The sequence below is a fragment of the Typopeltis vanoorti genome, chromosome 1, assembly GCF_054136105.1.
Source record: "Typopeltis vanoorti isolate ZY-2024b chromosome 1, IOZ_Tvanoo_1.0, whole genome shotgun sequence".
In the NCBI taxonomy this organism is placed as follows: Eukaryota; Metazoa; Arthropoda; class Arachnida; order Uropygi; family Thelyphonidae; genus Typopeltis; species Typopeltis vanoorti.
Window position 1 is genome coordinate 50,314,345 of NC_143549.1, and position 72,089 is coordinate 50,386,433.

The 72,089-nt window shown below is 35.1% G+C and overlaps 1 protein-coding gene across 1 annotated transcript; it reads left to right on the plus strand.

The window, feature by feature from the left end:
• Positions 1 to 28,012: 28,012 nt before the first annotated feature.
• On the plus strand, positions 28,013 to 58,308 carry LOC150109962 (monocarboxylate transporter 12-like). Its single transcript, XM_090416080.1, has 4 exons — positions 28,013 to 28,164; positions 28,386 to 28,529; positions 44,580 to 45,587; positions 57,679 to 58,308. The coding sequence occupies exons 1-4, from the start codon at positions 28,044 to 28,046 to the stop codon at positions 57,819 to 57,821; spliced, it is 1,416 nt and encodes a 471-aa protein (XP_090272206.1). The 5' UTR covers positions 28,013 to 28,043; the 3' UTR covers positions 57,822 to 58,308.
• The last annotated feature ends 13,781 nt before the right edge of the window (positions 58,309 to 72,089 follow it).

Sequence of the window (72,089 nt, forward strand, 5' to 3'; positions counted from 1 at the left end):
ATATTCTCGAGATTCTTGAATCACCAACACCTTCTGTTCATGATAATAACACCATTAAAGAAATGAGAGGAGCAATGACAAAAACAAGCACGTGCATTCAACTTCTTCTTCGTTTCTCACCACAGATGAACATCGAAATGTTAGAATCAGCTTGTCATACTGCCATCAGTCACTATAATGTACTCAAGAAAAAGAATGTCTGTGTTAAGGATGTTCTTGATACTTTGGAACGCTGGATACCGATGATCAAAGAAAGATTCCTGAACCCATCGAGACTCACCCATCTGTGTAGATGCTTCATTAGAAGTGTCTTGCATGATAACTGGCAGCTTCCAGAAGGCATTTACAGGCTTGGTCTTCCACCGATTCTATGCAGATATATTGATCATCTAGACGATACAACAGTCAATTAATGGTTTTTGAACTAGAGTGGATAAATTAAAGCCAGTTAATCAACCAGTTTCCAAATTTTTTCTTTGTAATTCATAAATTTGTATAACACATCAAGGAAAAAATTGAAATTATGAACTACAGATATAGATCAGATCTATTTCTAACTTAAAATATGATTTCTATATAAAACAGTCCCGATGAACATAAGATTTGGATGCATCCCGTGGTGCAATACCAAACTAATCAATACGGAGAATGAGAAACCCCCCGTGTTCATGCTGCTATTAAAAGGGGAGTATGAACACGGGCTCATCCCAATGAACGCGATCATTACTTTACAGAAACTGACAAGGATATCGAAAATGAATTAACTTTGCACATATCGACAATAAAACAAATTATTAGACGGGCAACGAGAGAATTGGAAAAAGTTGAAAAGCGATTATTATTATTATTATTATTATTATTATTATTATTAGCAAACATGGGCTACACTCAACGAATTAGTAACCCAAAAAAGAAAACTTCAGCACAAGATTTTATTGCAAAAAACTTCGGTCAGGACGCAAACCAAGAGGAACTAGCAGACTCATTCAACCATGCTTTCACAAACAACATCACAAAACTCAAAAAAGACAAACTACCAACGATCAACAAAAAACTACCGACACAAAGTCAACAACAAACGATGTATTTTCCATCCATAACAAAACAAGAACTGAAAGAAGCACTCCTAAAACTAAAACCAAAGACCACTCCAGGAATAGATAAAATAAGACTCACAGACCTTATAACACACTTTGAACAAATAAATCCAATACTTTTGAAACTCGTGAACATAATATTCGACATCGGCATTATCCCACAACAACTAAAAACTGCAGTAATTACGCCAATATACAAACACGGCAAAAGAAACGATACTCAGAACTACAGACCAATAGCAACACCACCAGTCATCTCAAAAATTCTAGAAAAAATAACACACACACCAGACTACAGAACTATTTACAGAAGTACAACATCAATTCACAAAACCAATACGGCTTTCAGAAAACAAAAAGCACCATTACTTTATTAGAAGACATCGCCGACACAATAAACAAAGCTCTCGACAAAAACAAGTACGTCGTCCTTATACTGCTGGACCTAACCAAAGCATTTGACACACTTGAACATGACATACTACTCACCAAACTACATGGTTCAAGAACTAACTCTCAAACAGAACACAAGTAACAAAAATAGGTACATGTCACAGCCGGAATATACAATTAAAACACGGTGTACCTGAAGGTGCCATATTATCACCCACTCTATTCAACATATACATTAACGATGTTCATAACATATCCATAAGAAGTCAAATATTTCAATACGCAGATGACACTGCACTACTAGCAAGCCACACAGACGTTAACACAGCTCTCTGCAAAGCACAACAAGACCTAAACGAAACCACAACATACTTCCACCAAACGCAATTCTAATCAACGGCACCAAAACACAGATGTTGATAATACACAACCCAAGAATCATACGCCCCGCATCACTATCGATACATTGTCACACATACCGCTGCATTAACAACAAAAATACCTGCCAATGTTCCGAAATCAAACCTATAACACACGAAAAATACCTCGGTTTCTATATAGATTCCCACCTTACATGGAAAAAACATATAGAATACCTACACACCAAACTCCGGATCATCGCAGCAAAACTCTTCCAAGTTAAAGACATTATTCCACCCAACATAAAAAAACTCCTATATCACGGTATCTGCGAATCCCTACTCATATACGGAATAACAGTCTATGCAAATACATCAAACAGCCACCTAACAAAATTAGAAACACTACACAGGAAAATCGTGTCAACAGTGATCTGGACACCTTACACGCAACAACCAATATCCGAGAAGCACTTGGCGATACACAGAATTCTGAGCATTAAAAACCTGAAACACTACATGACGTTAACAAGGAATTACTTCAACATCACCTATCGAAACAAAAGAGACACATATCGTATAACACGACCTACAACAACTCTCTACATCCCCACACCCTTCAACAACTCATACGGTTCTTTCGTGAGATCACATCAGATACCCAAGCTATTCAACAACCTACCAGGAAAGTTAAAACACGTAGATATCTACAGAACATTAAAAAACGAACTCTAGAAAATATACCAACAAAGTTAAGAAACCATTAACACTAATATACACATTACAAATCAATAGCATCCAATGCCGACATCCCATACATAAACAGTAGCAACAACACAAATAGTGAAGGCTAAATCCCACTTTCTTCATAAAAGCTAACCCAAGCTTCGAAGTAGGTGGGATTAACTTGCCTCACTCATCTACAAATAATCCTTATAAGCAAATGCAGAAATTTGTATGTATAATCACTCTTCCTCAAACTTTAATAAAAAAATGAAATAAATAAATAAAAAATTATGCAAAAATTCTGTATAATCTTCATTGTTAATATTAGAAGAACATGTGTTGTAAATACATAATATAAAGGCAAAAAAGTATTATTAAAATTTTTAATTGAAATCCAATGTAGGAATTGCAGCACTTAGTGCTGAACTCTGTAAAATTATAAGGTGCAATGTCACACAATATGTTTATTGTATGTGTAAATGTTTTAGCAATCAATAAAATGTATTAAAAAATTATTCGTGACACCTTCAAGGAGTCCGAAGACTCATCGCGGGAGGATACCTATTGTACAACTCTCCGTCTTCATCACTACACCGAACCTCCACCAATCATCTCCATCAACGCCATCTACCACCTACCACCACAATTAGTATTTTTGCGTGTGTTCTGAAGGGCCGATTTGTCTGTATGCAGACAAATCTCCCGAGTTTCCAGGAGAAAAATCTCCTTCTACCTCCGTATGAGATCGGCTAACTCACCTTCGATTGAAAAAATGCACATAAAGATTACTCCCGTCGTGACGAGAATCGAACTTAGACCTGTTCCAATCGAAGGGCACAATGTACGTCATTCTTCCAATTGCGCTACGGAGGCGCTTAGAGAGGTATCACGAGAACAAAAATGATCAGCAGCAAAAGGAGAATAAAAAAGTATTGAATGGGGTAAGATTTCACCCTATTCAATACCTATTCTAAAGTTAATTAGGCAGGTAAAATTGATTATAAAAAAGAATATTGTATAACATTAAGACTCAATTATAGAAAATACGGATGATAACTGCGTGATTCTTCGAGTTTTCCGGATGCTTAAAAAATATAACGAATGTTATTGAAAAGCAAAAAAGAAAAGTCAAAACAGATGGTCATTCCGGTAGGAACAAACAATTTATATGATGATAAATGCAGTATGAGAGAGGATATGAAAGAATTGTTGGTAGAAGTGAGAGTGAAGAGTGAGAACGTGAAAATCGTTCACTCAATAGCATGCATTTGAATGGTTTTGGTATCAGAATTCGGGAGAAGTTATTTGCGGATATATGGAACCTAATATACGGAAAATCAGGGAAGGTAGATTATTTTAAGAGAAATTGTGAAAATCTATGAGTTAGTACTATTAAGTTACGCAGCTATAATGAATGTTAATGATACGAATATGCTTAATAAAGGAGGGATTTACTATGAAAGAGTCGTGGTGTACTCATCTGATTGAGAAATTATATAAACTATGTCCATATAAGTGACGCATTACATATGAACAAGGATCTAAAATTGTCCAACTATGCTTGGAGACTACAGGGATGAGTATACACAATAGGACGGAATTAACTTATGTCTGTACACATATGCCAGCAGTATTAAGAAAAAAGTGATAGAAGTTATTGCCTTAGTGAATACGTTGTGTGCTCAGATTGTTAGCAATAGTGAGATCTCGCTCTCAGAAGCAGATGTACGATCTAGCGTTGAGTCTAAAGTGCGCAGTATTTTAAAGAAGGTTATAAAAGATAGGTAATGATATCGGATCATTTCGAACCAGTGGCAGAAAGCTGTGATTGCAATATTGGTAACAAATTTCCATGTAGCAGTATTTGAAGCCATCTAGTATGAGATGCAGTCTAAGAAGATTAAATAAATGGTTTGTGTTCTTACAAAACTAGTGAACCAGATGCTGGTGAGGCTGAGATGCACTGCCATTTAAGTGTAATGAGTACTAAACAATTATTCATCATGGATGACTTCCATTATCCGAATATTGATTTGGTAACAGTCTAATCTCGTGAAGCAAGATTATGAAACAGTATTATTGAAATGTTACGAGACAATCCTTTATACAACTTGACAGAAGGAACTCGAAATCAAAGAGTACTATTATCAGAAGTGCTTTCAGTTAAAGATAAGATATGACAGTTCCGACTCCAGTAGGGGGACAGTGATAATGCTGTACTGACCTGGAAAGTGTCTAAGTGTATGGATATTCCATTCACAAAAGTCATTCCTACAATGCAGGAATATGACCAGCTAAGGGATATACTAGGTTCAATCTCATAGTTCGATAGCTGAATGGAATTATTTAAAAATGCATCAATGACTTAGGTCCAGAATGTGTGCAAGAGTTCAGAGAATAAACAGGTTGGAAGTGAAATGTATGTGTAATATTATCTATCTTATTAAGCAAGAGAATCCTAAGAAGAAGATTAGGATGATGTACATAGAGATGATGTCAATTATGAAAATAACATGGCGCAGGTTAGAAGAGTTAAGAATTGTACAGAAAGTGGTGTGAGTATGAAAAGAAAATATCTCTGCATGCCAAAGATAATTCAGAAGAATTTTCTCTTATGTTGAAGCAAAAGAAAGAATGAATTTGAAAGAATAACTCTCTTAAAGAGTTATTCAACAACACCAACAAGTTAAAATATTTTGCTAAAAACTGTCCACGGTGAAAACAACCTGGATCAATGCTGTGTCTAAACTGGACGAACGAACTGAAGCGAATAAGGAGGAGGAGGAGGAGATACTTTCTTGTTACAAACGAAGTAGGCTGGTCCACTTAGCCCTAACTTGCTGTTAAAGACCAGCAGACAGCTAATCTTCACTTTTAGCCAATCAGCAGAGTGGCTGGCTGAATATTACCAGTGATTTTAATTTGCGAATGGAGAAGGTGACACCTGATGCCATCCAGGGTTCCCTACCCCTAACATTGTATATTACTGTCTGAAATAGTGTTGAGTTTGTGGAATTAAAAACCCTCTTATTATTCCCAGAGATAGACTAATTCGAGAATCAGGTGAAGAAAGGTTCTAGAATTAGTCAATCTCTGGGATAAGTAAGAGGGTTTTTTATCCCACAGACCCAACATTTTCTAGTCAGCAACTAAAATCAGACATAGAACCGTCTCTTTAACAGCGGCCTAGCGCTATGGATGCTAACGTCATTTATATACAGGGCTAAAAACTGTCAGATTATGAAGACGTTACTCGAAGAATGATTTTAGATTTGAAACCAATGACAGACATAGAGCATGGAAATGCCATTACTCTAAGACAGCGATTTTCAACCACGAGATTTGTGAAAACAAATTAATTGAAAGAAATAATGTTGTAATTTGCGCATTTATTCCATTAAAGCTCCCAAAAAGGATAAGTAATTACTATTATTAATATCTTCTGTATCAATAAAAATTATGCCTATTTTTTGCCAGATCGTCAAAAAAATTAAAAGAATATATTTTTAGTGTGCTGGGGAATTTTAATACTTAGTCTAGGTATGCCATATTATGAAAAAAAGGTTGAAAATCACTGCCTTAAGAAGAAGAGTTCCAGGCACAATTAAGTGCATGTTTGTTAAAAATTAATATTCCTGTAAAATGGATAGAGGAGATAATTTCTACATAGAGTGCCAAGTAGGAATTGGTAAGGGGAAAAGAAGTAAAAAGAGTGCGGAAAAAAAAGAGCGCCCGGGCTGCATTTCCAGTGTCATCACCATATGCAAACTTATCGCTAAAATGTGGCTAGCCATTGTTGTTAACAACCTGTTGGCAAAATTCCTGAAACTTAACAAGTGGCATGTGCGAGGCATCTGCAGCCTATTATTAGATGGACCCATAACAGAGCAAGTTGCAGGTCCTCTAAGACAGCATCCAAGTAGATCTTAACTAACATTGGTGATATGCAACTCATTGTAAATTCTACATTTAGCCCTTTACTAGTAATAAATTCCCCTGAATGTTTGTTCCCAATTTTTATAGCAGATCGTGATCCTAGTTACGTTCTCTGCACAATTTCTACTGTTCTTTCATCTATTCCTGCTCTTTTGCAAACCTGGGACATTTTTCCTCCTTGGCACAGTATCATACGTTTGTGCATATCTACAAAAATTAAATGGAGTTTTTATTCCTAGCAACACTTTTTAGGAGATTTTTTGTAAATAAAGTATATCATCCTTGAAATATCTTATTATAAAATCACGCTGTTCTGCCGATATTATTTGGGATATCTTGATTCAATTCTGTCCTTCATGATTCGACTCAATATTCTGTTAACCAAACACATGGTACTTTTCCCTATCATTTTTAGGGTCTTTCTTTTACCTCTTTTTATGGATGGAGGATATATATGAAATATTTCACTCCTTAGGGATATTCACACTTGCAATCACTTTCCATATCACTGTTAGAACCTGTAAGACTTTATTATTACCACACTTAAACATGTCTATTGCCATTCCACCAGGGCCAGCCGCCTTTCCATTCTTCCATACTTGAACAGCCCACATCGCATCCTCTAATGTCACTTCAAATCTCCTTTCTCATGACAAGAGATTCTCATCTTCTTGATATTCCACCCTATCTTCATATAATAAACTTTCGTGATATTTCGTAAATTCTTGAAGGAAAATATATATATATATATATAATTAATTCTGAATTTAAATGTTTTGTATCGTTTGAATAAACAACAATACTGAAATATACTTATTTCCATTACTAGTTCACTCATCCCAAGTAAGACTAAAAGGTGATCTGATTATTTTAATTTCTTCTTTTTTATTGCTGCTCTTTTTTATGTTCATATAAATTCAAAATTCACTTTATGATATCAGACTGGTTCTTTAGTAATACATAATTCTACTTTGAAATTGATTTACGTGTAAAATAACTAATGACAATTTTTCGATGTGAGATTCCATCTTCGGCGACAATTTGGATAAAATTTCACTTAATTTTCTTGTCTTACTAAAGTTTAAAATTGTTTCTTTTCGTTATTTGAATGCATCGTATTTCCCCTCACCCCCTTCTTTTAAAAAGGGATTCATGCATACGTTTCAAATGCTTTATCAATTCAATAATGTCCAATTTTTGTCCTGATTGGCCGAGTGGTCAGCGTACCGCTTTCCAACCAACAACTCTAGGGTTCGAATCACGCTGTGGGCATGGATGTTTGTGATTATTTAGGTAGGAGATGGATTTCATTGCCCAGTGTGCGACAACAGAGGGCTGTTGTCGCACGCTGGGCAATGTCGCCCTCTTATTGGTCTCTGGAGTTTCGAGACTGTGTAAAAATAAATAAAAAAAAAAACAAAATGGGGAAAAAGAAAAAAAAATCTGTAGTTCACCCTCGGTACCATAGTAAATCTATGGTACCAAAATGTACCATAGATTTACTAATAACCTTTCATGGCTGGAACCAACATACAAAACTATTAAAATTATAATTACAAAAGCGTAGAGCCGAAAGGAATCAATTTGCTATAAATAAGTAAATTCATGTTTCTACATGGACTATAATGGTCCTCATCATTGTCCATGCAGAAACTCTCTCTCTCTCTCTCTCTCTCTCTCTCTCTCTCTCTCTCTCTCTGTGTGTGTGTGTTAAACTGAAGCATTTCGACTCTATACTTCAGTAACTATTTACGCACCTATTGAGAGTTCACTTATGATGAATTTAACTTGAAGTTAAATTCGTCTATTCATCTAAATTCAAACTATTTGTACTGTACAGATTAACGTTCTCTGTCTTTGGTAGAAGCGCCTTCCGTGAAGGCGCTTCTACCAAAAGATTGATTTGAGTTCGAATTTCGTCTAAGATGTGAGGAACCTTTATGACAAATTTTTAGCTGAAGACGAGCTATCCAATGTCATACGCAAATAGAAGAGACTCTATTTCTGAAAAACAAGCAAGCTAGTCAGACGTTTCCACATTTAACGGACAATATACTGTGCCCATAGACAGAGGTGTGTCTGTCGTCATTCAGTGTAAACAAACAAACAATCGAACATACGACGGCCTTTGGCAATCATTTATTATTAAAAATGATAAACAAAACAACATCAAGTTTGGTTCTATTTAGGAATCATCTCCTGAAAATAACAGTAAATATATTTACATTTAATACTCTTAAAAACCGATGCATATTTCGATTTAGAATGTAATTTATAATGAAATATCTTTAAATGTTAAACACAGAAGGGACTAAAGCGGAAGTAATTACAAAACTAAAGAAATTAACGAGTAAGCGCTGAATGTTGGTGAGAAAAGACAACAAGAAGAACGATTAAGGCAGTAGAGGAGAAGAAGGAACGATGAACTGACTCTGATACTTGAATAATTTGTCAGAAAGTGAGTGATATTTACATGAAAGAATGTTAGAAGCAAAGTTGTATGTTGCTGAAGTACGATAGCAGTGAGATGAAGACAATTTTTATCATAACAGTTTAGCTGTAAGCGCGGAGATGGGCTGAATCTGAGTGAGAGTGGCAAGCGAAACAGTTGGTTGCTGTTGAGGAGAGAGTTTGTCCTGGTAGGAAAGAGAGAATTAGAAGATGAGATATGAGTGCAAACTATCAGAACAGTTATAAATTTAATGATGATGATGATGATGATGGTATTTGAAATAGCTGAAGTATCTGAAGGACTGCAGAATGCCTTCAGTAGGCAACTATCAAAAAAATCAATGATCTTCAGGACTATTTTACACTTCGCAAATCTTTTTTGCATGCAGGCTAGTGCTGCATTGTCAAAATAGTAGATGTCTAAACCTCATGGGACACGTTTTATTCTTTACTCCTTTTAAGTATTGCTTTGCTGCAGGCGCCCTATTTCTTTGTTTCCGCGCCTCCAGAAAACCTTCATTCATACTTGGTACATAATCACCCACCCACCCATACACACTTTTGTACATCTTCATCAAATTTCAACAATACTGAAAAGAAAAAAAAAATTATGCATATAAAATTCGGAGTTCCGTCTCCTTCCATGTCCTTTCAATGATTTATAGAAGGTAAAACACATATTTTGTGCTTTCGCGTATAACCAAAATCTACAGGAAGCAAAACCTGTTTAGCATTCTAAGCAGACCTCATTTAGAGAGAGATTAATGACTCACGTATTAATTTCTTAACACGCATTTCTTAAAATGCATTATATATAAAAGTTGCGGCGACAGAAAAATGTACATCCAATCCTAATCCCTTTTTCTGCAACAGATCTTGTACGATGTGCGTAAGTAAATAGTTTATCGAAAAACGGATGAAAAATCTACAATTCCATTTCAATAACTGAGAGGCTTCTTAGACAGAATACCACAAAAAACATCGGCAACTTCTTCGTATTACCTTCTTTGAGGGTGGACTGACTGCTTGACTCTTAATCCCTTCATCTGTATTAGAAGTTGTGAGTAGGAATGGCCGATCCGCCCGCTCCTTGTGAACTTTTAACAGTTGTTAGTATTGTGTCTGCTAGAATGGATTTCGATCTTATGTGTTTTGAGAAATCTTGAAGACTGTAATTAGCAGCTTGATAGATTACTTATATGCCCCCAGGCGGATGAGGCGTAGGCTAGGAGAGATATCTTATCACTGTTTTGTAAAGCAGAATATTGATTTTCATATTTATTTTCTGTTCAAGAGGGATAGAGCTGAACGATAGTCTGAATGGCTTTTGTGTTAATGTAACCGGAGTGCGTCCCGAAGTGTAGACCTTTATCTAATTGTACTTCTAAGTATTGTTTCTAGGTATTTGCCAGGGTATAAGTTTTCCGAATATGTGTACTGCTTCTGTCGGGTTTGCTAGTCGTCTATGGAAGAAGACTACAGAATGATTTCCGAGATGATGGCGATTTGCCACCTACGAAACTGCTTTTTGTGCTCGTCAGCTGAAATTTGGAGTTTCGTGATGACTAGTTCTGGACAAAAAGATCTGGATATGTTACCGTATCGTCGGCATAGAGAGGAGTCATGGTTGGGAACATTTTAGGAATATCTGCCATGCAGATGGAGAATAGCAGGGAACCTTGAGAACGCCTGTTGTAATTCTTCTTTCGGTGGACCTAATTTCATTTATTTTTACCCTGAATTGCTGCTATTGAGATAGAAGTTTATGAGTAGGATTAGAGGTGTTGGCATTTTGGCTTGGAATAGTTTATGAATTAGGCCGTGGTGCAGGATCTTTTCAAATGATTTGGCCACGTTCAAGAAGATCGCACCGAAGTGTTGAGTTGTAGAGTGTCCTCCTTTCGTGAATCAGAACGTTTCATCTGAAATATTTTGAGCATTTTCTGCTGCTTAAAGAAGCAGCTTCGCAGAAAATCATGAGTTTGGCGATTTGCCTATGCAAGAAAGTAGGTTAATGGGTGATAGTTTTGTGGAAATTTAATTTCTTTTCCGGTTTGGGAATTGGAAATACGTTTGCAAGTTTTCAGCTTGAAGAGATGCAGCTGAGTCTTTGTATTGCATTTATAATGACCACAAGACGCATGATACCTTTGTTGGAGAGGGGTTTGAGAGATTTCATCTAAGTAGTATGGGAGTCGGTTTGAACCAAATGCTTCCGGTGGGCGTGGCTTCCTGACGTCATTGTGAGTGATGCCATGAGTTTGGAATGTTTAGAATTTCCCTGAGGGTATATGTGTCACTTGCTTCAGTTGTTGTGTTTTGTTTCGCGTATGGGATTATGGGTGATGATAGAGATAAGAATTCGTGTTGTGATTGGTGGGACACTTTAAACGAAATGCTTCCGGTGTGCGTGGCTTCATGGGTGTGGAATGTTTGGAATTTCCCTGTGGGCATATGTGTCACTGGCTTCAGTTCTTGTGTTTTGGTTCGCGTATGGAATTATGGGTGATGGTAGAGATAAGGAATCGTGTCGTGGGTGTGTGTTGTTTTCAGATGTAGATAACTGATGTCATTTGTTATTTGTAAATAAGTGACGTTGTTGCTTTGAATGGTAAGGATGATATTAGTGGATAAGAAATCGTGTCGTGATTGGTGGGACACTTTAAACAAGATCAAGATCAAGATAAGATAAAGAATCGTGACATGAATGTTTGTTGTTGTCAGATGAATATCAGTGACATCATTTGTTAGTTGTAAATAAGTGACGTTGTTGTTTTGAATGGAAAGGATGATATTAGTGTATAAAAAATCATGTCGTGATTGGTGGGTCACTTTAAAGAAGATCAAGATCAAGATAAGATAAGGAATCGTGACGCGAATGTTTGTTGTTGTTATTGATTTTGGAATTGCGCTGGGCCCTTGTCTGTCAGAAATATCACGTGATGTTTTTGGTTCGTTTTTTGCCTTGTGGGTGGTATTTAGAGATAAGAATTGTGACGTTATGTGTTTGGAAATTCACAATTTCCAGATTTTCTGAATAATTTAATTATATGGTATGTCACTCAAACATACAGTTTTTTTTTTTTCTTCTATAGATGGTAGTACTAATTTCCAATACATTATGGGGTATTTCTTTCCTTTTAAAGGGTGGGAATTCTTAGAGTAAGTCGTGATCACGGCAGTCTTTCGAGCTTTTCGGAATAATTAATTATATACTTAAAATACCTGTCCTTAAACACACACAAACACACACACACATTAGACATAAAAATTCACTAATGTATCCATGTTGATACTCTAATATATATCCTATGATTATTCTTATGGAAAAAAAACTATTCAGTATTAGAATTACGCTTACCAAAAAAACATACGAGCAGTTGTTATGTTTAAGTTAAAAAAGTACTTACAGCTTTCCAGATGACTCTTCTAAATACGAATATTCCAAAATAGTTGAATTATATATCCACAACACAACACAAACACAAAAACCACAAAGAATGAAATTTCTGTAAATACTGTAACCTGAACTAGTTACTTCGTCCTTTAGATTACAGACTGAAGATGCTGTGGTTTCGTCATTTGCAATATCCCCCAGCGAGCGGTTTTCTTCAAAGGGGATGACATGAGTCACATCCGTAAATTGGGGTATTATTCAAAAGGTAGCATTTCCTCAAGTTTGGATATTTCTCAAATAATTACATATGACTAAGGGATTAGTATCCTCATGTTTGAATGACACATATTCTAAAATTATCCATTCTTCGTTACCGTTGGAATTCATTGGTGTAGTAAATTAATGCTTACATTTAATTTTAATTTAGAGTACTATCTGATTGGTTGTCTGTATTAATTCTTTCTCACTGTTGCCCAAACTTGGTGGGAAAGTCTATGCGCCGTTTTGTTTAGGTTAAGTGTTATTTCCGGTTTCGAATTCTGATTGTTGTTAGAGTATGAAATTCTGACAAGTGAAATTATCATTATTATTATTATTATTTTTTTTTTCAAATTGAATGGTTATTTTCTGTATTTTACTTTTACAGGTAAATTCTAACAGAATAACTGAGCAGAATTAATAAATATATAAAGTATATGTGAATTTATTTTCCAACACTGTATATTTCTCAGTAAGTCTTATCTTTAAGGTATCTATCTTATCCGGTCGCCTTTTGTTGTATGTAGGTGAGAAATCATGTGTTTTGTTTCGAGCTCTTGGTTTCCGTTGGGAAATTACCAATATAACTATTAATTTTACCTTCGATTCCTTGTGCTCTTAACCTATTTCTGTAAGTAGAATTTATTTGTGAATTATTTTCCCACACTGTTAATTTTCATTAACCTTGTTTGTAGATAACGAAAAAATAAGACTTTTAATTCAATGAATCAAAAAAAAAATTCTCTGGTTACTTTGTGGCATGAAATTTCACAAGGAAAAAAAAATGTTATCTTCCTTCTTAAATTTGTATAACACATATACGACACCCAATTTGTTCATTTAAATTTACACATTTTATTGAACGAAATATTATTTACAAATTGTATTTACTGAATCTAACAATACCGAAAATAAATAAATTGAAAAATACATCAAAGGTTCTTCCATGGTTGTGGAATTGCCATCATATGGTTTTGACAATGTGACTCTCATCTGAAAGTTAATTTTTCGTTTGGCGTTCGTTGGGAATTTATGACTGTAGTAAAATTAAGGGTTGTGTATTTATTTCTTTGAATCCAATATGTATACTTCAGAGAATTATTAAAAGCACAGAATCTTTCTTTATGTTTCCAAAAGCATTTAAAAGTACACATTATGTTTTCACGTTTTGGGCATCCAAATTCATTTAAATAAAGAACAGGCCTACCTATTAACTTCGTTAATGTTTTTGATTTTTCTCTTCCTTTGGCAAGTAATATATGATATTTGCATGTTGATTCTATCATCCAATCTCTTAGTTTGTCCAAAGCTAGTGAACCAATTTCCCACTTCAGCTGATGGTTATATTTTATTAACCAGGAATTCTGTTATTTTAACTCTTTCAGGTAATTCTCTCCAACTACAAGGTGATTTTGTCACTGCATATCTTACACTGTCCGCGCGGTTAGCCTAGTGGCTTTGCGCTTCGCAACCATATGCCTGGGGAAGGAGTGTCCTAGGTTCGATTCCCGTCGGAGACGTGAGGAGCTGAAGGATCTTCCTCAGTCATAGCCAAGTTAGCCGGTCTTGGGCGCAGGCAGTAGGGTTTTTTCCGCCAGTTTATCTGGTGTTTTTCATCCCGCAAGCAGGCAAACCGGCCCCGTGAACACACAGGGATACAGCCAAGAATACTTTGAGGCATAGGAGTGACCATTCTATCCTCGTATTTCGGTTACGAAATCCATGCATGCTTGGAAGGTTGTGGGCCTTAAAGGCCTGTTAAAACCATTGGGATAGATAGATATCTTACACTAATTCCATCAGAAATACAAATTTCTTTAGGAAATAAATTTGAACTCTTATTCAACAAAAATTGTACATCAATTATCCCAATGATAACTGAAAATACGTATTTTTCACCCACTGTCGATTTTTCATAATCGTTTTTCTTCATTCTTCTTCTTCGATTACTTCATATGGCACCACAAATAAATAGTTATTTATTATTATTTCACTGATTATTAGCTCTGATCGTATACTTTATGGTAACATTCGTTTACAAAATTCTAAACAATTAGAACTTTTCACAAAGAAACTTTCAAAGAATTTGTGGCTCACCAATTATTTTTGCATTACCAAACGCAAATCACAAAACAGCAGCTGCAGTGGATGAACGATTACCTTAAGTCCAAAGTCACTCGACTCAATGGTATTTTCTTATAGTACTGTTTACACTTACCATCCCCTACCCTGACCGTTCCTTCAAAAATGAACCTTTTGCGCAGATGACTCAACGACATGTTTTCACATGCTGTTGGATATACTGTTGGTGTGTTTTTATCTTACCTTGTGTAGGGAAAGGTAAAATTTGTATATGTGTTATCTGTAGAGTACAAACATTTTCTCTATGCCAAACTTTAAAGAAGTGTTAAAGTCATGTTTTGTTGGTTTAATTAGGTGCTTCTCTCTTTCTCTCTCTCTCTCTCTCTCTCTGTAAAATAACCATTTTACAGAGAGAGAGAGATTCTAACAGTTCGGATTTTCGATTATGTGAATGATTTGTTTTCAGATAACTCAAATAATATTAATAGGTAGCATTAGACAATTTCTAAAATAATCAATACATGGATATTCATTTTCAACACTTTTTTTTTTCCTGTCCTGGCATTAATTTCACAGTTGTGATTTTTTAAAATAATTAAACAGAATTGCATTAAGATATAAAGTTGTGGAATTAAATATCAAGATCTAATCAGAATAACTGACTAAAAATTAACTGTGGTCAAATTTTCCTCAGTTGTTGTTTTTTACACAGTTAAAAAACACAAGAACAATAACACACATCTTTGTTCATTTAAGTTTACAAATGCACATTTTATTTTGCTGAAATACTATTTACAAGTATATTCACTGAGAAAAATTCGAAACATGTAATTACCTAAAATATTTCACAATATTTAGTTTAGACTCTTAACATTTTCCAAAGAGTTCAATGAATAAAATTTTTGTTACTCACTGTTTCTTGGTTACATTACATCAAAATAGCTGGTCATGCAAAAGAATTTTTAAATCAGATACCATGGTAACCACACTTCCATACGTTTGATATTGTGTCAGTCTGGAAATGACACCATGCCTCACTAAACATTCTGTGTATTCTTTTGTCAGCAAATATACCCAAAGAGTTTTTGTAAAATGTTCGTAAATGACCCAAAATAAAGAATCTTTATCGAATTAGATAAAATCTTGAAAGTCTAATTTTACCATTGATGAATTTAAATGTTGGGCGATAATTTTTCCCATTATACGAACAGATGGTAATTCAGTTTCCAAAAATAGTAAATGATTATCAATGTCGTACATTTTTGGTGAAAATCTCTCAGCTTCTTCACAACTAATAGAAACAACCTTACTTCCATCAGCTCCTGTATCATCAAGTATTAGTTCCCCATCTTGGCATTTCAGAATATAACACTCACCAAGGTCCATTTCATAGTCAACTCTTCTTTGCAAGTAGCCGAGGATATCAGACCACTTCCTGCGTATTTTTTCCCAAGTGGTCTAAAAAAATCATATTAAATCACAAAACAATATGTTCCTTTCATTTCTCTCTAATCTCTTGAAAATATCCAAGGAGAAAACAAAACTAATGGCATTTAAAGAGAAAAATCTGTAAAAGGTTAAATACTAATAGATAATCGTATATTACAAGTGAATATGTTCATCTAGGATGTTCACAAGGATGAAAAGACAAAAGTTAAACTTTGTAAAATAAATGGAATAATACATCATTGATTTTACTGTATTTAATACAAAAACAAGAAGAATCAATGTACGTGTCTTCTAAAATAATAATCGGTTTCCATTCTTTTAGAGCTAGGTGAAGAGTTTTGTCTCGTGCTATTTTCCTGAAGAAAGAAAATTTCAATGACTTTTGTGGCTCACCAAAATAAATAAATAATATATATAAAAAATAATATATATAAAAAAATAAATATATATAAAAAATAATATATATAATAAATATAAAAATAAAAAAAACGCAAAAATGCCTTTTTGCGTTTTTTTATTTTTTTTCCAAAAAGTTTTCATAAAAAACGCGTTTTTTCCTAAAAAGTTATCATAAAAAACCAGTTGTTTAAATTTTTTTCCCAAAAAAGTTATCAGTATCAATTGGAGGTGACATCACTAAAAGATATCCGCAAACAATGAGCTCACTCCTCTCCACTAGGCTGAGCAGACATCTTCTGGAGGAGAGGGGATGGTGAGAGACTAGGGTGATGGGGTTAGGTGGGGGAGCATTGCAGGGAAGACATCTGTCACCCTCTGTGATATCACAGAATGAGAGACATATGTTCGCCAGAAATAACCAAACACATAACTACATTGTTGTCATGTTTTGTTTGGCTATGGAATTGTGGGTGATGTTTTTGAGATAAGATATCTTGGAATTTTCCCAGGGTGACACACATCCGTCATTGTCGTCATGGTTTATCCAACACATTGTAGAAACATGTCCATGAATCATCTGGGCAAAAGTTTCATTTTGGAAGGAAGGGTCAGGGTTAAGGGTCAGGTAAACAGTACTATAAGGAAAAATAAACGAGTCAAGTGTCTTTGCAGTTATGACAATTCGTTCATCCTGTGAAGTTATCGTATTGTGTTGTGGTGATTGGTATCCAGGAAAGTAAAGTAAAGTAAAATAATGGGTGAGCCACAAAAGTCATTGAAATTTTCTTTCTTCAGGAAAATAGCACGAGACAAAACTCTTCACCTAGCTCTAAAAGGATGGAAACCGATTATTATTTTAGAAGACACGTACATTGTGATGTATTTATCCAGGACCACTTGGGAAAAATTACGCAGGAAGTGGTCTGATATCCTCGGCTACTTGCAAAGAAGAGTTGACTACGAAATGGACCTTGGTGAGTGTTATATTCTGAAATGCCAAGATGGGGAACTAATACTTGATGATACAGGAGCTGATGGAAGTAAGGTTTTTTCTATTAGTTGTGAAGAAGCTGAGAGAATTTCACCAAAAATGTATGACATTAATAATCATTTACTATTTTTGGAAACTGAATTACCATCTGTTCATATAATGGGAAAAATTATCGCCCAACATTTAAATTCATCAATGGTAAAATTAGACTTTAAAGATTTTATCCAATTCGATAAAGATTCTTTATTTTGGGACATTTACGAACATTTTACAAAAACTCTTTGGGTATATTTGCTGACAAAAGAATACACAGAATGTTTAGTGAGGCATGGTATCATTTTCAGACTGACACAATAATAAACATATGGAGGTTTGGTTACCATGGTATCTGATTTAAAAATTCTTTTGCTTGACCAGCAATTTTGATGTAATGTAACCAAGAAACAGTGAGTAACAAAAATTTTATTCATTGAACTCTTTGGAAAATGTTAAGAGTCTAAACTAAATATTGTGAAATATTTTTAGGTAATTAGATGTTTGAATTTTTCTCAGTGAATATACTTGTAAATAGTATTTCAGCAAAATAAAATGTGCATTTGTAAACTTAAATGAACAAAGATGTGTGTTATTGTTCTTGTGTTTTTTAACTGTGTAAAAAACAACAACTGAGGAAAATTTGACCACAGTTAATTTTTAGTCAGTTATTCTGATTAGATCTTGATATTTAATTCCACAACTTTATATCTTAATGCAATTCTGTTTAATTATTTAAAAAAAATCACAACTGTGAAATTAATGCCAGGACAGGAAAAAAAAGTGTTGAAAACGAATATCCATGTATTGATTATTTTAGAAATTGTCTAATGCTACCTATTAGTATTATTTGAGTTATCTGAAAACAAATCGTTCACATAATCGAAAATCCGAACTGTTAGAATTGGGTTATTTTACAGAGAGAGAGAGAGAGAGAGAGAGAGAGAAGCACCTAATTAAACCAACAAAACGTGACTTTAACACTTCTTTAAAGTTCGGCATAGAGAAAATGTTTGTACTCTACAGATAACACATATACAAATTTTACCTTTCCCTACACAAGGTAAGATAAAAACACACCAACAGTATATCCAACAGCATGTGAAAACATGTCGTTGAGTCATCTGCGCAAAAGGTTCATTTTTGAAGGAACGGTCAGGGTAGGGGATGGTAAGTGTAAACAGTACTATAAGAAAATACCATTGAGTCGAGTGACTTTGGACTTAAGGTAATCGTTCATCCACTGCAGCTGTTGTTTTGTGATTTGTGTTTGGTAATGCAAAAATAATGGGTGAGCCACAAATTCTTTGAAAGTTTCTTTGTGAAAAGTTCTAATTGTTTAGAATTTTGTAAACGAATGTTACTATAAAGTATATGATCAGAGCTAATAATCAGTGAAATAATAATAAATAACTATTTATTTGTGGTGCCATATGAAGTAATCGAAGAAGAAGAATGAAGGAAAACGATTATGAAAAATCGACAGTGGGTGAAAAATACGAATTTTCAGTTATCATTGGGATAATTGATGTACAATTTTTGTTGAATAAGAGTTCAAATTTATTTCCTAAAGAAATTTGTATTTCTGATGGAATTAGTGTAAGATATGCAGTGACAAAATCACCTTGTAGTTGGAGAGAATTACCTGAAAGAGTCAAAAAACAGAATTCCTGGTTAATAAAATATAACCATCAGCTGAAGTGGGAAATTGGTTCACTAGCTTCGGACAAACTAAGAGATTGGATGATAGAATCAACATGCAAATATCATATTTTACTTGCCAAAGGAAGAGAAAAATCAAAAACATTAACGAAGTTAACAGGGAGGCCTGTTCTTTATTTAAATGAAATTGGATGCCCAAAACGTGAAAACATAACGTGTACTTTTAAATGCTTTTGGAAACATAACGAAAGATTCTGTGCTTTTAATAATTCTCTGAAGTATACGTATTGGATTCAAAGAAATAAATACACAACCCTTAATTTTACTGCAGTCATAAATTCCCAACGAACGCCAAACGAAAAATTAACTTTCAGATGAGAGTCACATTGTCAAAACCATATGATGGCAATTCCACAACCATGGAAGAACCTTTGATGTATTTTTCAATTTATTTATTTTCGGTATTGTTAGATTCAGTAAATACAATTTGTAAATAATATTTCGTTCAATAAAATGTGTAAATTTAAATGAACAAATTGGGTGTCGTATATGTGTTATACAAATTTAAGAAGGAAGATAACATTTTTTTTTCCTTGTGAAATTTCATGCCACAAAGTAACCAGAGAATTTTTTTTTTGATACATTGAATTAAAAGTCTTATTTGTTCGTTATCTACAAACAAGGTTAATGAAAATTAACAGTGTGGGAAAATATTTCACAAATAAATTCTACTTACAGAAATAGGTTAAGAGCACAAGGAATCGAAGGTAAAATTAATAGTTATATTGGTAATTTCCCAACGGAAACCAAGAGTTCGAAACAAAACACATGATTTCACACCTACGTACAACAAAAGGCAACCGGATAAGATAGATACCTTAAAGATAAGACTTACTGAGAAATATACAGTGTTGGAAAATAAATTCACATATACTTTATATATTTATTAATTCTGCTCAGTTATTCTGTTAGAATATGACCTGTAAAAGTAAAATACAGAAAATAACGAATCAATTTGAAAAAAAAAATAATTTCACTTGTCAGAATTCCATACAGCAATCGGAATTCGAAACCGGAAATAACACTTACCCTAAACAAAACGGCGCATAGACTTTCTCACCAACTTGGGCAACTTAAAGATAAGACGTAATGAGAAATATTCAGTGTTGGAAAATAAATTCACATATACTTTATATATTTATTAATTCTGCTCAGTTATTCTGTTAGAAAATGACCTTTAAAAGTAAAATAGAGAAAATAACCATTCAATTTGAAAAAAAAAAAATAATAATAATAATTTCACTTGTCAGAATTCCATACGCTAACAACAATCGGAATTCGAAACCGGAAATAACTCTTAACCTAAACAAAACTGCGCATAGACTTTCTCACCAAGTTTGGGCAACAGTGGGAAAGAATTAATACTGACAACCAATCGGATAGTACTCTAAATTAAAATTAAATGTAAGCATTAATTTACTACACCAATGAATTCCAACGGTAACGAAGAATGGATAATTTTAGAATATGTGTCATTCAAACATGAGGATACTAATCCCTTAGTCATATGTAATTATTTGAGAAATATCCAAACTTGAGGAAATGCTACCTTTTGAACAATACCCCAATTTACGGATGTGACTCATGTCATCCCCTTTGAAGAAAACCGCTCCTTGGGGGATATTGCAAATGACGAAACCACAGCATCTACGGTCTGTAATCTAAAGGATGAAGTAACTAGTTCAGGTTACAGTATTTACAGAAATTTCATTCTTTGTGGTTTTTGTGTTTGTGTTGTGTTGTGGATATAAAATTCAACTATTTTGGAATATTCGTATTTAGAAGAGTCATCTGGAAAGCTGTAAGTACTTTTTTAACTTAAACATAACAACTGCTCGTATGTTTTTTGGTAAGCGTAATTCTAATACTGAATAGTTTTTTTTTTTCCATAAGAATAATCATAGGATATATATTAGAGTATCAACATGGATACATTAGCGAATTTTTATGTCTAATGTGTGTGTGTGTTTGTGTGTGTTTAAGGACAGGTATTTTAAGTATATAATTAATTATTCCGAAAAGCTCGAAAGACTGCCGCCATCACGACTTACTCTAAGAATTCCCACCCTTTAAAAGGAAAGAAATACCCCATAATGTATTGGAAATTAGTACTACCATCTATAGAAGAAAAAAAAAAAACTGTATGTTTGAGTGACATACCATATAATTAAATTATTCAGAAAATCTGGAGACTGTGAATTTCCAAACACATAACGTCACGATTCTTATCTCTAAATACCACCCACAAGGCAAAAAACGAACCAAAAACATTACGTGATATTTCTGACAGACAAGGGCCCCAGCGAAATTCCAAAATCAATAACAACAACAAACATTCGCGTCACGATTCCTTATCTTATCTTGATCTTGATCTTCTTTAAAGTGACCCACCAATCACGACATGATTTCTTATCCACTAATATCATCCTTTCCATTCAAAACAACAACGTCACTTATTTACAAATAACAAATGACGATAATTATTTACAAATAACAAATGACGTCACTTATCTACATCTGAAAACAACACACACCCACGACACAATTCCTTATCTCTACCATCACCCATAATTCCATACGCGAACCAAAACACAAGAACTGAAGCCAGTGACACATATGCCCACAGGGAAATTCCAAACATTCCACACCCATGAAGCCACGCACACCGGAAGCATTTGGTTTACAGTGTCCCACCAATCACAACACGAATCCTTATCTCTATCATCACCCATAATCCCATACGCGAACCAAAACACAACAACTGAAGCCAGTGACACATATACCCCCAGGGAAATTCCAAACATTCCAAACTCATGACGTCACTCACAATGACGTCAGGAAGCCACGCCCACCGGAAGCATTTGGTTCAAACCGCCTCCCATAGTACTCATCTAGTATTGGTGCTTCTTTGATTTATAGTTTCTTGATGATTTCTTGAATCTCAGCTGCCGACATGGGTCTGATGCTGTTTCGAACGTTGGTTCTGATCTCTTCACACAATCAGCTGTGTATTTTTCCTGGGGAATTTAGATACATGTGATTGTAATTATGCCAGCATTGTTTTTCTAGGCTTCTACGAAGGCTTACGCTTACTCAGCAGCATTGTAGGCAATCCTTCGTTCTCCGCTGTATAGTAGAAAACTTGTGCCGAACTCTTTCATTGTTTTCCACAGCGAAGAAGGTGCTGAATTTCGTATCCCATTGCCTTTTACGGTTATCATTAGGAGCATACTAAACTTGATTTGTAGCTCTGTTGAATGCTTAACAATCAGCGGGGCCATGGTGTTGTGGTACCGACGTCTTATTATTTATTTTTTTCCTGGATGAGCTGCTTTATATTTTCAGGAGGCCATGGAGTGTGGGTGTGATAGTGGTGTGACGGAAGTCAGTACTGTTATACCTGGGTTTCTAAGGACATTACTGCATTCTCTATTTCTTCAATTGTACTTATCCGCTAGACTTGGCGATATTTCTTTAAGAGCTACAGGGAGTTGATAATGTAGTCTGCGGCGAAATTGTATGCGGTACCGAGCTGGAATATAATGGAGTTATGGTCTGAACTGAGGTCAATGGCGACATGTATTTGGCAGTTGAGTGCTGCATTCTTCAGTGTTGCTATATCTAGTACATCAGAGCAGTGTGTGAGCTTGTGCCGCTGTAGGGAGTAGGTTCTCATGCTGGCGAAAGTGTTGAGTTTTTTTTTCCTTTGTTGTTGTTGGGAATCTCCTGTGCCAGGGTTTTGTGCTTGTTGCATAGCCCAGTTGACTATTACTGTTCTTTCTGTGTTTAATATTTTCTATAGATCGGAGTCAAGAAGCTTTTTGTTGGGAGGATTATAAGCAAAGGAGATCATCATCCACCTCCTCCACTTACTGGAGACTTGAAGTGGCTTGAAAAAAAGTATATGTAGTCTCTAGAGCAGGGTTTCGGGACTATATAAAAATGAATCAAAATACAAAAACAAATGCATATATATATATATATAATTGATAAAAATCGAAAAAATAAATCCTTAGTCCATCCACGGTACAAAATGTACTATGGGTTTGCAAACCTCTTCGTGGGTGGGGGAAACAACAAAGTTGCCTGAGTTTAGCATGTGAATTTCTGCTCATGTGGTTTCGAGGTACTTGTTGGTGTGTGTGTGTGTGGGGGGGAAGACTTCATTATGGATTATTCTTCCACTTTTGCTGAATATGGCGGTGCCTTCGCCCATGGCACCCAGTCTGTCCTTGCAATGGCGGATGTAGTTCCTGATTATAGGTTAGTCGCCTGTGCTGTGTCTGTCTGATTCTCTGTGATAAATTCCACTAGTTCTAGTATTTTATTGTTTAAGCCGCTGGCGTTCCATCTTGATGTAATAATGTGAGTCTTCTCGAACGATAATGTGACTTATCATTCGAAATGCGAAGAGTTTGTTTCAATGTAGAGACTGCATGTAACATGCCTAGTAACATTAGACATGTTACGTGTCTACTAATTAGGCAGGAAACATGCCTAGTAACATTAGGCATGTTACGTGTCTACTAATTAGGCAGGAAACATGCCTAATGGTACCCGTGATTAAGATATCATTCCAGTCTTTTCAATTTATAGAAATAACAGCAGCGGGAAACATTTAAATTTTTATTGGTGTCAGCCATAAAGCCAGCGAAACATGTTGGAGTAAATTCAGTTTCAATGAACAAAAAGTCTACCAGTCAAACCTAGTTAATCACTGTACGTTGGTATAAATTACTCGTGGTGAATTAATTTAAAATATCATTGGTATTTTAAATTATTTTAAAATACCAATGATATTTTAATATAAGATAGCGTATGCCCTTGGATTTACTATTAAATGCATCGCTGACTCGTATTCAACACGTTTTGTGTAGACAGTCCAAAACATAAAAATACATTAAGTAGAATCTTTATGACTTATCATACATTTTGTCGAATATGACTGTGACCCATCAGAGGTCGCTTTTGAAGAAGATACACCAGTTGAAGTGATTAGCATACCGACCATAGCAACTTTACGAATAACCAAATGATCGGTCCTATGTGAATAAAGAAAATCAATTTATTGATTATTAAATAAATTATTTATTGTAAAATAAGATACAAATAAATGAACTGTGGAAGTAAAAGTAACGAAACACTACAACTTACTGCTTTAGAGATGATTTTTTGTTTGGTAAAAAATTACTTAAGGATTGCTGTGTGATTAACGTATAGTAGAAATCGGCTGTGTTCCTCGGAAATGCTTCTCCAAATTCAAAAGATCTCTCAAAATTTTCCAAGATATGTTCCTGAATATTTCACTACGCATTTCCTAGTTATTTATTATTCTGATTGAAAATAAGTTAAGCCGTATTATACGGAGGCAGAAAAGATTTTGTATGATAATTTGGTATTACAAAAATCAGATTTTTCGTCTGCCAAATAGGCAAACAAGCCAGTGAAGACTCATGCATGACAATCATACGGCGAGGTAGATTGGAATAGTGTGAAGTCCACTTTACACTATTCCAACAGTGTAAAGTTGCTGAAGATATTTTCAGGCGCAAACTTTGTTTGCTCACACTTGGATAAAGGATTAAACAAAATTTATTATAGTGTAAAGTTCACTTTATACTTCAGTGAGTCCTGGGGAAAATGATACTACTAATATTAATGATACTGCTAGCATGTATTATTAATAATAGAAGATTTCGATATTATGTAAAGGGTAGAGAAATCGAGCAGAAATAACTCTGAATCTATATTGGATGGTTATTTTGTTTATTATTTAGTGTTCTGCTATAAGATGTAACAAATACGAATATCGCTCTGATGTAAGGTCAATTAAATTAAAGAAACCAATAAATATTATTGTAAATAATATTTATTTACAATAATATTTATTGTAAATAAAACCAATAAATAAAAATGTAAAGCGAAGCATTGTAATGCTTCGCTTTACAATGCCAAGCCTCCTTAATTATTCTAACCGATCAGATAATAAATCTCACTTGTAATTTCTTTTTATGCGATTTCAACCCACAATAGCGTTTAAAACCTAAATAATCATGGATTGGCTGTGGGATAGATAATCAGAAAACCTTATTCTACAGACTAAAAATGGAACTTTTTCATACCATTTCGGACTACTAATAAGAGGGGCAGTGGTCTCACCTAGAAATACGAAATACGACTCCCACCTAATGACATCCGTGCTCACGACGGAATTCAAATTGACAACCTGTTGGTCGGAGAACGAAAAAAAAAAAAGTTGACTTTTCCGTGAAACGTGAAATATGTTGCTAGCATGTATTTCTTCACTTCGCACGAATTAGGGTGACAGTATGAGGTCCTCTTAGGAATGAAATTAGGGAGTGTTCCAGATTGGGATATCCTTAATAAGTTGTTTAGGAGTCCATCGATGTTAATAATAATAAAACGAAATATTTAAGCAGGCGAGTTTTATAAGAAATATTCTCCTATTCGGTAGCAAGTTTTGAATATTTTTAACATATTTCCGCTAAATTCATCTATATTGTAAGTTTAATTTATATATTTCCTTAGTAAATGCTTCAAAATATTTTATTTACTAAACAAACATCATAAAGATGTGCGTATACCTACTTAGTGCTATAATTCGCAACAATTTACCTTCGCATTTCATTTCCCTCGACCATGAGCATTTCGATCGACTTCATTATCAAAGCCGAACCTCCAATAAGAAAGTCCACGTCTAAGATGATGCAGCATTTACACATAACAACTTTTTTCGCACTATCAGTGCACGAGAACATTTTCATCCGTTATTGTGAAACACGAAGAAGCCTTGCCGTAAATAATAGCTTACAGCATCACACCTCGTGACTTCGAGGTGATTCTTTGGTAAGCCTTAATCCAAATGAGTTAAAAACAAGACACATCCGGGCTTTTTCTAAATATATAAATGCACGTTATATATTCAAAAAACTGAGTCTGTGAGTTCATAAAGTGGCTGTCTTAACACATTTATCAGCACAAAGTCATGTGAGAAAAAAAAAAGATTATTAAAATAAATAAATAAATAAATAAAAACATTACTTTTGTCTTAGTAGCAGGTTCTATTTTAAGGTGAATTTTGCAATGATTAAGCACCTATTAGGCTTATTTTGCGCCATTAGATTAGATTCATTTAGATGAATGTTGAATTTTGTTACTCCAAATTTCCAAATCGAAACAAAAATTCAGGCTATTTGACAATTTTTAAGATATTTCCAGTTTGCTGGACCAAGTGGGGATGTCTAATATCCGGGTGATGAAATTCAACTTCCACCTAAACACATTCACAACCATCCATGTCCGTTGTGGGATTTCAACCTACGGCCTATTGGTTGGATATTAGACATCCCCCACTTGATCATGCAACCAGCAAACTGGAAATATCTTAAAAATTGTCAAATCGCCTGAATTTTTCTTTCGATTGGACAATTTGGAGTAACAAAATGATATGACCAGAGTGCATAAGACGAAAACGGGTACACCTGCCATAAACACAGTATTCGAAATTTTACAAAAGCACCGCCACCATTCCATAGAACTCTTTTATTAACATAAACTTGCTTATTGTCTGTAGTCATTTCCTCCTACTTGTTTACCAACGTGCTTAGGAACGAAAATCTTTGTTTAATGGCACTATTTGTTAAAACCTTACTTTGAATGATGTTATGTTATAATATTGGAAAATTATTACGCATGCAATATCAATTATGCAAAATTGATTTGAATTTAAATGGACTCAAATTATTGAATGCAAATTCTTCTCCGACTCAAATGTTTTTTTTTTTTCTCCGACTCAAATATTTTTTTCTTATAAGGACTGGCTTAAAGGGGCGAAGCAAGAATGCTTTTCATCTTCCCCGTTATCTGTAAAGGATAATATAGGGATAAGGTGTTATTGAGCTATTAAATCTCTGATCATGGCAGGAGGGTAACAGCAATAGCCAAACCTCAGCTAGAACTTCATTAGCTCACACTTGGATAAAGGATTAAAGCATTGCCATCCATTACCCTCTCAGGGTAGAATCGCTATCTCAATCCAACCTCAAACAACCTCAAATTTTTTATTTTTGTCATAATTTAATTATAAAATTCTGATATAAAATATTTAAAGGTGTCTGGTGTATATTTTTTAACCTTTCTTTTAAATCTATTAACTTTTTCAGAAAAATAAAATGAAAATTTTAGTATTAATATTATAAATCGAAAATAAGTTAGTTTATATATCTTTTAAAATAAAATTGAAAAATTAACAGTCTTATATTTATGCAATGCTTAATATCAATTGCACGAATAGATATTTAAGTCGCAGTACAAGCATGAGAACTGTGTGTATGTGTGTGTGCGCGCGCGCGGGGGGGGTGAAATCACGTAGTTTATCCAAGGAATTAAGAAGGCAGGATGTTATCTGTGTTCCCGTGACAAAGATATGGGGGATTATATGATATATTAGTTAACTATTATTGTAAAAGATACCTTGAAATAAATTTATAACGCCCGACAAACTAAATATTGCATCATTTCAGATGAATAGGCGTGACTGGGATTAAAAACCAACTCATTCTTTCGTTACTGTTGCCATTCGTTCTCAGACCATCTGGGTGTGAAGAAGTATCTCTCCCTTTCTTTCACTATTTCTCTGTATGGGTCAAGGCAAGGCAAAAAAAATTCAAGGTCCTGATCAAGCATGGAGTTGGGTGATTGCACTTTCTTGCTGTGTGACAATCTTCATAATGTCTGGGCTAGCTCGAATGGCAGCTCTTCTCTATGTGGAGTTTATACAAGTGTATGGTGTAACAAGGGAAGAAGCTACGCTGCCTTTCAGTGTTCGGGCAATGATAAGAAATTTAATTGGTATATTAACGAAAAAAAATTAAATTTTCATCTTTTTTTAAAGTAATTTGTAATACTTGCTAATGTTAATTTTTTGTTTATATATACTTTTATTACATATAATAAAATATATAAAATCATATAAAATTGTATAAAATATATTATTAAATATATAAAATTTAAAATATTTATAACATGTAAAATATAAAATGTACATAAAATATATGGATTTTTTTTTGCAGGTCCTTTGGTTGGAATTTTGGGACACCGCTATGGAGTTCGTAAAACTACCATAATCGGAGGTGTAATTGCCACTGTTGGAGCAGGACTTTGTTACTTCGCACCCAATATTACTTGGGTTATCATTCTCTGGGGTGGCGTGCATGGTGAGTAGATTTTTGTAAGGTTCAATGTAAGTAAGAACTATTGAATATTTATGAGACACAATTTTAAGCAATTAGTATAGGACAGGGTCGCGTATTTAATTAATGAATAACTGTAAAAGAAAATCTTTTTTTTCTTCTTATTTTATCAAATAAGAAAATATAATTAAATACACAGTTAGCTTATAAAAACGTTTATAAGCTAATTGTGTATTTAATTGCTATCAGAATTTACTACGCATAAAACGCGTATGCATATGAAGTTCTGCATGCAAAAAATAACTGGAAACTGTGCTGTTACACAGTTGAACCGAAAAAAGGCGAGTACAGTGTATGGGAGTTTCTACGCTAGTCTTTTGCAAAGTCTCAGAGGTTTTTCTAATTTGCTTCTTGAATGTAAAGCGAAATTTATTAATAGAATATATTATGATTTTAAACAGAATATATTATATGTATTTATTTCAGCATGAGAATTTGTGCACGGCATATTTAGGGCAAGAACATTTTTTATATTCCCCACCCCCCCTAAAAATAATGCTAATTCAGTGCGAGAAAATCAGCAGCATTGCTTATAAAGGATAATTGTTGAAAAGATCTGCATATTTATTCATTGAATAAATATTTTGTAAATCAAATATTTATTCAATGAAATGCATTTGGGGTGCTTAAGATTCAGAGCTCTATAACGGCGAGAAGACCTCCACGTAACCTTTAAAGGAATGAGTAGAACCGACTGGGTTTCTGACCTAAGGTCCAAATCTTACCTTCTTGTGGTGAATTCCATTAGTTATCATTCTGGATACCAAACGAATGAGAATGTTCTGTCAATTTGGGATTTAGTCGAATAAATTGTATTCTTATTTGCTTAAACCCCAAAGTAAAATGATGGTACAGGATTTCATGTCTGCTGGGACGTCGCCCGGTTAAACAAGGCCCCGTTGTTTTCGTCAGGGAACCAGGGCGAACAGCGAAAAGTCAGCAAATGGAAACAAATCTTGGAACACATCCCAACTGAACATCAACAGCGTGCAAAATTGCTACTATCAACATAAGACGCCTCAAATTTGAAAAAATGGAACTAGCAGAAGAATTGGATCGACATAATAGGTGTGACTGAAACAAAGAAGACAAAATCAGGTGAGATCTTTTTTAAGCAACAAATACAGAATGTTATTATATTCAAGCAATAACAATTAGGGGAAAGCAGGAGTAGGTATAGTATTCAACAATAAATACGAGGGTTATCTTCTTGAATGGCAGGCCATATCAGGTAGATTTATGTGGGATCTACCTTTGTGGACCTACCATAGAAGGTCCTACTCTTGATAGGACCTTCAATGGTCCCACAGAAGGTCCTACTAAAAGGTCCTTCCTGGTAAGATAAGTATACTTGAGAAATGGTAAGAAATATTGTGGAAGGGATTCTTTCTGAAGAACAAGCTGGATTCAGGCCAAAGAGAGATTGGCAGGATCAGATTCACTTTAACACAAATAGTTGAGAAATCTTTAGAATATAACAAGGATTTGTATTTAAGTTTCGTAGATAGATCTGGAGGTGCCAAGGGGAAAGCTCTTCGAAATACTACAGTTATATGGTTTAAATAGGACATTATAACAAGCGATATATAGCCTTTATTTAAGCTGTGAGTCAGCATTTAGAATGGAAGGAACTGCAGAAAGATGGTTCAATGTTATCTCTACTATTATTCATTTTCTATTTGGATCACATTATGTAGGAAAGCGATATTAAATCTGATCTTGAAATTGATGATGTTAATCTCAGTTCTTTACTTTACGCAGATGATGTTATACTTCTAAATAAATCCAGTAAAAGTCTGCAAGATTCCATGACTAAAGTGAATAATTGTTGTAATACATTTGATATGAAAATCAGTAATAAAAAGACAAAGACAATGACAACAGGCAGAAACATTAAATAGGTAGAACCAATAAAGCATATAAACTACCTAGGCATAATTTTTAATGAAGATGGCAAATAAACAACAAAATTCGTAAAGCTGATATGGTGGGAATTCAGCTGAATAAATTTATATGGAATGAGAAAGAAATTACTAAATTAGCTGTATACAGGACAGTATTCAAACCAAATTTAAACTTATGGATCTGAGAGCTGAGTTAGAAATAAAACACGTGATCAAAAACTGGAGATCTCTGACATGGGAGTTCTGAGAAAGAAAATTAGGACACGGACATATGGCATCAATGGCAATATCGTATTAAAACGGGGGTATTAGGAAAGGACTTGACAATCTTAGCATCCAGTAATGTGTCAGTAGAGCTAATCTCAGGTTGGTGTGGTCACTTAAACAGAATGGAAGAGGAGAGATTAGCAAAACAAGTGTTCTCTGCCAGTTGGCAAGGAAAAAAAACAAACAAAACAGAAACAGACCAACATATAGGTAGATTGATACGGTAAAACGTGCCTTAGAAGATATAAATATAAGATTTCTGTATTATAAACTCGTTTTTTTCCCCAACCTCTGGGTTTAAACTAATGTAAAAATTGGATCTATTACATCATACTACTGGCAACGCATGCGCTTTATGCACCCATTCGCAATAATCCTTGTATATTACACATTATTATAAAATTAAAGTTGTTTTTAATTAAGTCTTTATATTCTTTTTATTTAAACATAAATAACTATAGTTTTGCATAATGTCTGCTATAAAATAATATAGGGATCTTTATAACTTGTAAAATAATAAAGAGATACTGATTATTTAAAAAAATTTAAATTTTCATGAAATACTATTGTGTTGTGTATGTATGTATTAAAGGAATATATTCGAATTATTTTCTGCTCCATTGTTTTAAATATTAGTACTTTGATTATTGATTATATCAAATTCTAATATCTTTAACAAATCCTTAAATAGATTGAGTTAGTTATTCTAAGAGGAAGGAAAATCCTAATGACTCTTCGTTGTCATCTTTTTCCAAAGAATAGAGTTCCATAATGATTCTTGTAGATACTGAAGGAATTTTATCAAGATAACAGCAGAATTTATTATTATTATGCTCTTTCATGTTCAAATGTGAATTGCAATAAGCACTGTAGTTAGCTTCTGATTCAATTTGGATAATATTTTTTCATTTATGATTGGGATCTGTGGTAAAGCGATTCTGGTTTTCTGTAGAAGGGCAGGTTGCAGCGAGTTGTAGTGGTATGAATGCCTTTTGCCACCATCCACATTTTGAGAATGAAACGTGATGTGCTCCATAGAAAAAAGAAGAAAAAATTGTAAATTAACTCATCGGAAGTCGCAATACAATGTTTGATCTGGGCTTAGTTAATCTCGCCTCTTCTCGGTCCTGAGGTATGAGGAAGATTAATTTGGTAAGCTTTGTATATACTGCTCATGATTTGGCGTGTAATAATTTCTCAATGTGAAAATTTTCTCGTACAAACCGGTATCCCTATTCTTTTTTTAAAGAACACTCTAGACGATCGTTGTTTAATCACATGATGAGAATTCATGAATTTGTTATTATTAAGAGAGACCTTAAGGGAGTCAGAGACTCATCGAGGGAGGCCACATACTAAACACAGCAGCTATCATACTTATTCTTAAATTCAATCGCACTGCTTGCACTCATAACATCCAAAGTTAATCCATTCCAATCATGTATCATCCTCTGAGAGAAAAATCTAGTCCTCATATCCTTCTTGGCGGCCTTCATTCTCAGATTCCAAGGGTGCTGTCTCGTCCTTTCCCCACGCTCCGTAATTTGACAAATTCCATCAATTGAAATTCAGAAGTTTGTAAGTCTCAATCATATCACCCCCTCTTTCTCCTGTTTGCTAGTGTCTGCAGCCTACAATTTCTCAATCTGTCTTCATAATCAGTATTCCACAATCCTGACATAATTTTTAACACTCGCCTTTGTAGTCTCTCCAATATATCAGAATCACAACGGAAACCAGGAGACCAGACCTGCACACAATAGTCCAAGGGAGGTCTTATCAAGGCCTTGTAAAGAGGCAAAATAACATCCTTATCTTTACGTGTGAACATTCGTTTGAGCATTGCAATTATCTTTTGAGTTGTATTTGCAATCTTTGCCACATGGTCCTCTGAACTTCAACTTCCTATCTATTAACACTCCAAGATCTCTAGTCTCATCGATTACTTCTAGCCTACTCCCACTAATATAATACGACATTGGATATCTAATCACGCCGAAGTGAATGACTTTACATTTACTGACACCCATTGAACTGACACCCATTTTCCCATGCCCACAATTCCAGCTTATTCAAATCATTCTGCAAGGACTGCATATCAGCAGTATTCATGATTACCATGCCTATCTTTGCATCATCAGCAAATAACTGTATGTCGCTTGTCAAATCCTTCCCAATATCATTAATGTACAGATTGAATAACAGCGGACCAAGCGCTGATCCTTGTGGTACACCACTTGTTACCTTAAATCTTGCAGACTCACATCCTTTTTGATATCTGTCATTCAGCCATCCTCCATCCATGCCAATATTGTATAACGCAAACCCATTCTCCAATTTATGTTAGGAAGACATTTTTGTAGAAAGGCAATTTCTTATCTGTGATATGACTTTATATGTGATGATTTTTCTGCCATTATGGCTCTGCTTATCAGTGTTTTCAGGTATATGTTTATTAGGCCCGGTTCTACAGCTTTTACTTAATGGAATAGTATGTGTGTGTGTAAGGAGGGTCGGTTTGTATTATGATCCCCGATGTATATGTTGCAAATAGACTATGAATTTCATCTGGCCATTGTTCATGATATTGGGTATTCTGTACTACCAAAGCTGAAGGCTAGATGAATATCGTAAACCCTGCCCGCTCTCTCACAGAACGTCGTCACCTGCGAATATTATTTTTCTGGAAATTGCTTCACACAATTCTTTCCATTGTTCTTCATATATGTACGGAACTTTAATTTTAATTCTTAACACTGATAAGTAATTTTTTTTTCGACATTCCCCTGGTGTTTTAAGTTTCTTCTTCTATTTGCTAATAAACATTCAATGAGATTTTGTCAGATTTTATTGAAGTGGGAGTTTCTTTGTTGGGTTCTCTCTTGAGAGACTCCTCTTTGTCGGCAGAAGGATGTGCAAATTGCTGTACGAAAATTCCAATACTACACTTTCAGTATTTGCATAAAAACTTATTTCTAAAACTTATTTGTCAGAAAACTTATTTCTTTTACTAATTCAAATATGTATGTGACTCGTGTGTGAAAAGCCTTTTCAATGTAGAAATTCCGTAATACTACACACACACACACACACACACACACACACACACACACACACACACACACACACACACACACACACACACACACACACACACACACCACACACACACACACACACACATATATATATATATATATATGCTTTACTATATCGAATATGTTTTATCGAATATGTTTTACTATATTTAATAGGCAATACATGGTTCTGTAGATGTTTCTGTATAATATTAGTGAGAAATTTGGATATAATTTATAGCATGTATTAAATGGATTTTTTTAATGTGCTTTAGGTTTTCTTAACGGGAATCTTTTGATATTAAGGTGATACATTCCCCTGTTGAATTTCTTGGGGGGGGGTTGCTTGTGTTTCAAACACTTCTTTGATCATTCTGATGAACAAGGGTCCGAACTTATGAAATTAACCATTGTAAAATTCGTTATCTGGTCAAGCCTTCTATACAACAGTGAAACGTGGACTCTAAATAAAGAAGCAGAGAAAAATTTAGACGCTTTCGAAATGTGCACCATCAGAAGAATTTTAAAAATACCATGGACAGAGAAAATGAAAAACTAAGATGTTTTATTGAAAGCAAAAATAAAAGGAACATTAATGAAAATAATTAAAGAGCGCAAACTTAAATATTTTGGACATCTAACGACAAGAAGGCATTAAAAAAATTAATATTAGAAGGAAAATTGGATGGAAAAAGAGGGAGAAGTAGACCCAGGAGAATGTGGTTTGAAGACATTAAGGACTGGACTGGTTTGAATTACCATAAATGTTCCAGAGCAGTGAAAGAAAAAAAAAGGTTCCGTGACATGGTTGCCAACCTCTTTCTAGAGGATGACACTTGAAGAAGAAGAAGAAAATTCATTTATTCAACCATGAACTGAGAGGGGATTGTGGTTAATTTCATTATTATATATATTTATACATTATTATATTATGTCATTCTGGGATTGTTATGGGAGGTCAATCTCTTCTACATTCCTTTTCCTGAGGAATTTGCGGTTGATGGCATCGCTTTCTTTTTTATTTGAATTGATCTGCAAAATGTTCGTTGGTCTCCCCCATTAACTCTATGTTTTCTTTGTTTTTCCTTCTTCTTCTTCTTCCGTTATTATTTCTTTTGAGGAACAAGGGATGTTGATATTTTACGTTTTTAAATCTACTCGCAGACATCCGCATGGTGTTCTACTGACGCTGTAGCCAGGGTTTTGAATTTTATTTCTCAACACATTTATTTCTGTTTTTTATTTATTTATTTTTAATTTTTTTTTTTAAGATCGTGTTCTCATTCTCTGTTCTGTTGGTTCTTGAACCTCACTTTAAATTGCATTCTTTGCATATCCTTCTTTAACTACTAACTATTTAGAAGATAATAAACGAAACAACCGCCATTGGAAGTATAATTAGAATAATTATACTTCAAATTAGCCAAGTCATCACTTCCTTTTATATCTTTTCTTTTCCCCAACTTTTTAATCGTCTTCCTCTGTGTAGGGACCAAACTTTAGATCACCGTTTAATATCACTATTTTAAACAACTCTACCTCTAGAGTAAGGTCATACTAAAGCCATGACGTTTTTTTTTTTTTTTTTAAATAGTCAGGGAATTGAAACTTGTTTTTTTCTTTTCAATTCAAATCACACAGGTCGCCATATTGCCATTTTCATATGACAACAAGAGCACCTATATCTAATAACTGTTATATAATAAATATAATACACAAATAGTTGAGGGTATTAATTCCGTAACGGCTGACATAAGAAGTTAAATGTGAATTCATTTTATATTCCTGTAAAATTAATGAATTAATTGTGCACTCTCTTATAATAATATTAGCATTAGCTTATCTTGGCTGCGTGCACATGTATCAGATTTCAATGACGCACCCAATTCACTACAATTATCTTTATATCACTAAACGTCTTTATATCACTAAATACAAAATTATAGACACAACCATTGTTATTTCATTGTGTAACAGCTCACCAAAATTGTTTTCATACATCTAAAGACATTATTTGGAACTTGGAACTTCTTTGGGAGATGGACCGAGTGCTTGACTCTTTATCCCTTCATCTGATTTTAGCTTGTGTATGAGAGGATTATTGTGGGTAAATTACCCGCTCATTGTGAGCATTGCAAGCTGTATTAGCTTTATCTTGCGATGGAGGATTTTTTTTATGTTTGAAATGATCTGAGGGTTTGTAGTCTGCTGCCTGTTGAATTAGCTGATTTGGGTGATTATCTGTGTCTGTGAAGAATTTTTCTGCAATGCCTGTCATGTAGGTCTTGATATCTGGAAGGTTGGCTTCCTGGTGTAACTGGAGATCGTCTGTAATCTGCTGATGTTGCTTTTAGCTGTGTGTCCCCAGGTTGGTGATGGGCAAGTGAGTTGTGGTCTTATTACTGATTTATAGAGGAGGATTTTGTTATTTGTGTTTAGGAAGCTCTTTCTATTCAAGAGTGGATATAGCTGTGCTATTGTCCGACTTGCTTTGGTGGAGATATTATTTATGTGTGTCTTGAAATTCAGGCGTTTGTTAAGATGAACTCCTAGATATTTGGTAGAGTTGTGCCAAGGGATGATTTTTCCAAACATTTGTATGCTTGTGTTCGGTTCTGTTTTACGTCTGGTGAAAAGTACTGCAGAGCTTTTTCCTGGATTGATGGCAATGCGCCATTAGGTGTACCAGTCCTCTAATTCGTTGACTGCTCTCTGTAGCTTATTTGTGGCCAGATGTGGACGGAGGGATCTGGCTATGATAATTGTGTCGTCGGCATAGAGAGCGGTGATGGATGGGAGACAACTTGGGGAGTTCCGCCATGTATATGGAGAAGAGTAGGGGAGATAGTAGAGAGCCTTGTGGGACTCCTGCCATGACTCCCCTTTCTGTGGATCTGATTCCATTCAGTTTTATTTGGAATTTTCTGTTACTGAGATATGATTTGATAGGTAGAACTAGTGGTATTGAGATTCCTACTTGGTGTAGCTTAAAAATTAGACCATGATGCTAAATTCTATCAAATGCTTGTGTTATGTCCAAGAAGACTGCGTCAGAATGTTGGTGCCATTCATACTCTTGGGTGATGTATTCAAAGATTCGGTAAATTTGGAGGGTCGTAGAATGCTGTTTTCTGAATCCCAATTGCTCATCTTCTATGCCTTGGTTGTTATCTGTTGCTTCTTGAATCCATGTTAGTATAGCGCGTTCGGCTATCTTGCCTACACATGATAGAAGGCTGATAGGCCGATAGTTATGTGGGAATTGTGCATTTTCCCCAGGTTTTGGAATTAGGAAGACATCTGCAAGCTTCCATCGCTCTGGGAAATAATTTAGCCGAAGGATGGCATCGGTGATGGCTACCAGATGTATAACCCCTTTACGTGGGAGTATCTTGAGCACCTTGTTCCTTATACCATCTGAACCCGGAGCATTTTTGTTGTTTAGTTTTCTTATAATGTCATATATTTCTGTTAGTCACATGGATTTGTTGTTGGATTGGAGTGAGGCGTTCTGAATTATTTTGCACACTTGGGTGTCGATTTTTCTTATGAAGCTTAAATCTACATTGGCATAATTGGGACTGCATTGTCTTTCTAAGCTGTTTGCAAATGCTTCTACCTTTTCCTCATCACTGTAAGCGACTCTATATTCTCCTTGGATTGGGGAAGCGTGTTACGATTTGAACGAAGTGATCTGATCATTCTCCACAACGATTGATCCTCTGTGTTTAATTGGTGTATTTTGTTATTCCAGAGTTCGTTACGGTGATCCTTCAGGGCATACCGGAGCTGGTTTGTAGCTCTGTTAACTGCCTGCTTATCTTCAGGATCCAGCGTTCTGTGATATTTTCTTCTTAACCTGTTTTTCTTTCGGATAAGACATTTTATGTCCTCTGGGAGTTTATTTGGTGGTGCGCATTTGGTTGTATATGTTACCTGTGATACTGCTGTTAGTAATTGCTTTTCAAAGGTTTTTACTGCTTTTTGTATGTCTTCAGTGGATATTATATGTGGTACTGGGCCAAGAATTTCCTGGAAGGCTGAGGGAAGTTGTTTCCGGTTTACAAAGGTGGAGGTATTTTCCGTTAAATCTTGTGTGATGCCAAGTTGCAATATGATGGGATTCTGATCAGACTTAATTCGTTGACTGCATGTATTTGATAGCTATGCGCTATGTTTTTTAATATAGCTATATCAAGTACATCAGGACGTCTGGTTGCTCCGTAGTGTGTGGGTTCTGCGGGTCCTATTACTGCTATGCTTCGTGAAGTAGTATAAGAGTTGAGTATTCTTCCGTTGATATTTGAGTTTCTGCTATTCCAGGCTGAATGTTTGGCATTCAAATATCCAGCTATGATTATTGCTTTACATGCATTTAGTATTTCGTCCAGATCTGATTCTAGGAGTTTTTTATTTGGGTGGATGTATGCTGCAAATACCATGATACTTCTTGTGTTATCCATGTGTATTTCAATTCCTGTTGTTTTCATGTGTTCTGTTTGAGGTGTGGCGATTGCTTTAATGAAGATGGCAGTTCCTCCTCCTCTTGATATATGTCGCTGTTGAGTTGGAATGTGTGATACAGTAGGTTGTTGTTATCCAAGAATTTTTTTATGTTTCTGTAGTCTGTCGATGTCTTAGGTTGAATGCGGATTCCTTCTTCCGTGTTTGTTCCTGTTGTTTTCAGAGCGGTGGCGATCGATGTCCAGTGTTCCTTGGCCCTTAGGATGACTCGGGATATTCTTTCCTTTGTTCCGTTGTCTGTTTCTGTTTCTCTTGTTTTGGACATTTCTGTCGTGTTAGATATTTTTATTTTCTTTTGTACTTTCTGGAAGTCTGGGTGCGATTCAGATGTTTGGTAGGCGTTGCTATGTATTGCTTGTTCTTCTGATTGTGGCAAGAGTGCTAAGTCTTGTTGAGGGTCTGTGTCGTCTCCGTTGTTTTGGTCGTCCATGATGTCGTCTGAGACTGCTGCGGGGGGGGGAATGTGTCGTACAGCTTTACTTTCCCTGGCCAGTTATCGATTAAGGGTTTTCCTAATCTTACGAACTCTCTGTAAACTTCTTCGAACGTTAGGGGATTTTCCATTGTCTTGGTATGTATTGCTAAGTTATATATAGAGAATTGGCTGCTACTTACCTTAGTAGGATTTTCTGAGTTCTCACCCAGAAACGCTCCTGTAGTCCTTTTTGTAATAAGGTTCATTTACGTTGAGATAATCCGTCACTAAAACTACTGTCTCCTCACTTCACTAATCAAAACTCATCCTACTCTAGATTAAAGACATTATTAGGACGCAGAACATATATATGGCGCAGATTTAAAGCTTGACGCTGTTTATATTTCCTGTTGTCTGTTTCGGGAGCAGTGATGGGAGAGATTTGTGAGCTATTTTAGCTCGCCCTGAGTGGGCTGAAGTGGTCATACGTCATAGCGTGTTAGGGTGGCTTTCAGTCTTTTATGTTTCTAGTGGTCATTACCGGCATAGTTTCCGGCTTGTTGTATTAGTTGGTTTGGATGCGTAGCTGTCTTCATAAAGAATTTTTCTGCTAGGGAGCTAGTAGTGGAGAGATGTAGGGGATATTTATGTCCCGGTGGATCTGGGCGTTCCTGATGAACCACGGCGCGTTCAGTATCATTCGCAGGCACTTGTTCTGTAGTCTTTGTAGCTTGTGGATGTTTGTCTTGGAGGTATGGCTCCAGGATGGGGAGGCGTATATAATTGTGGGACGGATCACTGTCTTGTAGAGTAGAATTTTGTTTTTTGAGCTTAGTTTGCTGTGTCTGTTGATCAAGTGGGTACAGCTGGGTGATAACTTTTGAAGCTTTGGTGCATGTGCTCTTGACGTGGCTGTTGAAGCATAATCGTTTATCGAGAAGTATTCCGCGGTATTTTGCTTCAGTTTTCCAGGGAATTTTAGAGTTGAACAGGGTGATGTCTCCTTTGGGGGATGCTCGTCTTCTTGTGAAGAGTATCGTTGTGCTTTTCTGTGGGTTTAATTGTAGTCGCCAGTCTGTAAACCATTTTTCTAGATTCAGGATGGTGTCTTGTAGTTTTTTGGTTACGAGATGTGGTTGGCGGGATCTGACTAGTATAGCCGTGTCATCTGCATAAAGGGCGATGGTGGATGTGAGAGGATTTTGAGGGATGTCTGCCATATAGATGCTGAACAGGATCAGGGCTAGTAGTGATATTTGAGGAACCCCAGCGAGGATGTTCAGTTGGGTTGAGACTGTTTCATTGATTTTGACTTGAATCCTCCTGTTTGAGAGGTATGATTTAATCAGGTGTATCATGTTTACTGGAAGGTTTGCGATGATAAGTTTGCAGACGAGGCCTTGGTGCCGTATCTTATCAAAGGCCTTTGAGATGTATAGGAAGACCGTTCCGGTGTGCTGATTCCAAATAAATCTTGTGGTGATGTATTCTACCAGTCTATGGATCTGTTAGGTGGTGCTATGATTTTGACGGAAGCCAAATTGTTCTTGTGGAATGATATTTAGTTGGTTGACATGATCTTGGAGTCTAATGAGGATGATTTTCTCTGTAAGTTTCCCTAAGTTGGATAGCAGACTGATGGAATGGTAATTTTCAGGTAGGTGTGGGTCTTTGCCTGGTTTGTGAATTGGTATGATGTCAGCTATTTTCCATGACTGGGGGAAGTACTGCCATTTGGGGATGGAGTTTATGATGTTTGCCAGATGTGCTATGGCTTTGCATGGTAGTGCCTTGATGACTTTGTTAGTGATGCCGTCGGGACCCGAGGCTTTTTTTATCTTCAGATGGTTGATGATGCCGATTATTTCGGTAGGTGAGGTAGGCATTATAGGGCTTGGATTGTGATCAGGACGATTTACTGTTAACCTTACTTTACGATGGATCTTGTATTCATGGCTGATGTTTAGGTTCTCATATGCAGGACTGCATTGTTTCTCTAGGTTTCTTGCCTATGGCATTGGCTTTGTCAGCATCTGTGTATGCAAAGTGCTGTTCTGCATGGAGAGGGGGGGGGGAAGTGATTTGCGCTTGTTCCTGAGTTGTTTAGAATTTCCATATGGAATGATCTGTTGTGGAGATGGAGGTGAGCTTGTTGTCCCATTATTGATTCCTGTGGTTCTGGAGAGCTTCTCGGACAGATTTGTTTAATCTGTCGAGGGCTGTTTTGTCCTGGGGAGCACGAGTGTTGTGGTATCTTTTTCATTGACTGGTTTTTTCCCTTATTAAGTCCATGATTTCTTCCGGGAGACAGTTTTGTTTGTGGGTAATCGTGGATACTGTGGCTGCTGTTATGGCTTTATTGATTTGATTGGTGAAGTTCTTTATTGCCGTGTCTATTTCTTCCTTGGCTTTTATATGGGAACTGGACCATTGTGTTCTGGTAGCACTTTCCTAAGTTTTTCCCAGACAATGGAGGTTTATGGGGGTGGGAATGTGACTGGTGTTTGTTTCTTAAGTGAAGTAGGATTGGATTGTGGTCTGATGATAATTTGCTCTGTGCTTGAATGCTGTATTGGTATTTGATGTTGTGTAGGATGGCGATGTCTAGGATGTCGGCTGTGCCAGTTGGGATGTGTTGGGTTGGTTCGCTGGATCATGTTACGACAGCGTTGTTTAATCCTGTGTAGCTGAGGAAGATACGGCCATTTTTATTTGTGGTTTTGCTGTTCCAGGAGGGAGGTTTGGAGTTTAAGTCCCCAGCGACGATGATGGATTCATTTATGCCCAGTAGCATCCAAGTCAGAAAATAGCAGGGTCTTAGCGGCGGAGTTGTAGGCGGCGTAGATTTTAAGTCTTCCAGTTGAGTTTGTGTAGACTTCGACACCGGTGAGTTCTAGGTTGAGGGGGGGGGGGTATTCCATTGTGCCTGATGCAGTTCCTAATAAATATGGCTGTACCACCGCCTCTGTAGTCCAGTCGGTCATTTCTATACAATCTGTAGCCTCTCAGTTTTGGATTGTCTGCAGGTCTTAGATGAGTTTCATTAATTAGGATGATTTCAGGATTGTATCTGTGAGAGAATTCTTGACGCTCCAGTGTTTTGTTTATTAGGCCATTGGCGTTCCAAGCGGCGATCTGTAGTGAATCTGGGAGTAATCTAGTTTTGTTCATTAACAAGCTTTGAGAAGATGGTTTGAGATTCTTGAAGAACAAAATTCTTGAAGAACAAAATACCAGCTCTCTTTTGTTGGGTGTCAGGCAACTGGGAAGCTCTCGACTCTGGTGCCTGTGGGCAGGGTTGAGAGATCTGTTTCCTTTTGTTGTCTGTTTTATTTTTAGAGTAGTGACTGCTGCCTCCGTAGTTTGCCGGGTGGAGGGCCCCGCAATTCGCGCATTTGGCTGGTGAAGTTCTGGTTTTGAGCAGGTTGCTGTGGGGTGGTTTTGCCCACATTTGAGGCATTTGTAGTCTGCTCTGCAGAGTTTCTGTGCGTGTCGTACTTCTGACATCTGTGGCACTAGCCCGACGAGGATCTTTTCCTTAGTGGTTCATTTGTGATTTTCAGACCACAGATCGTTGTTATATTGTATATGTTCTTGTGTGTGTTAGGTATCTCTACGAGTACTAGTGGCATTGGACTCTTGTTCATCTTCGGTTCGTAATATTCTTCTGACCTTGACAGGTGGGAGATCGTGGAGGCGGAGGTCTTCAGTTATTTCATTTGTGCAGATGTTTTCTGTTACTCCCCTGAGTACAACGTTGAGATTTTTCTCTGACTTCAGTGAGTAAGTATGATATTTAATATCTAACTCATCCATGGTTTTTGTGAGGTGTCTGTAGTCGCCTTCTGTGGCAGGCTGGATTTTAACTCCATCGTCTACGTTTTTTGCCCATGAATAGGCAATTTGGTGGTTTTGCATAATAGGCCTGAGGGCCGTCCATCGTTCTTTTTACCGTAGTATAATTGGCGGGACTTTTTCATTGTTGGGTGTGGGGAGGTCAGTGTTGGGGGCATCTTCTTCCATCCCCTCGTTTACCTGAGTCTCCGCTGTTTTACGCTTTTTTCGAGCATGGGTTTCTGTATTGTCTTTTGACGTGGGAGCAGAGATTATCAGGTTCATCTTCCCTTCTTCCCCTGGTGTTGTGTTGTCCCCTTCTGCGGAGTCATTTTCGCCGAATATAGGTTTAGAAACCCTGGCTACTCTACCGCAAATTTCTTCAACAGTTTTTTGAGGAGGTCGAGCGCCAGCTTATTATCCAGAGATCGGACAAAGTCGTCGGGACTTAAACTGTTCATCTTTAAAATTATTTTATTCAGATATGCTTACCTGAGAAATATATATATATACTGTATATATATATCAGCTAACGCCTTTTTTTTTTTTTTTTTTTTATTCCCGTATACGGGGAGTAGGCGAGGCCATTTAGCGCTATCTTACTTTTGGAGACTGAGTGGGCAGTTCAATCTCCACTGGTACCAATCAGAGATAGTTGGCCCACTGCTATCACTAATTAAGCGGTACTCAGTGAAGAGAGACGGCCCAAATGTGCCGCAATCTCGTGGTCCCTAACCCTACCACAATATATTTAATGTCTGAAATAATGTGGGTTCTACGGTCGATTTTCTTGAGTTTACAGGACGAAAAACCCGAGTTTCCGGGAGGAAAAACCTGCTTGCCGGTGCCAGAGTTCGACTAACTCGGGAACCGGTCGAAAAAAGGCTTAGAAAAATTTCCTCTAGTCGCCGACTAGACTCGAAACCAAGTCTTCCTTCGTGTGGCCAAGCGCCGTGGTTGGCAAACGCCACATCCACTGAGCTACACAGGCTCTCTATAATGTAATGGAGAAGAGAACAGTCAAGGGCCGAAAAATTGCATCAAAAGTCCAAGTCTTGCCTTGTACTCCGCTGTCAAAGAAGATTCACAAAATATAAAACTCACTAATCACGACTGAAATCAAAAACATTCTTCGAAACAACAACCATCATGCCGGTCTTTATCTACATCAATCATCAATTCTAAATTGTTCAAAACTCAGATAACAATCCAAAGACATTATTTCTTATAGTCCTTATATATATAAGAACTAGCTTAAAGGGGCGAAGCAAGAATGCTTTTCATCTTCCCCGTTATCTGTAGAGGACAGTGTAGGGATAAGGTGTTATTGAGCAATTAAAGCTCTGATCGTGGCAGAAGGGTAACAGCAATAGCCGAACCTCAGTTAGAACTTCATTAGCTACAGGATTGCCATCCATTACCCTCAAAGGGTATTTATATCCAACGGTCACCAAAGACATTATTTGTCTTTGTCATCATTTAATTGTAACATTATGATTAAAAATTATTAAAAGAGTCTGTCTTACTAGACATTTTAGAAAAATTATCCAGAAATTTATAAGTATTTTGAAATAATAATAAAATATTTTAAACTTTGAAAATTTAATTATATCTTTTATTTTTACATTTTTTAGAAAATAACACAATACGTTTTATTAATAAAAATAGTATTTCTGACGTCACTTAATTCTCAAATTTGTAAATACTTTCTCTGCATTGATAGTTTGAACTTCAAACTATCAATTCAGAGAAAGTGTTCATCTTATTGTAAGAGATACAGAGAAAAACATTTTCTCTGTATTCTTTTAGATTTTTCTAATATTAGATTTAAATAATATCGATGATTATAAATAATCACCGGTATTATTTATATTATAAACGAAGAGAAAATCATCATCAATATTATTATTCCACAATTATTATTTTAGATGATTTTTTCTTTCTTTTCCTTTCAAGTAAAATATTCATTGGCCCTACCTTCTGTTTTCTTTAGGTGTGGGATTCGGACTCGCCAACACTCTATACCAAGTGTCTTTAAATCAATATTTCGTTCGTTACCGAGTAACAGCTGTAGGCATCGCCATGTCAGGTGGTTGTATTGGATCGTTTATTTTGCCAATTTTAATCGAATACATACTTCGCCAGTATGGTCTTCGAGGTACGTATTTAATTCTTGCTGGAATCGTAATGAACGTGATCCCATTCGCAATTCTTCTCCGTCGGCCTTCCTGGATTAAAAAACAACGAAGGAATCAAAATCTAATTCCCAGCAACAAAGACAACATCGGTGAATCATTAAATCAAGGGAAAGTTGAAGGCAAACAGGAAATCACTCTCTGCGTCAACAGTTTGAAAGACCCAGAAATTAAAACAGAACTGAATGGAGACATGCAAATAGTTGCAAAGAAAAATAACTATAATATGAAGGACGATTTGCCAATCAAAGTAAATGTTGTAGAAGTAAATTGCACAGAGAGTTCTTCAGGAGTGATTTGCACACAAAAGAAAAATATTTCAGCATTCCAACATATTATCCACATTTCGAAAATAATGATCGATCCAATGTTTTGCTTAATCAGCATTTCTTTGGCAACTTATGTGTTTGTATTCATACCCACTATGACGGTCATTATAGATTTCCTATTGGACAGAGGAGTGGAGTTAAGTAAAGGGAAATTTATTCTATCAGTGTTTGCTGTGGGCGATGTTATAGGAAGACTTTGCTTTGGATGGATCACAGACAGAGAAATAATTTCAAAGAAACTCTTTATAACTATCAACCTAATTGGCATGGGCGTAGTGGTCGTTTTATATCCTTTATCGAGCGATTTTAACACGCTGTTAGGATTATCAGTGGCATATGGAATGACTTCAGGATGTGTGGTCATCATGTTTCCGCCTTTAATTGGACAATATATTAAGCAAGATAAGCAAGAACTTGCCATGGGCTCAATGGGTTTTTTATCCGGAATTGTAGGCTTTGCTTTTCCTCCAATGATTGGTAAGTTCGTTTTTATATACATTATTAGTTTATTAAAGAAATATATTTTCATTTAAAAATGTCCATTTTATTTGCAATATTATAAATTTAATTTCGTTTATTTTATTACTTATTTATTTTATTATTTATTTACTTATATTTTGTAAAAACGAGCTTCAATGAAGTATAGTTGAATTAATAGTATTCTATTGGAGCACCAATTCTACAAAAAATTTCAGAAAAGGAATACTTTCAATAAAATAAATTAACCCTATTGAAAACATAACAATTTAGACTTCATTTCTCACATGCAAAGTCCCCTTTGCAGTGAGATTTTGCTTACCTTCGAGGAATGAAATAATTCTCTTCTGTTTCGTATGATATCCCAATCTAATTAACGGGTTTTGCCAAGTCTGAGCTTGTTCCCCCCCCCCCTTCCCAATGATTCCCATTATATCTGCGTTCAGGTTATCCTGAAGCAAGTTAACTGTTTAATTGTTCACGTACTTCAAAAGCGTAATTGCGTTGGCGCAGCGAACCATCTTTTGAAGGCATTTGATGCAATCTTCTAATAAAGCAGTCGTGAAACGAGTCACATTCACAAATTGGCCATTACAATCACAATTTTCACCCTCACACACATAAAAATATGGTGCACTTAATTGATTCGCTGAAATTGTTCAAAACATAGGTAAAGCAGGGCTGCACTTTGTTCTCCTCAGAGTAGCTGGAGCTCTCCATCATGACTGGTCCTCTATCACTTGCCGCGAATGAATTCATGTATGAAATTAAAAATGTTTCGGAATGACTCCTAAGTATAGGTTTGATTTTTCATTTGATTTTTGATGGAGTAAGGGCAAGCAAAAAAAAAAAGACTATTCTTCGTCCATAAATAATAAAGAACATAATAAAATCCTTCGTAAATACAAATGAATTTAAAATTAAACCGAATCCTAATTTAATAGTTAACCATGACTTCATTCCTAAATAAAGATGTTACTCGTATGATTAGTATTATACGTGAAAAAAATTCTGTGCGGCACAAAAAAATGTTTGTTTTGTACAAGTTTCTGATGCGTCAGCACAAATGCCAGAGAAGTATTCTAAGGTACGCTGAATTTGAGATGTGCACTACTAGCAAGGCTAGAAGTGGAGAATAATTTCATCGTTAAAAAGGATATAGTTTCGTAGCGAATGAGGAAGATAAAAGAGTGTGTATTAGTACCAGAAAAGTGTGTGTGTGTGTGTGTGTGTGTGTGTGTGTGAGAGAGAGAGAGAGAGAGAGAGATGGTATTATCCCCAAGTTATGGGGAGATGAAGTATGAAGTAAGATCTTATTTTGCAAGCAAAACGACAGAATTGTATTTTGTTAGCTTTGAATCTGACAGGATTACCATCTCCCATTGAAGAACAATATCACATTCTTAGAAGGCGAATCATCTTTACATAATAGCTTATGAACTGAAGTTGAGTTTATCAACTGAGCTTATCAGCTGAAGGTCATGGTGAACAGCTGTTTCTCTTCAAATTTCATTACCAATGAAGGAATTTCTCTACCAAATACTTAAGAGTTCTGGTGTATCGCCTACATGCTTACTCTATACATAAATGACCTTCTTGATGAACAAGAGTCTTAGGCTTAGTTGTGCCAATGATAGCACACTCCACTCCTCTCATCCATTTCTTAAATGTCGCAGTACGTTATCATCCAAAGCTCTAAGATAATCTATAACCGATTTAAATGGTGCTATCTATACTTCTCTTTAGTGGGATGAAGCAACCCAGTCATCATACACTCATGTTGATATTGATAAGCTCTCATGTAAAGATTATTCGCCTTCTAAAGAATGTGATAATTATTAAACTTATTAAACTTATTGATTAATTGATTCTCTTCCGTCAAGAAGAGAATCAATTTTGAAGATTTTTCGTCCCTGAAGGGTAATGTAAAATCATCTCCGTAATCTCTATTAAACTTATGTACTAAAATAAACCGGAGTAGTATGGGTGGCGGTTCTGACCAGATCAAGATCAAGATAAGATAAGGAATCGTGACGTGTTTGGTTGATGACGTCATTGTGTGCTTGGCTTCATGGGTGTGGAATGTTTGGAATTTCTCTGTGGGGATATGTGTCACTGACTTCAGTTCTTGTGTTTTGGTTCGCGTATGGCATTATGGGTGATGGTAGAGATAAGGATTCGTGTTGTGATTGGTGGTGCACTAGTGACAAGATGAAGATCAAGATAAGGTAAGGGATCGTGTGGTGGGTGGGTGTTGTTATCGAGTGTAGATAAGTGACGTCATTTGTTATTTGTAAATAAATGTCGTCATTTGTTATTTGTAAATAAGTGACGTTGTTGTTTTGAATGGAAAAGGGATATATATTAGAGATAATGATTCGTGTTGTTATTGGTGGTGCACTAGTGACAAGATGAAGATCAAGATAAGATAAGGAATCGTGACGTGAATGTTTGTTGTTATGAGATGTAGATAAGTGACGTCATTTGTTAGATGTAAATAAGTGATGTTATTGTTTTGAATGGAAAGGGAAATATATTAGTGTATAAGTAATCGTGTTGTCATTGGTGGACACTTCTGACAAGATCAAGATCAAGATAAGATAAGAATCGTGAAGTGAAAGTTTGTTGTTATTGATTTTGGAATTTTGCTGGGGCCCTTGTCTGTCAGAAATATCATGTGATGTTTTTGGTTCGTTTATTGCCATGTGGGTGATATTTAGAGATAAGAATCGTGATGTTATGTGTTTGGAAATTCACAGTTTCGAGGGTTTTCTGAATAATTTAATTATATGCTATGTCACTCAAACATACAGTTTTTTTTTTTTTCTATAGATGGTTGTACTAATTTTCCAATACATTTTGAGGTATTTCTTTCCTGTTAAACAGTGGGATTCTTAGAGTAAGTCGCTATAGCGGCAGTGTAATAAGCTCTTCGAGCTTTTCTGAATAATTAATTATATACTTAAAATACCTGTCCTTAAACACACATACACAGACATAAAAATCGCTAATGTATCCATGTTGATACTCTAATATATACCCTATGATTATTCTTATGGAAAAAAAAACTATTCAGTATTAGAATTACGCTTACCAAACAACATGCGAGCAGTTATGTTTAAGTTAAAAAAGAACTTACAGCTTTCCAGATGACTCTTCTAAATACGAATATTCCAAAATAGTTCAATTTTATATCCACAACACAACACAAACACAAAAACCACAAAGAATGAAATTTCTGTAAATACTGTAACCTGAACTAGTTACTTCGTCCTTTAGATTACAGACCGTAGATGCTGGGGTTTCATCATTTGCAATATCCCCCAGCAAGCGGTTTTCTTCAAAGGGATGACATGAGTCACATCCGTAAATTGGGGTATTGTTCAAAAGGTAGCATTTCCTCAAGTTTGGATATTTCTCAAATAATTACATATGACTAAGGACTTAGTATCAAGATGTTTGAATAACACATATCCTAAAATTATTCATTCTTCGTTACCATCGGAATTCATTGGTGTTGTAAATTAATGGTTACATTTAATTTTAATTTAGAGTACTATCCGATTGGTTGTCTGTATTAATTCTTTCCCACTGTTGTCCAACTTTGGTGGGAAAGTCTATACGCCATTTTGTTTAGGGTAAGTGTTATTTCCGGTTTCGAATTCCGATTGCTGCTAGAGTATGGAATTCAGACAAGTGAAATTTATTTTTATTTTTATTTTTATTTATTTTTTAATTGATTCGTTATTTTCTGTATTTTACTTTTACAGGTCATATTCTAACAGAATAACTCAGCAGAATTAATAAATATATAAAGTATATGATAATTTATTTTCCAACACTGTATATTTCTCATTAAGTCTTACCTTTAAGGTATCTATCTTATCCGGTCGCCTTTTGTTGTACGTAGGTGAGAAATCATGTGTTTTGTTTCGAACTCTTGGTTTCCGTTGGGAAATTACCAATATAACTATTAATTTTACCTTCGATTCCTTGTGCTCTTAACCTATTTCTGTAAGTAGAATTTATTTGTGAATTATTTTCCCACACTATTAATTTTCATTCATTAATGTGCTCTTAACCTATTTCTGTAAGTAGAATTTATTTGTGAATTATTTTCCCACACTATTAATTTTCATTCATTAACCTTGTTTGTAGATAACGAACAAATAAGACTTTTAATTCAATGAATCAAAAAAAAAAATTCTCTGGTTACTTTGTGGCATGAAATTTCACAAGGGGAAAAAAAATGTTATCTTCCTTCTTAAATTTGTATAACACATCTACGACACTCAATTTGTTCATTTAATTTACACATTTTATTGAACGAAATATTATTTACAAATTGTATTTACTGAATCTAACAATACAGAAAATAAATAAATTGAAAAATACATCAAAGTTTCTTCCATGGTTGTGGAATTGTCATCGTATGGTTTTGACAATGTGACTCTCATCTGAAAGTTAATTTTCATTTGGTGTTTGTTTGTTGGGAATTTATTACTGTAGTAGTAAAATTAAGGGTTGCATATTTATATTTTCGAATCCAATACGTATACTTCAGAGAATTATTAAAAGCACAGAATCTTTCGTTATGTTTCCAAAATCATTAAAAAGTACACATTATATTTTCACGTTTTGGGCATCCAATTTCATTTAAATCAAGAACAGCCCTCCCTATTAAATTCGTTAATGTTTTTGATTTTTCTCTACCTTTGGCAAGTAATATATGATATTTGCATGTTGATTCTATCATCCAATCTCTTAGTTTGTCCAAAGCTAGTGAACCAATTTCCCACTTCAGCTGATGGTTATATTTTATTAACCAAGAATTCTGTTTTTTAACTCTTTCAGGTAATTCTTTCCAACTACAAGGTGATTTTGTCACTGCATATCTTACACTAATTCCATCAGATATACAAATTTCTTTAGGAAATAAATTTGAACTCTTATTCAACAAAAATTGTACATCAATTAATCCAATGATAACTGAAAGTTTGCATTTTTCACCCACTGTCGATTTTTCATAATCATTTTCCTTCATTCTTCTTCTTCTTCTTCTTAGATTACTTCATATGGCACCACAAATAAATAGTTATTTATTGTTATTTCACTGATTATTAGCTATGATCGTATACTTTATGGTAACATTCGTTTAAAAATTCTAAACAATTAGAACTTTTCACAAAGAAACTTTCAAAGAATTTGTGGCTCACCCATTATTTTTGCATTACCAAACACAAATCACAAAACAGCAGCTGCAGTGGATGAACGATTACCTTAAGTCCAAAGTCACTCGACTCTCTGGTATTTTCTTATAGTACTGTTTACACTTACCATCCCCTACCCTGAACGTTCCTTCAAAAATGAACCTTTTGTGCAGATGACTCAACGACATGTTTTCACATGCTGTTGGATATACTGTTGGTGTGTTTTTATCTTACTTTGTATAGGGAAAGGTAAAATTTGTATACGTGTTATCTGTAGAGTACAAACATTTTCTCTATGCCAAACTTTAAAGCAGTGTTAAAGTCACGTTTTATTAGTTTAATTAGGTGCTTCTCTCTTTCTCTCTCTCTCTCTCTCTCTGTAAAAATAACCAATTTCTAACAGTTCGGGTTTTCGATTATGTGAACGATTTGTTTTCAGATAACACAAATAATGTCAATAGGTAGTATTAGAGAATTTTATAAATAATCAATACATGGATATTCGTTTTCAACACTTTTTTGTTTCCTGTCCTGGCATTAATTTCACAGTTGTGATTTTTTTTAAATAATTAAACAGAATTGCATTAAGATATAAAGTTGTGGATTTAAATATCAAGATCAATTCAGAATAAGTGAGTAAAAATTCACTGTGGAAAAACACAACAACAAAAACACACATCTTTGTTCATTTAAGTTTACAAATGCACATTTTATTTTGCTGAAATACTATTTACAAGTATATTCACTGAGAAAAATTCGAAACATGTAATTACCTAAAAATATTTCACAATATTCAGTTTAGACTCTTAACATTTTCCAAAGAGTTCAATTAATAAAATTTTTGTTACTCACTGTTTCTTGGTTACATTACATCAAAATAGCTGGTCACGCAAAAGAATTTTTAAATCAGATACCATGGTAACCACACTTCGATACGTTTGATATTGTGTCAGTCTGGAAATGACACCATGCCTCATGTATTCTTTTTGTCAGCAAATATACACAAACAGTTTTTGTAAAATGTTTGTAAATGTCCCAAAATAAAGAATCTTTATCGAATTGGATAAAATTAGTCATAAAATTAGTGAAACAAAAATAAAAAAAAGCGTTTTTTTATTTTTTTTCCAAAAAAGTTTTCATAAAAAATGCGTTTTTTCCTAAAAAGTTATCATAAAAAACCAGTTTTTTAAATTTTTTTTCCCAAAAAATTTATCAGTATCAATTGGAGGTGACATCACTAAAAGATATCTGCAAACGATGAGCTCACTCATCTCCACTAGCCTGAGCAGACATCTTCTGGAGGAGAGAGGATGGTGAGAGACTAGGGTGATGGGGTTAGGTGGGGGAGCATTGCAGGGAAGACATCTGTCACCCTCTGTGATATCAGTATGAGAGACATATGTTCCCCAGAAATATCCAAACACATAACGACATTGTCATGTTCTGTTTGGCTATGGAATTGTGGGTGATGTTTTTGAGATAAGATATCTTGGAATTTTCCCAGGGTGATACACATCCGTCATTGTCGTCATGGTTTATCCAACACCTTGTAGAAACATGTCAATGAATCATCTGCGCAAAAGTTTCATTTTGGAAGGAACAGTCAGGGTTAAGGGTCAGGTAAACAGTACTATAAGGATAAAAAAACGAGTCAAGTGTCTTTGCAGTTACGACAATTCGTTCATCCCGTGCAGCTATCGTATTGTGTTGTGGTGATTGGTATCTTGGAAATTAAAGTAAAATAATGGTTGAGCCACAAAAGTCATTGAAATTTTCTTTCTTCAGGAAAATAGCACGAGACAAAACTCTTCACCTAGCTCTAAAAGGATGGAAACCGATTGTTATTTTAGAAGACACGTACATTGTGATGTATTTATCCCAGACCACTTGGGAAAAATTACGCAGGAAGTGGTCTGATATCCTCGACTACTTGCAAAGAAGAACTGACTACAAAATGGACCTCGGTGAGTGTTATATTCCGAAATGCCAAGACGGGGAACTAATACTTGATGATTCAGGAGCTGATAGAAGTAAGGTTTTTTTCTATTAGTTGTGAAGAAGCTGAGAGATTTTCACCAAAAATGTACGACATTGATAATCATTTACTATTTTTGGAAACTGAATTACCATCTGTTCGTATAATGGGAAAAATTATCGCTCAACATTTAAATTCATCAATGGTAAAATTAGACTTTCAAGATTTTATCCAATTCGATAAAGATTCTTTATTTTGGGACATTTACGAACATTTTACAAAAACTGTTTGTGTATATTTGCTGACAAAAGAATACACAGAATGTTTAGTGAGGCATGGTGTCATTTCCAGACTGACACAATATCAAACGTATGGAAGTGTGGTTACCATGGTATCTGATTTAAAAATTCTTTTGCGTGACCAGCTATTTTGATGTAATGTAACCAAGAAACAGTGAGTAACAAAAATTTTATTCATTAAACTCTTTGGAAAATGTTAAGAGTCTAAACTAAATATTGTGAAATATTTTTAGGTAATTACATGTTTCGAATTTTTCTCAGTGAATATACTTGTAAATAGTATTTCAGCAAAATAAAATGTGCATTTGTAAACTTAAATGAACAAAGTGTGTGTTTTTGTTGTTGTGTTTTTCCACAGTGAATTTTTACTCAGTTATTCTGATTAGATCTTGATATTTAAATCCACAATTTTATATCTTAATGCAATTCTGTTTAGTTATTTAAAAAAAATCACAACTGTGAAATTAATGCCAGGACAGGAAAAAAAAAGAAAAAAAAAAGGAAAAAAAACAAACAAACAAATCGTTCACATAATCGAAAATCCGAACTGTTAGAATTTGGTTATTTTTACAGAGAGAGAGAAAGAGAGAAGCACCTAATTAAACCAATAAAACGTGACTTCTTTAAAGTCACGTTTTATTCTTTTTAACACTTCTTTTTAACACTTCTTTAAAGTTTGGCAAAGAGAAAATGTTTGTACTCTACAGATGACACGTATACAAATTTTACCTTTCCCTACACAAAGTAAGATAAAAACACACCAACAGTATATCCAACAGCATGTGAAAACATGTCGTTGAGTCATCTGCACAAAAGGTTCATTTTTGAAGGAACGGTCAGGGTAGGGGATGGTAAGTGTAAACAGTACTATAAGAAAATACCAGAGAGTTGAGTAACTTTGGACTTAAGGTAATCTTTCATCCACTGCAGCTGCCGTTTTGTGATTTGTGTTTGGTAATGCAAAAATAATGGGTGAGCTAGAAATTCTTTGAAAGTTTCTTTGTGAAAAGTTCTAATTGTTTAGAATTTTGTAAACGAATGTTACCATAAAGTATATGATCATAGCTAATAATCAGTGAAATAACAATAAATAACTATTTATTTGTGGTGCCATATTAAGTAATCTAAGAAGAAGAAGAAGAAGAAGAATGAAGGAAAACGATTATGAAAAATCGAAAGTGGGTGAAAAATACGAACTTTCAGTTATCATTGGGATAATTGATGTACAATTTTTGTTGAATAAGAGTTTAAATTTATTTCCTAAAGAAATTTGTATTTCTGATGGAATTAGTGTAAGATATGCAGTGAAAAAATCACCTTGTAGTTGGAAAGAATTACCTGAAAGAGTTAAAAAACAGAATTCTTGGTTAATAAAATATAACCATCAGCTGAAGTGGGAAATTGGTTCACTAGCTTTGGACAAACTAAGAGATTGGATGATAGAATCAATATGCAAATATCATATATTACTTTCCAAAGGAAGAGAAAAATCAAAAACATTAACGAAGTTAATAGGGAGGCCTGTTCTTGATTTAAATGAAATTGGAGGCCCAAAACGTGAAAACATAATGTGTACTTTGAAATGTTTTTGGAAACATAACGAAAGATTCTGTGCTTTTAAAAATTCTCTGAAGTATACGTATTGGATTCGAAAATATAAATATGCAACCCTTAATTTTACTACTACAGTAATAAATTCCCAACAAACAAACACCAAATGAAAATTCACTTTCAGATGAGAGTCACATTGTCAAAACCATACGATGGCAATTCCACAAACATGGAAGAACCTTTGATGTATTTTTCAATTTATTTATTTTCTGTATTGTGAGATTCAGTAAATACAATTTGTAAATAATATTTCGTTCAAAAAAATGTGTAAATTAAATGAACAAATTGAGTGTCGTAGATGTGTTATACAAATTTAAGAAGGAAGATAACATTTTTTTTTTTCCCTTGTGAAATTTCATGCCACAAAGTAACCAGAGAATTTTTTTTTTTTTTTGATTCATTGAATTAAAAGTCTTATTTGTTCGTTATCTACAAACAAGGATAATGAATGAAAATTAACAGTGTGGGAAAATAATTCACAAATAAATTCTACTTACAGAAATAGGTTAAGAGCACAAGGAATCGAAGGTAAAATTAATAGTTATATTGGTAATTTCCCAACGGAAACCAAGAGTTCGAAACAAAACACACGATTTCTCACCTACGTACAACAAAAGGCAACCAGATAAGATAGATACCTTAAAGGTAAAACTTAATGAGAAATATACAGTGTTGGGAAATAAATTCTCATATACTTTATATATTTATTAATTCTGCTGAGTTATTCTGTTAGAATATGAACTATAAAAGTAAAATACAGAAAATAACTAATCAATTGAAAAAAAAAAAAAAAATAAAAATAAAAATTAAAAAAAAATTTCACTTGTCTGAATTCCATACTCTAACAGCAATCGGAATTAGAAACCGGAAATAACACTTACCCTAAACAAAATGGTGCATAGACTTTCCCACCAAAGTTGGACAACAGTGGGAAAGAATTAATACAGACAACCAATCGGATAGTACTCTAAATTAAAATTAAATGTAACCATTAATTTACAACACCAATGAATTCCGATGGTAACGAAGAATGAATAATTTTAGGATATGTGTTATTCAAACATCTTGATACTAAGTCCTTAGTCATATGTAATTATTTGAGAAATATCCAAACTTGAGGAAATGCTACCTTTTGAACAATACCCCAATTTACGGATGTGACTCATGTCATCCCTTTGAAGAAAACCGCTTGCTGGGGGATATTGCAAATGACAAAACCCCAGCATCTACGGTCTGTAATCTAAAGGACGAAGTAACTAGTTCAGGTTACAGTATTTACAGAAATTTCATTCTTTGTGGTTTTTGTGTTTGTGTTGTGTTGTGGATATAAAATTGAACTATTTTGAAATATTCGTATTTAGAAGAGTCATCTGGAAAGCTGTAAGTACTTTTTTAACTTAAACATAACTGCTCGCATGTTGTTTGGTAAGCGTAATTCTAATACTGAATAGTTTTTTCCCATAAGAATAATCATAGGGTATATATTAGAGTATCAACATGGATACATTAGCGATTTTTATGTCTAATGTGTGTGTGTGTGTGTGTGTGTGTGTGTGTGTGTGTGTGTGTGTGTGTGTGTGTGTGTGTGTGTGTGTGTGTGTGTGTGTGTGTGTGTGTGTGTGTGTGTGTGTGTGTGTGTGTGTGTGTGTGTGTGTTTAAGGACAGGTATTTTAAGTATATCATTAATTATTCAGAAAAGCTCGAAGAGCTTATTACACTGCCGCTATCGCGACTTACTCTAAGAATCCCACCGTTTAACAGGAAAGAAATACCTCATAATGTATTGGAAAATTAGTACAACCATCTATAGAAGAAAAAAAAAACTGTATGTTTGAGTGACATAGCATATAATTAAATTATTCAGAAAACCCTCGAAACTCTGAATTTCCAAACACATAACATCACGATTCTTATCTCTAAATATCACCCACATGGCAATAAACGAACCAAAAACATCACATGATATTTCTGACAGACAAGGGCCCCAGCAAAATTCCAAAATCAATAACAACAAACTTTCACGTCACGATTCTTATCTTATCTTGATCTTGATCTTGTCAGAAGTGTCCACCAATGACAACACGATTACTTATACACTAATATATTTCCCTTTCCATTCAAAACAATAACATCACTTATTTACATCTAACAAATGACGTCACTTATCTACATCTCATAACAACAAACATTCACGTCACGATTCCTTATCTTATCTTGATCTTCATCTTGTCACTAGTGCACCACCAATAACAACACGAATCATTATCTCTAATATATATCCCTTTCCATTCAAAACAACAACGTCACTTATTTACAAATAACAAATGACGACATTTATTTACAAATAACAAATGACGTCACTTATCTACACCTGATAACAACACCCACCCACCACACGATCCCTTATCTTATCTTGATCTTCATCTTGTCACTAGTGCACCACCAATCACAACACGAATCCTTATCTCTACCATCACCCATAATCCTATACGCGAACCAAAACGCAAAAACTGAAGCCAGTGACACATATCCCCACAGAGAAATTCCAAACATTCCACACCCATGAAGCCACGCACACAATGACGTCATCAACCAATCACGTCACGATTCCTTATCTTATCTTGATCTTGATCTCGTCAGAACCGCCACCCATACTACTAACCGGTGTTCAATATATTCAATATACCACTGCAAAATGCGTTCAAGGTACGGTATGAACTGTTTCCCGAATAGAGTCTTTCACTATTCTCTCCTCTCCAGCACCTCCATAGAGGTGCTGGAAAAAATAGTGAAACCACTACTTTATTCTATGATTTTTACTTAAAAAACATTCTCCACCCGTCGAGCCTAATTTGCCTTTGGAATACTACGTTAGTAATTCACCATTCGTAAACCACAGATAACCCTATTTTCCAATGTAGCCGATCAATAATTTTTATTACAGTCAAGTGATATTTAAAACGTCCAATTAAATTATTATTTTTTCTTATTTACAGGTCATTTCAGAGACCATGAGGGATCTTATGATGGTCTTTTTGTGATCATGGGAGGAATATCTATTTTCTGTGGATTTCTTTGGTTCCTAGAACCTCTCTTTCTTAAACTTCAGAAGAAAGTGGATGCCTTCGTGGGTAATTAAAATTGGACTTGAGATGATGTTGAAGTTTGCTTTATCAGTTACTTGGAGATAGCAAATGAGAACATAAGAATTATTTTGAATTAAAAAGAAAACATGTTTACGAAAATGATAACATCGATCCTTCTACTCTGACAGTGTGCTCGGCGGGCACTAATAAAAGCCAGGAAGAAAGAATTCTATTCACTAATGTGCCATAATATTAACATAAAATAGCATACTCTAATATACTGTAATGTCCAATGCTCTGGAATGGGCTGGTGAATATTTGGAGTGTATCTTTGCTGATTTTTTAAAAGAAAGATATGATAGATATTTTAGGAATTATGTGTAAAAGAAGAGCTCCCAGTGAACGCTTGTCATTGTCTGAAAGAGCCTGTATAATAATAATAATAATAATAATAATAATAAATGAATGTTTTGGATGTTTTTATCGGGAAGCAATGTGCCTGTTGCACACCAATTTTGGTTCGTTTCATTTTTGTTAAGTGTCAAAAGATCTTTATAATTTGCTAGTAAGAATGAGATTTTGTATCAGAGAATTCACCCTCGTTATTTATTTATGATGCTTATTTAAAATGTCGAGCAAATATTAATCATATAAAATGTTTATTTTATTTATATATATATAGGTATTTAAAAAATTAAATAAATAGGTTTTTTTTCTTCAACATGTTTGTTCTCTAAAATATTATCATAACGAAGCAACTCCTGAAACACATTCAAATCTAGAGGTCCATTTAAGAAATTTAAATGCTCAATTAAGAGCAAAAGGCCATGTTCCCTATGCTACTTACCTTTACTTTCACATATTTTCATGTAATAAGTTTCGTAAGCTTATTATTATAGCTCATCGGAATGTGAAAATTTTTATTAATGCAACAAAAGGGGTGATTTAATAATTTGAGATCCCAGCATGCATTCAACCACAAATGACTGAAATTTGATTTTCGGAACTTGTTTATGTCGCAACACTAAATCTAATGGCATCATCAACCAACAAATGCACGTCATAATATGTGTGGCGGGATAATTTTGGACTTTATTTTCTCTCTTATCTGAATACTTCACTATAATTCTTGAGTGTAAGAAATGCCAAGACGAAAAACAAAGCCATTCAGTTCCAGTAAGAACATCTCAACACTTTTAAAGGTTCTTTCCGGTATCAGGTTCGAATTTCGTAACTGACGACAGAAATTTCTATGCTTTCATATAATAATAACAAGAATAATATAAACCTTATTTTTCGTTGAAATTATTATTTTCAATTGCATCATCATTACATACAATGCACCTGGAAATAATGAATTTATCGAAAGAATCAGAGCCAAATATTCGTCATTACGAAATTAATCACAAAATTTTATTTATTTATTTATTAATACTTTTTTTGAGTTATCTAATTTACTTTAATTATGAACCGTTTTAAGCGATGTCAAATAAAATTTCTTTATGGCTGACCATTTCCTTAATATTTCTAATTTATATATTCTGATATTCTAATTCACACACACACACACACACACACACACACACACACACACACACACACACACACACACACACACACACACACACACATTATATACTGTAAATCGTATTATATATATAAGTTAACCGTTTACCAATGTTGCTTTGCATAAAATAAATAAATAAAATATTATTCCATAACAAAGTAATAAAAAATAAATAATATGCTTTCTCTGTAAATAAACGAATACATAAATAACCTAAATTAACTCCTTTTTTCTCTCCAAATAGTTAAGGACACTGTGACATGAGATTCCTTTGTCCGTGATTCGAAAAAGCATCAGTCACAGTACATGCAAATAAGAGCAAATTTTATTATCTGACAACGATTTAAAAGAAATAGTCTTCATACTGTCATGTTGCTAACCTACCGTGTATATACCATATTTGTTTTTCTTTGTTTTTAGTGTTTAAAATTCTTAGTTCTTAATTCTTAGTTAGCTTAATTCATTTTCCGTTATTGGGCTCTTTTTTTTTTCTCTTTTTTTTATAATTTGATAAATATTTCTACGCTTACTCATTGGTCCTTCATCCTCATCTTCTTTCGCGATACTGTTATTGAAGATGATGTACCTGTATATCTCTTGAAAACTGATTGACTGCCAACGATACAAAATATCAGTTAGTCCTTTATTTATTCTTTTTTTAAAATTTATTGATATCTATTTCATTTTTAAAAGGCAAGTTTATAAACCTAAGAACGGTACTGACGAGTATTTAACAGATGTGGATGGGAGCCACATAAAAAAGTAATAATAATAATCATCTGGAATAAGAAATACTTACTAAAGAACAAGTTCAGTAATATCTTATGTTGCGCTAATCGATATGACAGCCGCAGTTTGATAAGTGAATCACTCGTAATTATTCCTTAACTTCAATCTGTTGTTCATTGTTAAGGAAAGTTGATTTTCCGTGTTTAAATGAACTATCAACTTCAGCTATCCTTTAATTTAAGACTCAATTAAATAATTATAATAACATATTTATATTTCATTTAACTCATTATTAGAAGTCTAATTAAAAATTACATATATATTTTTTAAAAATAATCTTTTAAGATTTTATTAAATTATAATTTTATAAATGTAACACCATTATATTTTATAAAGTTACTATATCCAAATTATTAGGGATTATCAGGGAGAAATTGCTTTTCAGGGTGACTGATGCTCGTTTTTTGAAGGTATGGATGTAGAGACCGACATGATGGTTGTTGTTGCGAAGAATGTTTTTGATTTCAGTGATGATTAGTGATTTTAGATTTTGTGAATCTTCTTTGATAGCGGAGTACAAGGTAAGACTTTGATTTTTGATGCAATTTTCCAGCCCTTGTCCGTTCCCTTCGCCATTATGTATATATAAAGTTCTCAGTTAAGCATATTTGAATACTTTTAAATATGAACAGTTTAAGTCCCGACGACTTTGTCAAATCTCTGGAAAAGATGCTGGCGCTCGGCTCCTCAAAAAACTGTTGAAGAAATCTGAGGTAGAGTGGCCAGGGTTTCTTAACCTATATTCGGCGACAAATGACTGCACAGAAAGGGAAACTCAACACCAGGGGAAGAAGGGAAGATGAACCTGATAATCGCTGCTCCCACACCAAAAGACCATACAGAAACCCATGCTCGAAAAAAGCGTAAAACAGCGGAGACTCAGGTAAACGAGGGAATGGAAGAAGTTGCCCCCAACACTGACCTTCCCACGCCCAACAATGAAAATGTCCCGCCAATTGTACTGTGCGAAAAAGAACGATGGACTGCCCTCAGGCCTATTATGCAAAACCACCAAATTGCCTATTCATCGGCAAAAAACGTAGACGATGGAGTTAAAATCCAGCCTGCCACAGTAGGCGACTACAGACACCTCACAAAAACCATGGATGAGTTAGATATTAAATATCATACTTATTCACTGAAGTCAGAGAAAAACCTCAACGTTGTACTCAGGGGAGTAACAGAAAGCATCTGCACAGATGAAATAACAGAAGACCTCTGCCTCCACGATCTCCCACCTGTCAAGGTGAGCAGAATGTTACAGGCCGACAAGAGTCCAATGCTCCTAGTACTCGTAGAGATAGCTAACACACACAAGAACATATACAACATAAAAACGATCTGTGGTCTGAAACTTACAACTGAACCACTAAGAAGAAGAGCCTCGTTGGGCCAGTGCCACAGATGTCAGAAATATTTCTTTAAATAAAGAAAAATCAATAAAGCCATAACAGTAGCCACAGAATCCACGAATACCCACAAACAAAACCGTCTCCCGGAAGAAATCCTGGACTTAATAAGGGGAAAAAACAAAAAAGATACCACACCACACGTGCTCCCCATGATAAAACAGCCCTCAACAGACTGAACAAATCTGTCCGAGAAGCTCTCCAGAACCACAGGAATCAACAATGGGACAACAAGCTCACCTCCATCTTCACAGCAGATCATTTCATATGGAAATTCCTAAACAACCTCAGGAACAAGCGCAAATCCCTTCCCCCCCCCCTCTCCAAGCAGAACAGCACTTTTCATACACAGATGCTGACAAAGCCGAAGCCATAGCAAGAAACCGAGAGAAACAATGCCATCCTGCATATGAGAACCTAAACATCAGCCATGTATACAAGATCCATCGTAAAGTCAGGTTCACAGTAAATCGTCCTGATGACAATCCAAGCACTATAATGACTACCTCACCTACTAAAATAATTAGCATCATCAGCCATCTCAAATTCAAAAAAGCCCCGGGTCCCGACGGCATCACTAACAAAGTCAGCAAGGCACTACCACGCAAAGCCATAGCACATCATAAACATCATAAACTCCATCCTCAAATGGCAGCACTTCCCCCCCCCCCCAGTCATGGAAAATAGCTGACATCATACCAACTCACAAACCAGGCAAAGACCCACACCTACCTGAAAATTACCGCCCCATCAGCCTGCTATCCAACTTGGGGAAAATAGCAGAGAAAATTATCCTCATCAGACTCCAAGATCATGTCAACCAACTAAATATCATTCCACAAGAACAATGTGGCTTCTGTCAAAATCCTAGCATCACCCAAGAGATCCATAGACTGGTTGAATACATCACCACAAGATTTATTTGGAATCAGCACACTGGAGCCGTCTTCCTAGACATCTCAATGGCCTTCAATAAGATCTGGCACCAAGGCCTCCTCTATAAACTTATCATCGCAAATCTTCCACTAAACATGATACACCTGATTAAATCATACCTCTCAAACAGGAGGATGAAGTCAAAATCAATGAAGTAGTCTCACTCCAACGGAAAATCCTGGCTGGAGTTCCTCAAGGATCACTGCTAGCCCCGATCCTGTTCAACATCTATATGGCAGACATCCCTCAAAATCCTCTCACATCCACCATCGCCCTTTATGCAGAAGACACGGCTATACTAGTCAGATCCCGCCAACCACATCTCGTAACCAAAAAACTACAAGAAACCATCCAGAATCTAGAAAAATGGTTTAAAAACTGGCGACTACAAATAAACCCACAGAAAAGCACAACGATACTCTTCGCAAGTAGACGAGCATCCTCCAGAGGAAACATCACCCTATTCAACTCTAAAATTCCCTGGAAAACTGAAGCAAAATACCTCGAAATACTTCTCGACAAACGATTAAGCTTCAACAGCTACATCAAGAGCACATGCACCAAAGCTTCAAAAGTTATCGCCCAGCTATACCCCTTGACCAACAGACACAGCAAACTAAGCAAAAGAAACAAAATTCTACTCTACAAGACAGTAATCCAGTCCACAATTGTATACGCTTCCCCATCCTGGAGCCATACCTCCAAGACGAACATCCTCAAGCTACAAAGACTACAAAACAAGTGCCTGCGAATGATACTGGATGCGCCATGGTTCATCAGGAACACTCATATCAACCGGTTGACATAAATATCCCCTACATCTCTCCACTACTACGCTCCCCAGCAGAAAAATTCTTTATGAAGACATCTACGCATCCAAACTAACTAATACAACAAGCCGGAAACTATAACGGTAATGACCACTGGAAACATAAAAGACCGAAAGCCATCCTAACAGTCAATGACGAATGCTTGCCCACTCAGGGCGAGCTAAAATAGCTCACAAATCTCTCCCATCACTGCTCCCGAAACAGATAACAGGGAATATGAAAAGCGTCAAGCTTCACCCTCTGCGCCATATATGTCCTGCGTCCTGCGTCCTGCTTTTCAGGGTTGCAGGCTGACAAAGTTATTCAAACTTATCACGTAACGAATTACTGTATTTTGTCGTATAATATAATGTTAGTTTGGTGAGATAATTAAAATTAAGCAGGTTCTGCTTGTGAAAGAAAACAGAAAATGAAACCTTATTTACTACGCTATTGTGCTTACATAAATACATGTAATTAAAAAAAACTATTCAAAATAAATAACACATTCTGCCATCTTAAAGAAAATCACAAAATGACAAGGCGAGACATCTTAGGAATCTGATCACAAGTGATCATTCAAGAAACAGACCTGAGGAAATAATTGGTATCCGACTTTTTAAATTTTTTTAACCTTGCTCCCACTCACGAAAGGTTATTTGCAAACTTATAGTACACTCCGTACTCTCGATGAACTACCGATTTTTCCGCCCATCAATTATTATATGCTTTGTATATGTTGTCAGGAGCTTGCTCCACCTTTACTACGAGTTTCCCTGTCATGAAAGGTTGGCGTACGCATGTATCCGCCGAAACTTTTATAGTTTCTATATTCGGCATGAAACTCTTGTAGTTTCTATATTCGGCTATGAAATAATGTCGGATTCAATATCCACTTAATTTGAATAATTGTATATATTGCATTTTTAACTTATTTTTGCATACTCCGTAAATCCTGCTCTAGAGATCAAAGATCACTTCAGATTTCTGGTAAGCAATGAAACGAAGGAATTAATTTCCCACCTAAAGACAATCACGAGTATCCATGCCCACAATCTGTTTCGAACCTGCAGCCTGTTGTCTGGAGAGTGGGTACGCTAACCACTCGGCCAACTAGGCAAGCAGCCTGACCTTTAGAGTGCTAACATCAGCTGATATAGAAACAGACCATGCATTGCTTATTAAAAAAAAACAACATTAATTAAGATTCCAGGCCGGGGGGGGATTTAAGGCAGAACTATTATAAGAAGTATAGAAACACTTTATGAAGGAAAAATAAGTTATAAGATTAAAAAAAAAAGTGGAGAAAAATAGTTTTATTGAAAACGAGGAACTAAATCACAGCAGAGAAGTCTTTAAATATAATATTAAACAAGCTGCATATGAAGCCTTAAGAGGGAGAGATAGAGAGAGAGACACTGTTGGAAATAAAAGAAGAAATGGACTTTGTGGTACTCGGAGAAAGTTAAACTATTTAGCTTAAAAAAGAAGCCTTTTAAGCAGATCTTCAAAATAAAAAAAATCTGGTAAACTTTTATTCATTTATAAGAAGTAGGGGAGGCCACTTTAGCCCTAGGTAACTTTAAGGTTTCAATCTCCACCAGTAGCTAATCAGGGAGCGATCGTTGGCTCAAGTCTCTCTCTCCAATTGTAAGCGACTGAAGTCTCTTTATCGTCTCCATATCGTGGTCCTTAACCCTAACACAATATGTTATTGTCTGAAAATAGTGTGGGCAATACGGTCCATTTTCTCGAGTTTACGGAACCAAAAACCGCAGTTTGTGAGAGAAAGCAACCGCTTGACCATGTCAGAGATTGACTTACTCGGGACCCGGTCGAAAGGTTTACAAAAATATTTTTCTAGCCGCCACTAGATTAGAACTTAAGAATTTCTTCGGACAGCCTAATTAAATACTACTACTACTACTACTGCAGAGGATGCAACCGTCTACTTCCATCGAGCTGGAGAGGCCTTATCTTGAAGATATATCTAATGAAAAAAGCATAACTGATATAAAAGCTTAAAAAATGAAACTAGTTACGAAATCTGGGAAATTGAAGAAGAATTTTTGGAAAATTATTTGAACAGCTCGAAGACAGTAGAAACAAACATGGCGATTAATTAGAAATCAAAGAAATGAATTAATTTTCTGAGCATATAAGCATATCCTTAACTTAAAAGAACTGCATTGTACTGAATTGTCCAGATGAAGACACAACAAATAGAAAACATTTTAAAGAAAAATTAGAAATAGGAAAACACTTTGTACTCTGGATGGGCTAACTAATTTTTAAAACCAGTAGCAATTCATCCAAAGGTAATTTTTCCATTTTCTTTATCGAAGAAAATCACTCGATGTTCAATACTTGAGATGTTCTGAGGCCAATGAATTAGTTCCTTGGCTAATACCTAAAACTTTAAGATTTTACTACATATAATTCTAAATACAATAAGCTCGAATGGGGAAGGGGAAATAGAACCATTTATATAAGGAAGAAATAATATTTCCTTAATATTGTACGTTAAACAAGATTCGGCTAAAGAGTGTCTTAGAAATTAAAATTTAAAAAAAAATCAATAAAAGTAAATAAATAATTAAATTCTACTACTGCTAGTAATAATAATAATAATAATAATAATAATAATAATAATAATAATAATAACAACAACAACAATAATAATAATAATAATGAAATTAAATAAAAAAATAAATCATTTACATTATAGGTCTTGTGTTTCATTTTCTTAAAATAATTTCTTAATTTATGTTCTTTTTACTACACTATAAATCTCACAAAAATTTATCAATCCCATGCAGGTATCGTCATCATTGCTTATTTTATTTCAATTTTTATCGATAAATTAGCTCTTTTAAAAATACTAAATGATTAGCAATGCTTAATAGAATATTAAGCTATCCCTATTACAACCCTCAAGGCTGATAAATCTACTGAAATGTAAAGTTTATTTTTGAATAATATATCACTGCGGAGATCTGAATTATCCAATTTAATTTAATAGAAAGATTATTTCAATATTCTGAACTCATAATTAAGGCGGAAATCAGAATAAAAATGAAAGATACAACACGGATAGTGAACAACCAAAAATATCAGACAGGATAAGAATATAATTAAAAATATGGAACAAAAATAATATAAAAATTGCCATATAAACTAATAATATGAATATAAAATATATGAAGCTCCTCTTAGGCTATTTTAAAAACCTGTATTTTTAGATATTTAAAATTAATTATTAATCAGTGTTTATTTCCAGGTTGATTATAATTAAAGGTTCACATTTCGAAAGGCTGCATCTGGGCAACTACTCAGCAGAACGATTTAATATTTAACATGATGATGTGATGCGGCAATGGAATTTTATTTTGCGCAAAAAACAATTTGCGATTTCAGCTCGTTGTTGGCAACGAGCTGAAATCGCCAAATCGCATGCTCAACCGCAGAACGTAGAGTTGCACTCGAAATGTTGTGGATTTGGCACATAATGCTTGTCTTGAGGTCTACTAAACTGGCTACATGTGCACGATACACGTCTTTGAAATGTCCACACAGCCAAAAGTAGCAAGGGTTCAGATCCGGTAAGTAAGTGCGTTAGTAAGTTTTAGGAAAATGGCAGCTGATGATTTTGTCCTTATTAAAACATATCTGAAGCAACCGCTTGACAGGGGTGGCAATGCAAGGAGGAGCATCATCCTACATGGAACCTGTTGAACGCAGGCACTGAAGCTGTTGAAATGTCAGAATCACCTGATTGGCTGAGAGAGAGAGAGAGAGAGAGAGAGAGAGAGAGAGAGAGAGAGAGAGAGAGAGAGAGAGAGAGAGAGAGATGCATATCGCTGGCCGTTAACATTGCAGGTAACGAGACTTTCAGGACCGAACTCCTCGAAAAAGAAAGGTCCGATAATGAATTCGTCTGTAAAATCACACCTAACGGTGACCTTCGGGAATGAAACCAAATCTGTCGCACGAAGTGTGGATTTGCGGTTACCCAAATTCTGCAGTTGTGCATATTCACAGCACTATTCAGATGGAAGTGAGTTTCGTCAGTGTTCCATGGCCAGTCGTTCTCCGATTCAGTCCGAACAAGACATTGCAGGGCAAATGTTTCTCGTGCACCCTGGTCCAGATTAAGCAATTGCGGAATGCGGGAAATCTTGTAAAGACAGCAGAGCAGAATTTGCCTTACGACTTTGTGAACCGGGCTTAGGAGTTTGTCTGAAGACAGTGCAATACTCTGTATCTCCATAATTCCATATATCTTTTCTCCACTGGTGAAAACGAAATCAAAAGTGTTATAGCTAACCTAAAAATAACCAAAACTTGAGGATACGATGGTATTAACATTAACACTGTGATAGAAAACCAAATGTATATTATGGAGCCCCTAATGTACAGGCACGTTTTCGTCGGATTTTAAGAAGACCGTAGTTATACCGATTTACAAAAATGTAAACAAAAATAACTTGGAAAATTACAGACCGATCTCCATTTTACCAGTCTTTTCGAAAATATTGGAAAAATTGGTAAAAATTAGACTCATGAAATTTTCGGACAAAAACAACTTATTTTCAAAGAATCAATTTGGGTTCAGGCAAAAGTTTAGCACAGAACAGGCATTGCTGAACTTTACAAACACAGCCTCCCTAGAAGAACATAAATTAACATTAGCAGCAATTTTAGATCTACACAAAAATTTTGACACTGTATCACATAAAATTTTAATAAAATAAATTAGAAGTAATAGGAATACGAGGAACACTGCCCTAAATTAGTTCAAAAATTACTTAAATGCTAGATCACAAATTGTAAAAATAAACAACAGGTATTGCAACTTTAAAATAGGTAGGCTGTGGTGTACCACAAGGATCTATCTTACCACCAATCTTATTTAGTATTTATATCAATGACTTCTGCAATCTTAAACTAAACAGTAAAAAACGCTTTTGCAGAATACAGTCCTAATTTTCTCTACGGACATAGCCGAATAAATGCAAATCATAGTGAATATTGATCTGTTAAAAGTTACAAATTGGTTCCAGTCAAATAAACTCAGTCTGAATGTCTCAAAAACTAAATATGTAAATTTTAGTTTGCGAAATACAACAAGTAAAATGAACTGCATTGAACAATTATTTTTGCATGACTGGAATTACAGAAAAAATTCAAATGACAAGTGTTAGGAAATAGAAAAAGTCAATGTAATAACTTACTTGGGATTAAAAATTGATAGCAATTTAAGTGGGAAACCGCATATCACCAATGTTGTAAATAACGTAAAGATTATGTTACACAGAGTTTACTCTACTTAAATGGATTCTTAAATTATGTTATAATGTATTATATTCTGTATGGATAGAGAGAGAGAGAGAGAGAGAGAGAGAGAGAGAGAGAGAGAGAGAATCATTAACCAGTGCCTAGTATCCCTCTTCTGCACCGATTCAAGTAAACGTTTTATTATCTTCAGGGTACCACCTCCAAAGGTGAGAACAATATTCAAAGTTCGATTGGATCTGTTACCTGTGTACAAAAAGCAATTGTTCAAAGATAAAGCACTGCATTGAGAAAAAGAGTAAATCTAATTTTATGGACGATAACGGTATAGTGCAATAATTTAATTAATATAGTTAATATATTTATAATGCAATTCAGTGAAAAGGGAATCCAGGTTAGAGTAATTCCAAGTAGAGAAATATAATCGTGTCTAGTAGGGTGTGCTTGGTCTCGCATGTTTTTCTGTTGCTGGGAACTCGAAACATTGGTTTTTCATGTTCCGGAAGTTCCAGGGACAATACGAATCGTGGAAGTTATCTTTTACATACAGTATTTATTATTTATTATATCTTTTATAAAATACACCAACACTGCTCATTGACTGCCATGATTAAAGCAGAGATTTTTTAAAACTGTTCTCACGTCCAAATTTTTGCATTCTCTCTTCATCTATCGATAGAACAAGAATTTTATTATTTTTTTATTTTTTTTTTTAATAATTCCAAATTCTTGCATTATGTGAATCCACAATCCACAGCATCCTGAATATCAACAGAAGTACATTTTTACGGTAATACGAACTAATCCTACATGAAACATTTTTTGCGTTATCTAAATTTGAATGAACTGGTAGTAAGACTAAAACGATATTTGGTATTTTTTTTCTTTTTTTTTTCAAGTCACCATTAACTTTATATATCTTCCAGATATATGAAGTGTATATATAAAATATACAATTCTAATATATAATCGTAATATAAAATTCTGCGCTTATATGCACCACAACGGAATATTTGATGGCAACTCGTGAGAAGGTGATGTAAGCTACAATAATCGAATTCATAACGTATGTGTGAGAAATTTAGATAATAAAATGCTCAAAATTATAATAAACTCTGTACTGTACATTTTCTATAATACATGTCAGGAATATTATCACATACACAAATATTCATAATAGTTTGTTCTGATACCATTTTTTACTTTTAATATGGAAATCTCAGTTTAAAATTTTTTTAAAAAATTCTGACTACGGGCACCTGGTCAGAATGCCGCATGAGAGGCTCCCTCAGCAGGCCCTCTTTGCCAAGCCAAAGGGTGGGAGGCCACGTGCAAGGCCAAGGACTCGCTGGATAGGTTATATCCCAAAACTTGGGTGACACGTTTGGGAATCCCACCAGAACACCTGAGCTTGGTGGAGGAGGATCGTGACCACTGGAAGTTCCTCTTGCAGCTGCTTTCCCCACAACCCAATTAGGAAACGTGGGCCTTGAAGATGTATGGAAATCTCTTTTCCTTAATGAGAGAATTCAAAATGCCGATGACCAGCAGAGAGTGTAGATCTCTCTCTCTCTCTCTGCTGATCACAACATTTCAATGACATCCTTTCAAATAATTAATAAATTTAAACGTTTTAATGCTATTTAACTGAACTGGTCTTGTTCTTTGCTTGCATTAATCCCACTCGGGGGTTTTGTATTTCAGTTCATAATATCAATGACCTTTGGCTCGGAAGTCATTATTTATATACTTCCGACACGCTGAATGGTAATCAGAGATTTTAAACTGAAAGTTACTTAGTCGCTCACGTGATGAGGCAGTTTGGTTTTCCTTATAGGACACTGGTTTTTCATCGCTGCAAATTAGGTTCTTAGACCAGCATCCCTTAAAAATTGAATGCAGAAATTACCCTATTTCAGACAGTAGTTCCAGCCTCAAGTTGAGAACGATAATATGGCTGTAGCTTTTTGTCCTCTTCCGCGATGCCTTGAAATATCATCCATTTGCATAAGATAAGCTATTTCTAACGGTTAAGGTGGAGACTTCCTACCGATTTCCAAATTAAAGGCTAAAAAATCTGAACATACTATTTTTGTATAATCAAAGAGTGATAGTGCTTTATATATTAATATTTATTTCATTCTTAATAATATGCATCTTAATACAAGATAAGCTGTGGCTATTTTGACAGAAACGCGGATATTTCATTTTGCATATAGGTAGATCGAAAAATGAACATAATTAACACATCATCTAATTGTGGACAGACGGAGTATTGTGGGAAGTGGAGATTTAAGTAGAGCAGAAACTTGGTTGTGTGGAACATATTGTCCTCCCGCAATGAGTCCTTGGACTCCATGGAAGAGTCAGTTTATGAAACAGCCCATAGGCGTACATAATTTTTCATTTCTAATATATCTATCTATGTAATATATATATATATATATATATATATATATATATATATATATATATATATATATATATATATATATATATATATATATAATAAATAAATAAATATATATATACCTCAAGGGCTCACTCTAGTGAGAACGGGCATGGCGAACCCGAGGCACCTGAAGCTGGACCACGACTTACTTCATGTAATATATACCTGTTATGTTATCTGTAGACTGGTCCCTACTCTTCTTTCCCTCTGTATTTCTTTTCACCTTGCTCCTTCCCCCCAATACTATTAGAGTATTCGAGGGCTAGGGGTGATTCTGTCCTATTTACCTATTTTTTTATCTCATACACCTGCCCACCCCCAGTTAAAAATGGTGAAGACAAATCAGAACTCTATACCGCATCGGTCGTCGCGCGGGTTACCAAGGACCGCACTGGATGTTAGGCTTCCTGGACAGCCAGTGACAAATGAGTTACAGGAGCAAGATCCACAGAACTCGAAAGTATTTACTAGGAAAAAGTGGAGCATGGCTGAAAATAGACAAGTCATGCAGTGCTTCTACAGTTCAAACCCATCAGTTAGGGGATTTCAGAAACGAATGTTCCAACTTTGGCTTGAACGGCACCAAAATTCTGAGATTACATTCGAAAGGTTGATGCAGCAACGCAGCTTTATTATCAAACGCAAGGTATTTAGTGAACTTGAGCTGGAAACACTGAAACCTCAAGCTGTAAAAGGAGACCGCACTGACCCTGAAGTGACCAAGAATAAGAATGAAGCAGAACCAGATTCCAACGTGCAGAATGCTGAAAATTTTGAAAATATACAAATAGTTGAAAGGAAGCTATCAGATAAGGAACATGAACTCACACGAAAAATTATCGAGCAAATGAACAGCAACCAGGAACGATTTAGGCTTCCAGTATTGAGACAAGTACCTCAACAAAAACTCAAGGAACTCCTACAAGAGGCCAATAAAGCTGCAAGGGATATTCCTACTGGAACTATTGGGCAAACGAATCAACTTTGTACTCAATAGCCTACGTCGTAACATCTGAATTAGGATATAAGATTAGTGAACCCAAAAGCAGTAAGGCTCAGTAACC

What these genes read in the sequence shown, in the direction of transcription:
- LOC150109962 (XM_090416080.1), top strand. Translation starts at nt 28,044, where the DNA reads ATGTCTGGGCTAGCTCGAATGGCAGCTCTTCTCTATGTGGAGTTTATA. An exon ending in AATGATAAGAAATTTAATTG is followed by an intron (nt 28,165 to 28,385) that starts GTATATTAACGA and finishes TTTTTTTTGCAG; the next exon opens with GTCCTTTGGTTGGAATTTTG. An exon ending in TCTCTGGGGTGGCGTGCATG is followed by an intron (nt 28,530 to 44,579) that starts GTGAGTAGATTT and finishes TGTTTTCTTTAG; the next exon opens with GTGTGGGATTCGGACTCGCC.